Here is a 72089-nt window from a genome sequence, read left to right as displayed (position 1 = left end):
CATATTTATTAATATTTCTATATGTAACAATTGTATCTATATCAAGCTAAAAATGGGTTCACACTGATGTCTTGAACTCTAATCCATTATCACATGGATCATTTTAGTTTTCTCCTCTTGCTTGTCTGTAACCTCCAACTCCAGCACTAAGGAAGAAATCTGGCTCTCACCATTCTCCATCCATTTACCTGATTGTTCAGTTCCAGTATGGATGTATACTGGTTTCGGAATTGTTAACCTGTACCTTTGTGGGAAACAACTTTATTGACTAGAGTATAGTACTTATGTATGACTCCGTTCACTTTTAGTCATACAGACTCCACTCATTTCCAAAGTTACTTAATCAGCACCTTTTCTCCCCATGCTTTTCAGAGAGGTTGGCTCATACATTTGTCATACAGCTAGATCCCTTTATCACATTCTATTCTAGGATTCTCTGACCTCCTAAATGTTCTGAAATAGTTTTTCCAACTTACAATCTTGGTGCTAAAGGAGCTCTTTGCTACTAGCATGTAATTATTTCTAGACCTATTCAGTGAGAACCAGGAAATAATTTTTTTCATGGCTATCATCTTTCTTTTTAAAAAAGCTTTATTTAGATATAATCAACCCATTCAATTATATCTAACCCATAAAATTCACCCACTTAAAGTGCACAACTTAATGGTTTTAAGTATATTCACAGAGTTGTGCAACCACTGTCACATCAATTTTAGATTATTTTCATCACCCTGCAAAGAAATTCTGTATTCATTAGAAGTCACTCTCCATTTCCCCTAACCACTTCCCATACCCCCTCTCCCTACCAGTCCCAGGCAACCATCAATCTGCTTTATGTATGTATGGATTTGTCCATTCTGGACATTTTATACAAATGAAATCATACAATATGTGGCTCTTTATGTCTGGTTTCTTTCACTTAGCATAATGTTTTCAAAGTGCATCTATGTTGTAGCATGTATAAGTACTTCATTCCTTTTTATTGTTGAATAATACTCCATAGTAAGGATATACTGCAATTTATTTGTTCATTCATCAGTTGATTAACATTTGGGTTGTTTCCACTTTTTCGCTATTTCAAATAATGCTGCTATGAACATTTGTGAACTAGCTTTTGTGTGGCCATTTGTTTTCTTTTCTCTTGGGTATATAGCTAGGAGTGGAACTGCTGGGTTATATGGTAACTCTGTGTTTAACATTTTGAGGAACTGCAAAACTGTTTTCCAAAGTGGCTGCACCATTTTACAATCCCACCAGCAATGTATGAGGTTCCAATTTCTCCACATCCTCAATAGCACTTGTTATTATCTGCGTTTTTTATTATAGCCATCCTAATATGTGTGATATGGTATCAGACATTTGTTTTTAATCATAGAATCTTCTAGCAACTACGCTCTTTTCCCAACACATATTCTATGGTAGGAAAGTTTATCAGGTAAATTTCATTTAACGGTTACAGTTTATTGTTGATAAATAGCTCTGAATTAGTAGAAAGAGAATGAAACCTAAATTTAGATATACTTAAGCTCAAGACCTAAGTTTCTGCCTTCTTATGTATATAAAATGAAGACAATGAGAATATCTATCTCACAAGGTTGTTGAATGGATTAAATAAGATAAATTGTGAAAGCTCTCTGTAAACTATAAGGCACTACACAAATTCATTATTCCTAGCATTGTGGGATGGTAAAAAAGTAAAAGTTTTTCCTTAATGATGCTCCTTTATAAGATGCTGCACTAGACTTTGAGCTCCTAAAGGAGTGAAACCATGTATTAATCTTTGAGTCCCGGACAGTGTCCAGCACATCTTGAGCCTGCCAGCTTCTCCTTTACTTAAACTCTCAGGGAACACTCAGACCCACAGATAGGAATCATCTGCTTGCTTTTTCCTCAGTATTCACTCTTCTGTTGTCTTCTCAGATCATTAGAATTTCTGCAGGCAGGGGTTCTTCTGGGTTTCCATCTTGTTTGTTTCAGGTCTTGCCTCCCCTCTTGTTTCACCCATTTGGACTTAGCAATTCAGGTTTAGAATGTAGTAACCTAAGCTCTACTTGCCTGGAAACTTGATGGGTCACTGCATCTGGCTATTGCCCCATGACTCCACACCCTATATCTCACCTCCCTGCCCCACCTCGACACTTAGGACATTATGAGTTGTACCATCTGGGGAGGGACACTAGACACTCAAGTCCTATCAGTTACCAAATCCTGAAAAATCTGCTTCTAAATCTCTCACGTTGGATTCTTCCTCTCCATTTTCACTGCCATCAGCCTCATTTAGGTTTCATTACCTCTTAGATCTTTTAATATCATATGTTCATCTTCAAGGGACTTTGCTACTAGACCATAGGGTAACTGGAAAGGAAATAAGAGTACTGGAAATTCTGTTTTAAAATAAGATACCAGGTATTCCCTGGTGGCGCAGTGGTTGAGAGTCCACCTGCCAATGCAGGGGACATGGGTTCGTGCCCTGGTCCAGGAAGTTCCCACATGCCGTGGAGCGGCTGGGCACGTGAGCCATGGCCGCTGAGCCTGCGCGTCTGGAGCCTGTGCTCCGCAACAGGAGAGGCCACAACAGTGAGAGGCCCACGTACCGCAAAAAATAAAAAAATAAAATAAAATAAAATAAGATACCAGTAGTAAACTGAGCCATGGCATGAAGCCACATATACAAAAATCTGGTACAGTGAATTTCAAACAGTAGGTTTACTACTCATTAGTAGGTCAAGAAATCAATTTAGTGAATTGTGGCCAGCATTTAAAAGGTGAAATAGAATAGAATTTTAGGTAGAAAATACCAGATGACATTATGCATAGTAAGAGTATTATTCTGTTTCAGATATATAATATGAATGCAAAATGTATTTTTTACAAGGGGTCGATGGTCAAAGGTTGAAAACACTGAACTAGTGGTATTCTATATATTATGTTAAACCTAAATGTTAATCTTGATCTACATTTAACATAAAAAAATATACCAGAAGGCCTATAAAGGATTAGAACTTGGACTTCTTGGGTTTGAACTCTGGCTCTAATATATACTTGGTATCTTTCAGAAACTTACTTATAAACATTTTGTGCCTCAATTTTGTCATCTGTAAAATGTGCATATTTGGCACATAGTAATAAATTAAGAAATAAATATTCTCACATCATTTAGCAATAGAAAATTCCATTTTTCTAACAGTTACCATTCTAAGTTGGGTCACAGGCTTCTCACACATAGGCCCATCCTCTATAGACTAGGCCTATCATCTATAGATTTCAATAAAGACTCTTTGGGCTATCATCTCAGAATCCAAAAGCTACCTACAGATGCTGTTATGAGAAATTATGCTGTCCCTGCAACCTGCTTTTACTTTCACTCTTAGACATTCCCAGATATACCCAACATTCTGACAAGATGTGTATTGTACCATAGCCTGCCCTGTGTCAAATATCGAACATAATTTCTACCAAGTCTTATGCTTGAAGGGTATAAGCTGTATGCCCTCATTTAATACTTGTACTAGTACACATCACTGAGCTGAGGACTTCATTTACACAATACAGGAGAAGTTCAGCAACATTATGCCAGTAACACAAGGATTGACTATGTTTCACTGAAGTTAAACAGCTGATGCATTGCTTTTTGAGAACTCCTCTCTTAGCAGTTTTCTAGTAAATGTTTAACAACTAGCTCTCAGAGAGGGAAAAAAGCCCCGATTTGTAGCACTGGCCAATTTCCATGGTGTAAATTCTTCCCTCATGACCAATTTCAAGCTACCAATGTGATTCTGATCACTAAATACAGAACTGGGAAGAGGTACATACAATCAATTCTCACAAGCCCTTACAAGCAGACCACCGCACACCACCTGCATGTAACTATTTCAAGCTTTTTGCCCAGTGCGTATGGAAGAATGAAAGCTTTTTTAAATAAAATATTTTTTAATCATCAAATATTTCTTTGCTTTGAAATATCAATTCAATGGAGTTTGTTATGCAACGAGAAAGGCAAGATTTATTCTGGAATGAAGATTTTTAAAAATATTTTCCTTTTATTTTTATTTAAAAAAATTTTGGCCACACCTTGCAGCATGTGGGATCTTAGTTCCCTGACCAGGGATTGAACCCATGCCTCCTGCATTGGGAGCACAGAGTCTTAACCACTAGACTGCCAGGGAGGTCCCTGGAATGAAGATTTTGAGACAATGTGGCTCCAAAGCACTAAACCACTCTGGATAATGTAAAATGTTACAGCTATCCAGATTGCTCTTTTAAAAGGCTTTCTTTTCTAAATTAGAATTCAGACTAAACAGCCCCTAAAAATGATCTCCTGTTCTTATTAGATAAGGAAATGAGAAGAAGAGATCAGGTGAGTACAGGAAGGCTCTAGAGGCAAGCCTTCCTCACACTGAAAAAGAACTGCCAGGTTGACTGGACTGGGACTGCAGAGCCCAATCTGAACCATCCATCTAAAGACTCCACTAGGTGTTATTACATATGGAATAAACTAGATTTGGGGAAATGCAAGGATGGGGAATTGCAGGGTTCTGGAGGACTGTCCTGGTAGAGCCATTGTGGCAAAGCCAACCACAGAGAGAGCAGACATTCTGAGTTTCAACTACCCTACAAGGGGACAGAGGAACACCAGAGCCTATACTCTTCACCTTGACACAATGATGTACTACACAATTTATTCCCACATGAAAAGCATTCTCTATTAAATGGAATACATAGAATAGTAGTTCAGAGTCAAAAGCTGAGCAGGATAGGTCCAGGTTTAAATTATCATTTTGCCACTTATTAGCTGTGAGAGACCCTGGGCATATTATTTATCTTCTCTGAACCTCAGTTTCCTCAACTGAGGAAAAAACTGAATATAACTGTACCTACCTCCTGGAATTATTTTAAGGATTAAGTTAGATAATACATACAAAGTCCTTAGCCTTGATTAGGTGCTCAAAAATTAGTAATAATGACAATAATAAGTAGCTCTCAGTCCTACTTTCGGAGGCTAGATACCTGGTTTTAAGTAGATATAATGTCTTAGCGTTATAATAAATCTCACCCCAGATTTATAATTGTTTCCAGGTAAATTCAGAGCTAAAACTGTCTATGACTGGGCAGGTGTTACACAGGAAACAAAATTTAAAGCCTGCATCTGTACAGGATGGCTTAAGTAAGTGGGCTGTATTGATTGCGAGGTTCATCTAAGAGCTGATGTTTAATTTCAAGAGACAACGTCTGTTATTCCGGGGATGATGCTGACATGGATCTTTTTTTTTAATTGAAGTATAGTTGATTTACAATGTTTCAGTTGTACAGCAAAGTGATTCAGATATATATATAGAGAGATAGATAGATATAGATATAGATATAGATTCTTACAAGATACTGAATATAGCTGACATGGATCTTTATCAGAATCTTCTGGATTCCTATTTGAAATGGTGCCATCATTTGCACCATGGCTTCTGTGGTCACTACAGTGTCATGCTGTCAGCTAACATTAAGGGGGCCACCCTACCTCAGAATAGGAAGTCATCTAAATCTAACGAAATCTTTCTTGTCTGTGTTCCCTGTCTCAGACTCTTTACTGTGTATTTAGTCAAAGCTGGTGACACCAGAATATAAACCTTATTTTATTAAACCATCCCTCCAGGGTCCTCTTAGTGCTCTGCACTGAGAGCACTGGCATTCGTGAAGAGGGAGCTGAGGATGAACTCCTTGTGTGAAGTCTCCATTTTACACTGATTTTCACTGAACACAAGATGGACTGTTTGCAGCAGGACCATTGGGGACAACAGGCTCTGGATTTTGCGCAACGATTTCTATCTCTGGTCTTTCTGGCATTGATTAAGGTTTCAGGCAAACAGAGGCCCTGAGGACCTAGCAACAATCGCTAGGGAGCTTCCTGGTTGCCAGCAACAGTAAATACCACAGAGACACAAAGACTCAACCTTTCACATGCACACAATGAAACCTAGAGCCTGGTTTCTTATTTCAGATACAAGAGTCCTCTAGGTAGAGCACAATAGCTTCTTCTTTCCCTTCTTTATTTAGATTTGTTAAATTTTGTACAGAAATACATACCGCCCAGGAGCCTATATAACCACCTTGTTTCTAAATTTGTCCAAGAACATTTATATTATAACCTCCCTCTTAGAACTATCTTTTTTTTTACTATTTTGAGGGAGAAATGGAAGGAAATAGTGTTGTATATCTGACTTTGGAATTTTAAATAATGTATGACTTGTTTAATGTGTTTGTAATTGGCAGTCTTCTGTAAGAGTTACAATTGATTTCCACCCTTCTGAAAATATTCAGGAATATTACCTGAAAGCTCTTCTCCAAGTTTACTGTCTAATATGCTTTTAGAAAAGATAGAAGCATACAGAATATGAAATAGAGCACTGGCAATTTAAGTTTTTTTCATGACTCATTTAAGGAAATTGCATAATAGCCTTCCTCGTCCAACCTCACACACTCTTCTCAAATACTTTGCTGTTTTCCTTATTCTATTCCCTCATCCTGGTCTCTTTTTCCATCCTTTCTATGGGCCATTAACTTTTCTCTCTTTTCTCTAAGGCTGTAAAACTCTCTAGGGTACAGTCATGTGGTATGCAAAGTGATGAGGGAAAACTGAACTACCCCCAAGCTTGCTAGTCTGTCTCCTGGCAACTGTATGATACGTTGCTTAGTAACACGAAGGGTGAGAGTGAAGTCTCTCTTACATACCTAAAAATACTGAAATCATTTAAAAATATTAATACTGAGCTTATTTAGTAAAGTATGCTAAATCCAGAGACAATCTTACCATGAGGAGGGACTTATTTCAGGGCATGCTACCTTGAATAAACCTCTGCATCCCTTATAATCTGTATACTAAATAACAGGTTGCTGTTCTTATAAGCAGATGAAGAAAAAAAACTGCAGCCTTTTCTAATCCTTTCTCTTCAATACATGCATAATCAATGTTTAAGGGGAATAGAGAAATGATCTTTTAGGCTGAGCAGCCTTTCCTCTCTTCTGCACATGCATAATTGATTTTTAAATCTAAAGGAAGATGGAGAAATGTTTCCCAAAACCTTTTGCAGCTGGACATCACTGGGAGTTGCGTCTTTCAGAATTATGACTGTCTGGAGAGTAATTCTCTGTCAGTTTATTCGGGGGTTATCAGAATTTAGAAGTAACTGAATCACACTACTCCAAAGCATTAAAACTCTTTAGTTCCAAGCAGTAAATTATTAATTCTAAGAGAATACTATTTACTGAATTAGACCTACTGCATCAGACTCTTCAATGCAGGAACTGGAATCAGTATTTTTAACTAGCACCCTAGTTACTTCAGCACATTTAGGAAACACTGGTGTAGTGGATGATTCCAATATGTTACAAAGGGTTATCTTCTACTATTTTGGCTCATGGATTTATACATGTAATGCTTAAAGAGGAAGCTCAAAGAGCAATTCCTAAATATTCTGCCACATCCTCCCCTTGAGCTAAGCCCTTAGGCTAATAAAATTGGTCAAGCTTTAGATGATTAGTCATTTGTTCATCCTGCAAATATTTATTACGACAATTTTGAAATATAATTGACAGAATTTAGTGATTAATTGGGATTAACTTAAATCAGTTAATAATATATATAAAGTGCTAAGAATAGCGCCTGACACATAGTAAATATTATATGAAGTTATTATTATTTTAATCTAGCTTGATAGACTAGAAAGATGGTGACAATTAACTGATATTGAGAATAGAATAATTGAGAGTATAGAATACTCAGGAGGGTAATGGAGAAAAATAACTAATTTCACTTAGATATATTGAATTTGAGATGCCTGCAGGTCATCCAGGGGGATAAAAACCAGTAAGAAATATAAGTCTCAAAGATGGGGGGCATGTTGTATAAGACTTTTAAAAACTAAATTCTTACTTTTTGTGTGGCTAGCTCTACATAAAAATGGACCAGTTATAGTTCATCAGTATTTTACTTCTAACAATATCAATGCATCTATAAACAATTTTGGAGGCAGTAAAAATTTTTTCTCACTAGTAAATCAATCTCACCCTGATTTCTCTATAACATGGAATTAATTAAGACAAGGACTTGAGAGAAAAAAAGAGAAACACACATTTGGATGGTTGGGGGAAGGGACTCTGGAGCTTTTTTTTGATTGCTACTAAATCCCTGTAGCCAGTACACCATGGCAACCTTCCCAGTCTGCCACCTAATTTCCATCTGCTTTGAGGTAAAGGAGGGGCAGGACTGAAGCAGTTCAATGTGCATTCTTGTGAGTGTATGTAATTTGGGTTAATGAAATGCAACTAAATTATAAATTGTGTTTCATGGAAAACTGAGATTACCTACTGTCTTTTACACTTCCTTCTCTTTCTTCTCTTCTCAGGATGCCTTTGAGCCTCTTCAAGTTTTGTCCCCTTTTTCCAAATGTCAGATTCCATCAGTAGACTTGGGTAAAGCACCTCCTCAATGTACCAGAGCAAAATTACAAATTAAAATGTGTATCTCAGTACCTAAATATTTTGTTAAAAACAGTGTTTCAGTAAATGACTGAACATCAGAGTGACCTCAAAACATTGCACTACAATACCAGAGATATATTTTTCATATTACAGGGTACACGTGTTTAATGTGTTATTTTATAAGTCTTACTTCTGGAACAGAAATTCATTAATATTTGTCTCTGCTATACTACATATAAACGGCCTTCCCAAAATAGATGAAACTCAGGTACCAGAATCACCACAGATAATTCTTAACCACCATTATCCAGAAAAAAGCTATTATTTAGTAATAGTGCATTTGTTGACCAGAGGTTGAAAAAGTGAATGTTACGCTTTAAATAAAGCTCTGAATTCAGGTGTGGGGTCATATTCTTGCCTAGACCTTACCATTGAAATTTTGCCAAGGGGAATGCAGCAGATAGTCTTTAAAGGCCATACGTAGTGAGAGCCAGTTCACTCAATACCTTGATCAGTGCTGAACCCTAAAATAAAGATAAGTGTAGGAAAAAAAAAAGGGAAATGTAAATTCAGCATGTCAGCATAATCATATTCATCTCCTTGCTTAAATTTAGAATTTGAGGTGTGTTTTTGTTGTGGAATTCAAGGGAAACTTAGTTGTTTGAATTTATCCATTTACAATCAAACCTACATGAGGAAGGCAGCATGAGGTGGACAGGTATGGTCATTTCAAAAGGATGCAGAGGCAGTGTACACCATAGTGGGATGAAGTGGGGAAATGTGACACGGTTCTTTGTGTCTGAAAGCTCCTGCACTGACCTCTCTCTCACAGCACTCAACACAGTTTCCATTCTCGGGACCTTGAACTCCTCTGGGCCAGAAAACATGTTTTATGTCTTTTGGCCAAGCCCTTGCTGTATACTTATTTCCTTGTAGCTAAATCCAATGAACACTCTACTGTCCTTATTAACAACCCCTCTACAGTATTTGATGTTACTCAGCACTCTATCCTGACACTGTCCTTCCTTTGTTTCTACAACATCAATGTCTTCTGCTTTTTCTCCTTCTTGGCCAGTGCATCTGTGTGTCCTTTTCTGACACTGCTTTCTCTTGAAGTCCTTTACTGTTATTTATTTATTTAAATTTTTGGGCTGCATTGGGTCTTCGTTGCTGCGTGCGGGCTTTCTCTAGTTGCAGCAAGTGGGGGCTACTCTTCGTTGCGGTGCAGGGGCTTCTCACTGTGGTGGCTTCTCATGTTGCGGAGCACGGGCTCTAGGCGCTCGGGCTCAGTAGTTGTGGCTTGCGGGCTCAGTAGTTGTGGCGCACAGACTTAGTTACTTAGCTGATCCACAGCATGTAGGATCTTCCCGGACCAGGGCTCAAACCCGTGTCCCCTGAACTGGCAGGCAGATTCCTAACTACTGCGTCACCAGGAAAGTTTCTGTTTTTAATTTACCAAGTCTATTCCCAAATCAGGTAAGTCAAACTCACAAATATCCCCCAAATCCATCACTTTCCTTCCAACCACTCTCTTTCCTTCTATCCCCATGACTTTCATCATCAAGCCTGGATGATTGCAATAGCCTCCTAATTAGTCTCCTTGTCTTCCATCTCAAACGCTTCCAATCCATTCTTTAAATCCATAATGGTCTTTCTAATCTGGTCTAAATTATGACAAAAAGGAGAATTAAGCCCAAGGCTGGCTGGCTCTGGAGGCAGCAGCCCCATCCTTCATTCCTTGCTGCTCCTCATTCCTACATATCAGCAGCTCCTCTAGATTCAACCTTCCATATACTTCCCAAATATATCCACTGTTTTCCATTGCCACTACCACTTCCTTAAATCAGTGTTATCATCAACTAACCAGCCATCTTCTAACCAGTCTCCCTGCTTCGTGTTCCTCCATCCCCAACTTTGTTCTATCTATTCTCTCTCCACAGAGCAGTCAGGATCTTGCTGAAATGCAAAGTTCATTATTCCTCTTTCCTTTAATGGCTCTCACTGAGTTTGGAATAAGGTCCTTTCATAATCAATTCTTTGCATAATCCTCCAGACTAGTACTCCCCAATCCCCTTATACTTTATGTAACAAACCATAACAAACCACTTCCAGTTTCTGAAACTCACCCAGTTGTCTGTGTATTTGCATGTGGACTCTCCTCCACATTTGTACCTACTACTCCTATTCATTTTTCAAGACAGCCCCAAGTATCACCTCTTCCAGGAAGCCTTCCTGCATCCTTTACACCACACCACCCCCCAAAGATCTGGAGATTATAAGTAATACATATCTCTTTGCACAGGATCATGCCAAGCCTCTTCCTTGGGACTTATCAGAATGCATTATGTCCAGTTAAATCTTAGCCAAACAAGCACCTATTAATACCCTAGGCTATGCTTGGCCCAATATGAGCACCTTAGAAGGCAATCAATATGTTGCCAGGAAGAAAACAAATGAATCAACATATGAAGCCTATACGGTTGTTCATCCATATGAGTTAATCACTTGGGTTAAAAAAAGATTTTAATAATTTAGAAAATGATTAAGTTGGAATATGTATGAGCTAGAAGGAAAGGAGGCTTTCCATATATATATGGTACCTTGATTTATGACAAAGGTGTCACTGAAGTCCAGTGGGAAAAGGATGGTCTCCTACATAAATAGTGCTGGGTCAACCGTATATCCGTATGGAGAAAAAAATAAATCTTAATCCCTACATTGCACCATACACACATAAAAATATCAATTTCCATGTGTATTGTGGAAGTATACAAAAGATTGAACAATAAATCCTTCAGGAGAGTATGTTAGTGACCTTGTGGGTAGGCAAAGATTTCTTAATTATAACTCAAAAATTGCTAACAATAAAGAAAAAATGGTAAATTGAACTACATTAAAATTAAGAACGTCTGCTCATCACATGACATCATTAAGAGAGTGAAAAGACAAGGTACAGAGTGGGAAAAGATTTTCTTTTTCCATCTGTAAATCCAACAAAGGACTCTTATTCATAATATATAATGTATTCCTACCAACGCTTAAGATTGGTAAAAACAGGCAACCCATGAGAAAACATGAGAAAGACTTGAACAGGCATTTCAGCAAAGAGGATATCCAGATAAACAAATAAACAAATGAAAAGGTGTCAACCTCATTAGTTAAAAATTAAAGTCACGGGACTTCCCTGGTGGTCCAGTGGTTGAGAATACATCTTGCAATGCAGGGGATGCCAGTTCAATCCCTGGTTGGGAACTAAGATCCCACATGCCGTGGGGCAACTAAGCCCACGCGCCACAACTAGAGAGAAGCCCATGCACCGTGACGAAGAGCCCGTGTGCCGCAACTAAGACCCAACGCAGCCAAAAAATAAATAAATAAATACTAAAAAAAAATTTAAGTCCCAATGTGATAGATATACTATAAACTCTCCTAATGGCTACAGTGAAGGAGGATGAGGAATGACCAGAGCCCTCGCATACTACTAGTGGGAGTGTACATAACCACAACCACTCTGGAAAAATTAACATTTTTTTCTACTAAACTGAACATATACATGCCTTATTACCCTACAGTTCCACTACTAGGAATTGAAATTCCTAGCAGCAGAAATGCAAACAGCAGAAATTTGTAAATGTATTCACCCAAACACATGTACAAGAATGCTAATAGCAATGTCATTTGTAATAGCAAAAAACAATGCAGATATCCATTAACATTGGGAAATAGATAAATAAATTATAGTATATTCATACCATGGGGTACTACATAGAAATAAGAACAGTTTACAATTGCATTCAGTGGTATGAGTAAATTTCACAAACATAGCATTGAATAAAAGAACCCACATATAAAAGAGTATATTCCACTTATATAAACTTCAAAAACAGGCAAAACAAATCCATTGTGCTAAAAGTCAGTGGGGATTACTGAGAGTAGATAGTGACAGGGTAGGGGAACCAGAGGGAGGCCTCTCAGATAGTTCTGTTACTTGATCTGTATACTGGTTACTCTAGTAATCATAAGTTTGCAAAACTGTACATTTATGATTGGTGAAAATTTATGTACGTACGTTATCCTTCAATAAAAAGTTTTCAAAATAAAGAATAAAAAAGAAAGACAGGCTTTTCACTTGGTGAACATAGCTGTACCCGTGTTGCCCATTCAACAGCATAACTTGAAATTCTGGGTTACACTTGGAGAACTCTATTCTTATACCACACCACTGGCACGTAATGCTGTTGTCATTAGGTTCCAAATATACATTGTCACACCTCTGATGCTGACCTCTCTCTGAGCAGTGCCAATCTCAGATTCCCGGTGGCCTCTACGACTTCTCCACTCAATCCACCTATCACCTCAAACAGTATAACGTTCAACTTGTAAGATCACATTGACTGATGGGTCCTGCCCTTAACACCCTCCCCAAAACACACACAGAAACGCATGCATCCTGCTTAGACGTGTATCCCTTCTCAACTTCCCTATTTTTGAAAAAGCAGCACTACCATTTCATTTTCTTAGTTCTCCAGGCTCAAAACTTTAAGGGTCAATTTTGACTCTTTCCTTTTTACCTCATGTCCAGCCAATCACCAGTGGGATTGTTCCTTTGGATGGTCTCTTCTATTATTACCTTCTACCCATTCCTACTGTAATTACAATGGTTTGACACCTTCTGCTTAGATTATTACCATAACCTCCTTATTGATCCACTTATCCCCAGTCTCTTTCCCTACTCCACTTACCTGTCAGATTAATTTTACAAAAATGCTGTTCCTTTCCCTCCACTCTTTTCTATAAGAATATAAAGGCTTCACACTGCCTGTGTGTGTGAACTCAGCCCAAACTCCTTCTTCAGACTGGGGTTCAAAATGCTCCACTCTCCTCATATAACACATCACCCACAATTCTCTTGCATGTGCTAATCAAGTCAATTTCTTTGCCCTCCCTTATAGAGGCACCATATCATCATAATACTATGTCTTTGCTAATATTATTTTCCCTATTTAAAGTACTCACTCTGGGCTTCCCTAGTGGTGCAGTGGTTAAGAATCCACCTGCCAATGCAGGGGACACGGGTTTGAGCCCTGGGCCGGGAAGATCCCACATGCTGTGGAGCAACTAAGCCCGTGTGCCACAACTACTGAGCCTGTGCTCTAGAGCCCACGAGCCACAACTGCTGAGCCTGCGTGCCACAACTACTGAAGCCCGCATACCTAGAGCCCGTGCTCCACAGCAAGAGAAGCCACCGCAATGAGAAGCCCACACACCGCAACGAAGAGTAGCCCCCACTCACCGCAACTAGAGAAAGCCCGTGCGCAGCAACGAAGACCCAATGCAGCCAAAAATAAATAAAGTTTTAAAATAAAATAAAATAATAAAGTACTCACTCTACTCCCAACCCATTCAGTTAAAAGCCACCATTCCCAATAAAGGTTTTCACGATAAACCATAGATTATAATATAAAGACTTTTTCCTCCCTCTTAAATTTCTATAACTTTTCACTTAAGGCAGTACAGAATAAATTGTGAAGTAGATAAAATTTGTCTTCAGCATTCACAATTTCTTTTTTTATATCCTTTAAATTTTATTAAGAAATTTTCAAACATACTCAGAAATAGAGAAAAAAGTATAATGAACTCCATATACTCATTATTAAAACTCAACAACTATCAAGATTTTTGCCACAATCTTTTATCTATCATCGTTTCCCTTTTTCTTTGCTGAAGTATTTTTATTTATTTATTTTTTTGCGGTACATGGGCCTCTCACTGCTGTGGCCTTTCCCATTGTGGAGCACAGGCTCTGGACGCGCAGGCTCAGCAGCCATGGCCCACGGGCCCAGCCGCTCTGCGGCATGTGGGATCTTCCCGGACCGGGGCATGAACCCGTGTCCCCTGCCTCGGCAGGCGGACTCTCAACCACTGCACCACCAGGGAAGCCGTGCTGAAGTATTTTAAAGCAAATCTTAGACCTTATTTCATTTAACCTACCACTTCTGCATGCATCTCTAAAAATTATGGAAATTTTCTTACATAACCACACTACCATTATCACACTTAATAAAATTAATAATAATTTATTGGTATTATCTAATAACTAGTCCATATTCAAATTTCCCTGGTTATCTTCAAAATGTTTTACATTGGTTTGTTTGAATCAGGATCCAAACAACATCTGCTGTTATATTTAGTAGTTAGTCTCCAAAATCTCTTCTAACCTAGAGCTGTCCCCCTTTCCCACCTTTTCCACCCATCCCACCATTGACTTGTTGCAGAAACAAGATAATTTGTGCTGTAGAATGTCCTACACTCTGCAGTTGTCTGTTTTCCTCCTCATGATGTCATCTGACTTCACAGAAGTTGAAGTTGTCAGACTAAACGGAAGTTGGCTCTAAAGGCTTAATTAGATTCAGCACAACTGTTTCTGCTAGATCACTTCATAGGTGATGCTGTGTACTTCTTACTGGATCACATCTTAGGTTCACAGGGTGTGATTGTCCCACTTTTAGTGATGCTATGATTGACTAGTGAGTTCAGATGGCAACAGCCTATCCTTCCATTAAAACATTCCCCATCAATATTTTATCTGAGTTTTCATCCACTGATAATCTTTGCCTTAACAAATTATTTCATTAGAGGATATAAAGGGTGATTTTTCTGACTCTATTATTACTTCCACATTTACAAGCTGGCATTACTCTGTAAAGAATGATTTTCTCTGGTTAACTAGGGCCATTTGGTCACCTTGAAATACAATTTGTACAGGAAATGCAGGACAAATGCTCAATTCTTTATTTGACTATATGATTGCCAGTGTATAGAATATGCAGTTGGTGCCCCAGTTATTTCCAATGGTGCAATGGTATCAGATGATTATTTTTAATTCACTTTTATCTTTTTTTAATTTTCTTCTGCTTTTTGGGGATAACTTTATGAACTCATGAGTTTATACTGTTAAAATTAACATATTATAACTGTATTACGACATGATCAGTGATATGTATTACAATAAGATCACTCCAGCTGTTGCATGGAGACTGAACTGCAGAGGGGTAAGAGTGAGTGAATGTAGAGGAAATCTAGAAGGGCACTGAGGTTTTCCAGGCAAGGGATGATGTACTTATTAGAGTGGAAGCAATAGAGATGAAGAGAAAAGAATAATATTTGAGAGATATTTAGGAGGTAGACTTGGCAGGACTTAATAATTAATTCTATGGTGTTCAGAAAAGGAGATGGAGATGTCAAGAGTAATTCTTGTTTCTGATTTGAGAAACCAGATGTGTGCTGCTCTATTTACTGAGCAAGAGAAACTTGTAGGAGGTGCATATTTTTGAGACGATAACTAGTTCAATTTGGGATACATGTGAGAAACCCAGCCAGAGACTGGAAGTTTACCATAAGATCTGGATCTAAAAGATGTCAAGCAAGACAGGAATAAAGACGCAGACGTAGAGAATGGACTTGAGGACACGGGAGGGGGAAGGGTAAGCTGGGACGAAGTGAGAGAGTAGCACTGACATATATACACTACCAAATGTAAAATAGATAGCTAGTGGGAAGCAGCTGCATAGCACAGGGAGATCAGCTTGGTGCTCTGTGACCACCTAGAGGAGTGGGATAGGGAGGGTGAGAGGGAGATGCAAGAGGGAGGGGATATGGGGATATATGTATATGTATAGCTGATTCAATTTGTTATACAGCAGAAACTAACACACCATTGTAAAGCAATTATACTCCAATAAAGATGATTTTAAAAATTAAAAAAAAGAAGAAGATGTCAAGGAGCCATCGGCATATAGAAAGGATCTGCAGCGTTGGGAATGAACACACTTACCAGACACTAGGGCAAGATCCATAGAATAAAATTAGGAAAAAGTCTAGGACCGAACCTTGAGGAACTCCAACATTTAAAGATTAGGAGAAGAGGAAGAACCAGCAGAAACTGAGAAGAAACAAAAAAAGTAGGAGGGAAACACAGAAAACAGAGAATTTTTGAAGCCAAGGGCACAAAGCGTCTCAAGAAAGAGATAACCGGGCTTCCCTTGGTGGCGCAGTGGTTGAGAGTCCGCCTGCCGATGCAGGGGACACGGGTTCGTGCCCCGGTCCGGGAAGATCCCACATGCCGCGTAGCAGCTGGGCCCATGAGCCATGGCCACTGGGCCTGCGCGTCCGGAGCCTGTGCTCCGCAACAGGAGAGGCCACAGAAGTGAGAGGCCCGCGTACCGCAAAAAAAAAAGAAAGAAAGAGATAACAGTCGACTGTGACAAAGCTTATCACAGGTCAACAAGAACCAAAAAGTGTCCAATGGATTTAGCAACAAATGGAGAGGGCATTTGGTTTCAAGAAGTGGTAGGAGCAGAATCCAGACTGAAATGCATTTAGGGATAAATAGGAGGTGAAGAGGTAGAAAAATTGCTAGACAACTCCCTCGTTTCCTACATAAGTTAGATACATGGGGTCATGCAATGGATTCTACAAGGCTCCTCCCCATACACACACAGAAACACATGCCATTCTCAAAACTATATACTTGTACTTGTTTTATTACTTTGATTGGACCAGAAGATTCTAGAGAAAAGAGACCATGTTACTACCTCTGAATTCTCCATGCTACACTGGATGGTCCAGGGCTTATTGCAGACAGCAAGTAAATGCTTATTGAATAAGTAAGGTAAAATACTTTATTAAATACCTTTAAATTATTAACCATGATAATAGTTATGAAAATATGCACAGACAGAAATCATTCATTTAATTCAACAAACATGTATATGATGTTTACCATATGCTAGGCAATCTGTGACTAGGATTCACATTTTAATGAAGAGGAGATGTAGACACCCAAATAAATAATTTAAATTCCACAAATATTATGAAAGAAAAAATGTTTTATCTTAATTTTATTGTGGACAAGAAAGAATACATTAGTAGAATATTTATATATGTATACTGATGTAAGTTAAAGAATTTGGCAGTAAATATAAAGAAATGATCTAGTAGGACTTCCCTGGTGGTGCAGTGGTTAAGAATCCGCCTGCCAATACAGGGGACACAGGTTCAATCCCTGGTCCGGGAAGATCCCACAGGCCACAGAGCAACTAAGCCCGTGTGCCACAACTACTGAGCCTGCACTCTAGAGCCCACGAGCCACAACTACTGAAGCTCACCCGCCTATAGCCCATGCTCTGCAACAAGAGAAGCCACTGCAATGAGAAGCCTTTGCACCTCAACGAAAAGTAACCCCTCCTCGCTGCAACTAGAGAAAGCCTGCACACAGCAACGAAGACCCAATGCAGCCAAAATTAAATAAAATTTTTTAAAAAATGATCTAGTAAAAAAATTTTTTTTGCTTCCCATAGCTTGTATGCTATTAAGTCAGATAATCAGGAACAAAAAGAATAGATTATTATTTCCCCTCCTCTCCCATTTATATATTTAAGATTAACAGTGCTCACATAGTCTATTTCTGACCTAGATCTTATTGTTACTTATGTCCAAGAGGAGGGAAAAAAATCCCAATTTTCATGAATGCTTCTGAGATAGAATTACAAAGTATCAATTGCATGAGCCCTCCTCTCTTTTATTTAATCCTCTGTAAATTGCAGTAAAGAACTGAGACTATTGGGGAAATGACATATTGCTTTCATATTGTAAAGAAAATAAAATTCAAGACTGTGCCTCTTATTCCAAAAAAGGAGATTTGTACACTTTACCATGGTCCAGTTGTGTGTAATTTATTTCTTTATTAAACTTTTGAAAGAAGTATTTTCAATGAGCTACTTATTAATCCTTATACTTCCCTATGCCATTTAATTCTTACTTTTGTTAAATGTATTTCCTGGTTCAGTAAAAAGTATTCAAGTCATCCTCAACCCTTCTGTCTCTTTACTGAAATATACTTTTATTTGCTAAAGGTATAGAGACAAGATAATGAAAATTATTTTTCCTGTAAAATATGAAAGAAGTAGATAAAATGATTTGTATGTCGGGTCTCATTTTTTTCTAGGGATGACTACCGCAGCAAATTTGAACAAGTAAACCAGAGCTGTGGCTCTCAGGCTAGAAAAATCCATGGTCGCCACTGTCACACCACAACCTGCAGCAGCTGTCTCAATCCCTCCCTCCCACACCCAAGCACTGACTGCCAGCCCAGCAGGAATGAATGGGCTCTGCAGAGCACTATAAATGGTGCTGCAGACGCTGAAAATCTGTTGCTAAAAACCAAAAGGAAAAATTATCCACCAAAATACAAATTTTCAACTTCGGTGGCAATAACAACCTTCTTTACCTATGAAATTTCATTAGCAACGTCAAATGGTACCCAGTCAGAGTCATATTCCGCATACCACATCCTTGTTGGTAATGGAACCTTTCTAAATAGCAAAAGAATGTTACTGCAATCCATTTCCTAGGGCTGAAAGCAAAGCCTTTTGTCCCAAGAGGCAATTGAGCAACCACCAGAGTCTCTAGTTGAATAGCAACAGTATGAGGCTGGCTACAATTCCCACAGTTAAAAGCCTAATCTTAGAGAAGGAGAATTTACTGAATTCGCATAAGAGCTACATAAAAAAGAAATGCAGTTATTGAGCTGACATCTACACGGTCGTCTGTGGAAGGAGACAATATTACAAAATGGTTTTCTTTTTTACACTATACAGCGCTCCTCCTTTTTAATTTTCTCTTTCCGGAAGAGAGAACAATGAAGAATATAACTGCATGCACAGGTAGTACTAGCTTCTGAACTCAGTTCTTTCTCTTTGTATTTTCTCAATTCTATATTAGGCAATATGATTCATTTTAAGGAACAATACACTACATAAAATATATTACATAGACTTCTGGTAAAGGAATATTTCTAGCAGACTAAGTATGGTATGTTCATTAGATTTTAATTATCTTCATGTTAGAACTACTTGTGTGCTTCCATATTTAGTATGATTATTCTTTCCATCTTCTGTTTTTGTTTAACTATTAGGGAGAGGGTTGCAAAAGAAGGTCTGAAAATAAATTACTTGAACCTGAGAAACCATTTTGGATGGTCCTATTATTGAATTTTTTTTAATTAAAAAAACATTACATTTACCCAAGCCATTTTAAGCAACATTCCCATCTTCTCTTCTACTTTATTTTTAAGGCAATTAGAGATGTTGAATCCTCACCGAATGCAGTTTCGTATTCTTTGAGGGAGGGGCTGGGAATAATTTTCCATTAAATATCTCATCTCAAATTCTGCGATTACATGTTGGGTAAAAAAACTCTTACATTGGTAATTTTAACTGTAGTTTGAGGTTTAAACAACATAAAACCATCCAACTCTAGTTCTCTTTCTTCCCTCCCCTCACCCGTTCCCAACCCCACCCCATAATGGATGTTCGGCTGACTGTTTTTGCACGGTCTCTTTGTCTGAAGGATGCAAACAGTCTATGGATGCTAGGGAAAAAGGGGTGGGTGAGAGATTACCTCATCCCATGTCGCTTGCACCAATCACCACTCTTCTGTCGTGGCTTCTCTGGGCAGATTGAGGGGTCTGGACCAACAGGAAAAGGCCCCAGCCCATCCCCATGGTGACCGAGTTGTATATAGGGAGCCGCATCCGCCCATGTGCCGCAGGTTCTCTTACATCGACCGCCTAAGAGTCGCGCTGTAAGAAGCAACAACCTCTCCTCCTCCTCTCCGCCATCTGCTCGGCAGCCACAAAACAGCAACTATGGTAAGAATGTTTTCTCCGGCTCTTTGTGACCGTTGGGTGGGGTCAGCCTCCCAGGGTCTATTTGGAAAATCTTCTTCCTTTACAACTCGTTTGGATCAGTGTAGCTTTACGCTTTATTTGCAAGGTTGAGATTTGCCCCAAATCCTTGAGCCCGGCCGCCGCCGCAGTGCGGGGTGCAGGAGCCCAGCCAGAACCGCGTCCAGGGCGCAGCGGAACAGTGAAGGAGAACAAAGGCGGCGCGGAGGGAGTTTTTGTTATCCGAGCCCTTCGTTGCAGCAAGCAGCTCATGGGGCAGGGAAGGCGATATCGGCGTCGCCTGCTCGGCCCCTATGTGTGCGCAGGTATTCGTGTGACTCGAAGAGCCCTTCCTCGCGTTGTTCCCCAGGGACAGAGAGAAGAGGAGTCGACCAAAAAGTCGGGGGTCGGTGGGTGTTGCTGGGAAGAAGAGGGGGAGAGAAGGAAAGGGACAAAGCGGAGCTTCGGGTTAATATAAAAAGATCCCTCGCCAGTTCGTTGACGTTTTAGAAAGATACCCATGTATTAACGGGGAAAATGGTTAGTTTCTGTTGGAACCCGTGGCGGCCGGCGTCAAGGCGGCGCAGGGGCGGAGTTGTTTGTTTCTTGCTACTCTGGCCTTGGAACCACAGGGCGGGGTTCGCCCTCACTAAGCCTCCTCTGTCAGAAGACTTTTAACAAGCCTTTCATCATTGCAGACGCCGTAGGCGTTAAAAGGTTTTTCATTCACTGTTAAAACTTAGATGAAATTTTTTTTTCTTGAGGAGCAAAATCACAATTCACTTGACAAGCCCTTTAATGTCTGGTGTGGGGCCGCCCAGCCCTGACTGACTCGTGTGTGTCCGTCTTGGCCGCTCGTTCAGCGAGAGAGAAAGCCGATTTTGTGAGCCAGGGTGCTGTATTGCGGAGGACCCAGGGAAACGCCCTTCCCTCCGCCCCCCCCCCGCCCCCATTTGTCAGTGAATAGACAACGGATAGACAAAGGAAGCTGTAGCCATGGAAGCCAGAAAGAAGACACTCTGTTGAATGTAATGAGTATGAATATTCTGTATTCTGTGGTGGTTACAGAATCTCAGAATGAAAATACTATTTTGTTGTTTTAAATAATATTTCGTTATCCTTTCACTGGGCTTTTATTCCTTGTTTGGTAGCTTCTCATGTGCTATTTATTTGTAATTTAGGAACCGTTGTTTTAAAGATACTAATAATTTTTCAGTTTTTTGCAGTGGAGAAGATTCTGGGAAAACTTTTTTTTTTTTTTTAAGAAATGAAAATGCTGCAGACAAAGAAGACATACTCTTGTGCAGCTGTCTTTTGTTCTAGTGCATCTTCATTAATTCATTTCAATGTAGGCATATGGTCCCAGGCTGGGTCAGAGGAGGAAAACTGGCAGAATAGCACAATGAGATCATGTAGGCAGTTGCTGGAAATAGAGCTTGCTCTGTTAAATAATGTAGCAGACAGTACAGGCTGGCACCAGGCACAGCAAATGCAGCAATGCAGCAATGCAGAAGGCATTCCTTGTTTAGCTTCTAACCCGCTAGTACTGATGGTTTCTGCAGAAAGACTGCAAAAGGGTGTGGCTTCCAGCCTCAGCTGCAGTACAGATGTCCATGTTGGAATACCAAGTCCTATTTAGCAGAAATGCTCATCTGTATTTAAAGGGAAAGGAGGCACTAATATTGATTACAGTTAATTACTGATTGAATTTACTTCATTTTACAAATTCTGTGCTTTGAATATTTTTTAAATATGAGAAATCTTCTATTCAAGCCTGGCTTTTGGAACAATGGGCTTGCACCATGTGCTAAACAGTGCAACATTATTCTTCAGACCACACGCATCTGCAGCATTTACAGCAGGTGGTTTTCCTTAACTGCTTCTATTGTGTTATGAATATGACCTCAAATAAATTTGAAGAATACTTCTATATTTCTTAGTTTTAGAAATTTACTGAAAACTGAAAATGCTAATACAACTAATTTTACAGTTTTTTTCTGTTCCTTCCCACAGCGTGAGTGCATTTCCATCCACGTTGGCCAGGCTGGTGTCCAGATCGGCAATGCCTGCTGGGAGCTCTACTGCCTGGAACACGGCATCCAGCCTGATGGCCAGATGCCAAGTGACAAGACTATTGGGGGAGGAGATGACTCCTTCAACACCTTCTTCAGTGAGACAGGCGCTGGCAAACATGTGCCCAGGGCAGTGTTTGTAGACCTGGAACCCACGGTCATTGGTGAGTTGACCTCAGTAACCCCAATGAGATCCTGGAGGTCTGGGACAGAAGGTGTGTCCTGGGGGCTCCACTGATGCCCTGGGGTCGAGCAGACTTGTGCAGGTTGTTAGTGATGGGTGGCTGCTTCGTTTTCCTTTTCCAGATGAAGTTCGCACTGGTACCTACCGCCAGCTCTTCCACCCTGAGCAGCTCATCACAGGCAAGGAAGATGCTGCCAATAACTATGCCCGAGGTCACTACACCATTGGCAAGGAGATCATTGACCTCGTCTTGGACCGAATTCGGAAACTGGTATGTTTATTCTCAAGAATAAAGTAAATTAATGAATCTAAGGGAGATATTTGAAATATGCTCTTTTTTTCAAATACAGAATTGAAATGTAATAAAGAGTGAGGTTAATCCTTTAAAGTTTTTTTTAATGTTCAATTAAAATATGAACTATTGATGTCATTTTATAAACATTAATGGAGATATTTTTAATAAATACTGAGTAATTTAAGGAAGGTCTACATTTTTAAAAAAGTGTTTCTTGTCAGAATACAACCTAAGTCTTTGGAGTTAATATGAAAAGTGAAAATACTTAATTATGATTATTATGATGGTATCACAAAGAGCAATAACTATGTTTTTTCTATTCTTTTGTAACAAGGCTGACCAGTGCACAGGTCTTCAGGGCTTCCTGGTTTTCCACAGCTTTGGCGGGGGAACTGGTTCTGGGTTCACCTCCCTGCTGATGGAACGTCTCTCTGTCGATTATGGCAAGAAGTCCAAGCTGGAGTTCTCCATTTACCCAGCCCCTCAGGTTTCCACAGCTGTAGTTGAGCCCTACAACTCCATCCTCACCACTCACACCACCCTGGAGCACTCTGATTGTGCCTTCATGGTAGACAACGAGGCCATCTATGACATCTGTCGTAGAAACCTCGATATTGAGCGCCCAACATATACTAACCTGAATAGGTTGATAGGTCAAATTGTTTCCTCCATCACCGCTTCCCTGCGATTTGATGGAGCCCTGAATGTTGATCTGACAGAATTCCAGACCAACCTGGTGCCCTATCCCCGCATCCACTTCCCTCTGGCCACATATGCCCCTGTCATCTCTGCTGAGAAAGCCTACCATGAACAGCTTTCCGTAGCAGAGATCACCAATGCTTGCTTTGAGCCAGCCAACCAGATGGTGAAATGCGACCCTCGCCATGGTAAATACATGGCTTGCTGCCTGTTGTACCGTGGCGATGTGGTTCCCAAAGATGTCAATGCTGCCATTGCCACCATCAAGACCAAGCGTACCATCCAGTTTGTGGACTGGTGCCCCACTGGCTTCAAAGTTGGCATTAATTACCAGCCTCCCACTGTGGTACCTGGTGGAGACCTGGCCAAAGTACAGCGAGCTGTGTGCATGCTGAGCAACACCACAGCCATCGCTGAGGCCTGGGCTCGCCTGGACCACAAGTTTGACCTGATGTATGCCAAGCGTGCCTTTGTTCACTGGTACGTGGGTGAGGGCATGGAGGAAGGAGAGTTTTCTGAGGCCCGTGAGGACATGGCTGCCCTTGAGAAGGATTATGAGGAGGTTGGTGTGGATTCTGTTGAAGGAGAGGGAGAGGAAGAAGGAGAGGAATACTAAAGTTAAAATGTCACAAAGGTGCTGCTTTTACAGGGAAGCTTATTCTGTTTTCAACATTGAAAAGTTGTGGTCTGATCAGTTAATTTGTATGTAGCAGTGTACACTCTCATGTACAATTACTGACCTATGCTTTCAAACACGACGCTTTGTTATAGATCCAAGCTATCCATTTCTCTGATGGGTTTGAATAAAGTATTCCCTGTCTTAAATGAGCTCAGTTTTGTGCCTTCTATGTGGGTGTCTGAAAATTTTCATCTCTTCAGTAGACTGAGAAGAAAGAATAACTATTGACTGTGGTTTATACATATTCTATGCAATGATTTATTTTTTAATTTTACATTGTCTTAGTATATTATAAAACTTATTTATAAAATATAACATGCATATCTAAAGATTACTATTAGATGTAAATCAACCGTACTTCAATTTTAAAAATCGATTAAAAAAAAAGGCGGTAGGGCTTCCCTGGTGGCGCAGTGGTTGAGAGTCCGCCTGCCAATGCAGGGGACGCGGGTTTGTGCCCCGGTCCGGGAGGATACCATGTGCCGCGGAGCGGCTGGGCCCGTGGGCCATGGCCGCTGAGCCTGCGCGTCCACAGCCTGTGCTCCGCAGGGGGAGAGGCCACAACAGTGAGAGGCCCACGCACCACAAAAAAAAAAAAAAAGGCGGTAAAGATTACCATTAGATAACATCCATGCTACTTTTAAGTTTTGACTCCATTATAATAGTTACTTAAATTGCTAGTACTTTGAGAATTGATATTTGCTAATACACAACCAAAATCTGGTTGACTGCTGAGTCTCATACAACTAACATAAAATGGTGAATATTCCAAATGCATCATCAGGTCTTATAAGCTTATTTTCATGCACCTCATCTCCTTGGCAAGTGTCTAGTGCCATCATGCTTCCTCTGCCTTGGGTTCTCAAAAGTAGTCTGTTCTCTCCAAGCAATTTCCTACTATGCTAGACCTAGTTTTTAACTTTCTTCTCTCCAAAGTTATTTTCAGCTGAATATCACACTGGAAAAGCCTGATACACTTATTCACTCTAATGTGTTAGTTATATGTCTGAACTTTATCTCTCCAAGGATATTCTTATTTTAATATGGGCCAATAACTTCAAAGAACAAAACTCTAACAGTGTAATAGTAGGCATCAACAATCAACACAGTGAATGAAACAGTTTTGGACCAAGGGGTTTTGTCAACAATAGAGTTCAGCTGCCAGTCCAAATGACCAAAAGGCTAAGAACCCAAGGACAGCAAGTTGTTTTGTGCCATCACATTACCTTGTTCTGGGATAATACCCAGTGATGATGAAAAGATTTTTTTGGTATTAACTGCCTATTTAATTTGTTTTTCCTTGGCACTGCCAACTAAGGGGTGTAATAGAATTGTAGTACTGGAATCTGAGTTTAACGTAAATTAATGGAGATAATGAAGAAGAAGAAATAAGCCAAGATCAGCTAATTTGAGGAACTTGCCTGGTGGTGCAGTGGATGAGACTCCACGCTCCTAATGCAGGAACCTGGGTTTGATCCCTGGTCAGGGAACTAGATTCCCACATGCATGCTGCAACTAAGAGTTCACATGCCACAACTAAGGAGCTGGCGAACCGCAACTAAGGAGCCCACCTGCTGCAACTAAGACCAGGTGCAACCAAATAAATAAATATTTTTTAAAGAAAAAGATCAACTAATTTGAAAGCCAATTCAGAATTGCTCAGTAGTTTTAACTAAAGCTAATGCAAACAGATCTGATGCACAAAAGTAAAAGGTCTTGCTCATTCAGATAAAAAACAATGTGGAGGGACTTCCCTGGTGGTCCAGTGGTTAAGACTCCATGCTTCCACTGCAGAGGGCACGGGTTCAATCGCTGGTTGGGGAACTAAGATTCCACATGCTGCACGGCACGGCCCCCCCAAAAATTTGGCAACTAGATCAAATGTCAGTTTCTCAATGTACATTCCCAGCACACAGCAAAATATAAGGGATACGGTAGATGTACAATGGTTATTGGTTGAATGAGTAAAACGTAGGATAAAAGAAATACAAATATAAAAATCAGAAGTTAAATAAAAGCCCTATGATCCTAATCTCAGTTGTAAATATCAGTGTGAATTTGTTATATATTCTCTATTATGAAAGAAAAAAAAAACATTTTATAGCTTTGTCCACTGAAAATGCCTAGAACCAATGTAACAGTAGTATCCCCAGCACTCAGATGGTGGTCGCTAAATATCATTTCTCACTGAAAGGAAGCAGGACATTTTAGAGAAATGACTAATTCCAAGCCTGGAGCAGGAAATATACAAGTTCAGCCCAAGTATTTTCTCATTCCAGAAAGCAAGGAAGATATAAAAGACTAAAGTCAAATCAAAGGGACACAGGAGTCAGGTTGAAGGGGCTCTCATTGATGGTACAATATAAGTATTGAAAACAATACTGACTGCAATATATTGAACCATACAAAATTTGTTAAAATCCATGAGATCATAATGGCTTTGTTTAGTTTAAAAAAGAACGTAGGGCTTCCCTGGTGGTGCAGTGGTTGACAGTCTGCCTGCCGATGCAGAGGACACGGGTTCGTGCCCCGGTCCGGGAAGATCCCACATGCCGCGGAGCGGCTGGGCCCGTGAGCCATGGACGCTGAGCCTGCGCGTCCGGAGCCTGTGCTCCGCAACGGGAGACCACAACAGTGAGAGGCCCAAGTACCGCAAAAAAAAAAAAAAAAAAGAATGTAAAAATTACTAAAAACATTAAATAGAATGACCATATGATCCAGAAATTCCATTTCTGGGTAAATACCCAAAACAACTGAAAGTAGGGACTCAGATATTTGTACACCTATGCTCATAGCAGCATTATTCACAATAGCCAAAAGGTGGAAGCAACCCTAATGTCCATCAATTGATGAATGAATAAACAAAATGTAATACATACAATGGAATATTATTCAGCCTTAAAGAAGGAAATTTTGACACATGCTATAACATGGATGAACTTTGAGGACATCATTCATAAGCCAGGCACAAAAGGACAAATAGTGTCTCATTCCAATTATGAGGTAACTAGAATAGTCAAATTCATAGAGACAGAAAATAGAATAGGAGTTCCCAGGGGCTGGGGGGAAGCATATAATGGGAAGTTATTGTTTACTAGATACAGTGTTTCATCTGCTTGGAATGATGAATAGTGGTGATGGTTGCACAGTGATGTGAATGTACTTAATGCTACTGAATTGAACCTAGGGGCAGGACAGGAATAAAGACGCAGACATAGAGAATGGACCTGAGGACACGGGGAGGGCGAAGGATTAGTTGGGTTGAAATGAGAGAGTGGCACTGACATATATACACTACCAAATGTAAAATAGATAGCTAGTGGGAAGCAGCCGCATAGCACAGGGAGATCAGCTCAGTGCTTTGTGACCACCTAGAGGGGTGGGATAGGGAGTGTAGGAGGGAGACACAAGAGGGAGGGGATATGGGGATATATGTATACGTATAGCTGATTCAATTTGTTATACAGCAGAAACTAACACAACAATGTAAAGCAATTATACTCCAATAAAGATGCTAAATAAATAAATAAAATGATGATAATAATAAAAAATGGGTTAAAATGGAAGCAACAGGGATATATTTTACAGCACAGGGAAATATAGCCATTATTTTGTAATAACTTTTTTTAAAATTATTTATTTATTTTTATTTTTGGCTGCGTTGGGTCTTCACTGCGGTGCGCAGGTTCATTGTGGTGGCTTCTCCTGTTGCCGAGTACGGGCTCTAGGCACACGGGCTTCAGTAGTTGTGGCTCGCGGGCTCTAGAGCACAGGCTCAGTAGCTGTGGCGCACGGGCCTAGCTGCTCCGCAGCATGTTGGATCTTCCCAGACCAGGGCTCGAACCCGTGTCTCCTGCATTGGCAGGTGGATTCTTAACCACTGTGCCACCGGGGAAGCCCTGTAATAACTTTTTAATTTTTATTTTTTAAGTATAATTAATTTACAATATATTTTGTAATAACTTTAAATGAAGTATAATCTATAAAAATATTGAATCACTATGTGGTACACCTGAAACTTGTATAATATTGTAAATTCAACTATACTTCAGTTTTTTAAAAAGGTTAAAATGGTAAATTTTATGTTTGCATATCTTACTACAATTAAACAAATAAACAATGGAAGCATAAATCAAAAAAAATTTTTTTAAATTACCTGTAGGTAGGGACTTCCCTGGTGGCGCAGTGGTTGAGAGTCCGCCTGCTGATGCAGGGGACACGGGTTCGTGCCCCGGTCCGTGAAAGATCCCACATGCCGCGGAGCGGTTGGGCCCGTGAGCCATGGCCGCTGAGCCTGCGCGTCCGGAGCCTGTGCTCTGCAACGGGAGAGGCCACAACAGTGAGAGGCCCGCATACAGCAAAAAAAAAAAAAAAATTACCTGTAGGGGAAGGGTATATGGTCTAACCAGACTTCTTTGGTATTTGTTGTATCATTTGGCTGTAGAAACATGTGACTGTATTATGTATCATACAAAAGAATTAAATCACGGTGGAAAAAATATCTAATAATTAAAAGCAAAATGAAACCAGTGAATCTAACCAAATATGAAGTTGGTGGCTTAATTACAAACTGGAAAATTATTTCAAGTGACTTAAAAACATAGTAATTTGGGAATTCTCTGGAGGTTCAGTGGTTGGGACTCTGTGATTTCACTGCTGAGGGCCCAGGTTCGATCCCCAGTCGGTGACCTGAAATCCCACAAGCTGCGGGAGGTGGGGGGGGGGGGCGGGCAGCCAAAAAAAAAGAAAGTAATTTGGTTGTATATCCATAGTAAGTATATAGCCTAAGGAAGAAAAGGAACTCCAAAAAACCAAGCTGTTTTCAGTAATCATGTAGTTATTAATAATACTGATATTGTTATTTTGAAACTATTACATATTAGAATAAATGAAATAATTCATTAATGTTATTAGTAAACAAAAACCTTAAAAGTTATTATAATTATATGATATATGTTCAAGAAAATAGAAATATGAGGAACAATCCAAATCAAAATTCTAGAGATGAAAAATTATCTGAGGTTTAAAAAAAATACTAAATGGGGTGAACAGGGGACTTCCTTGGCGGTCCAGTGGTTAAGACTCCATGCTTCCACTGCAGGGGGCACAGGTTTGATCCCTGGTCAGGGAGTCGGGGAACTAAGATCCCACATGCCACACAGTGAGGCAAGAGAAAAAAAGGGATGAACAGTAGATTAGACCACAGAAGAAAAGATTAATGAATTGAAGACATAACAAAAAAAGTATCCAAAATAAAAAACTGAAACACAGAACAACAAAAACTGAGGGAAAAAATGAACAAATATATGGATACTAAATAGAACGTAAGCAGGAGCACATTGATGATGACACAGCTTTTTTTTTGCGTACGCGGGCCTCTCACTGCTGTGGCCCCTCCCGTTGCGGAGCACAGGCTCCGGACGCGCAGGCTCAGCGTCCATGGCTCACGGGCCCAGCCGCTCCGCGGCATGTGGGATCCTCCCGGACTGGGACACGAACCCGTGTCCCCTGCATCGGCAGGCGGACTCTCAACCACTGCGCCACCAGGGAAGCCCTACACAGCATTTTTAAACGTTTATAAACTTTCAAGAACGAGATTTTAAACTTTTTTTTTTTTTTTTTTTGCGGTACGCGGGCCTCTCACTGTTGTGGGCTCTCCCGTTCCGGAGCACAGGCTCCGGACGCGCAGGCTCAGCGGATATGGCTCAGGGGTCCAGCCGCTCTGCGGCATGTGGGATCTTCCCGGACCGGGGCACAAACCCGCGTCCCCTGCATCGGCAGGCGGACTCTCAATCACTGCACCACCAGGGAAGCCCAGATTTTAAACTTTTGGCTTTTATATTTTCTCAATTACAAACTACTTTCAACATAAAATACACTGCTACAAATAAATTTAAAATAAATTTTATAAATTTATAAGGAAATATTTTTAGGATTAGAATTTAAATAACTGTAAAACACTTTTTTAATATATCATTTATTTTACTTTATTTTTTAAATTTCAATTTAATTTTATTTTTTGCCACACAGCTTGTGGGATCTTACTTCCCCAACCAGGATTGAACCACCAGGGAATTCCCTGTTTTACTTTATTTTTAATTGTGGTAAAATACGCATAGAATAAAATTTACTATCTTAACCATTATTTAAGTGTACAGTTCAGTAGTGTTAAGTGCATTCACATTGTTGTGCGACCAATCTCCTGAATTCTTTTCACCTTGAAAAACTAAAACTCTATACCCATTGAACAATAATTCCCCATTCCACCCTCCCCTAGCCTCTGGCAACCACTGTAATAGAGAACAAATCTGACTCCATATTGGATCTGTTTCTTTTACTTTACCCTTTGTATTATATTATTTTTTCTATAAGTTAAGAATGTTGGGCTTCCCTGGTGGCGCAGTGGTTAAGAATCCGCCTGCTAATGCAGGGGACACGGGTTCGATCCCTGGTCTGGGAAGATCCCACATGCCGTGGAGCAACTAAGCCTGTGTGCCACAACTACTGAGCCTGCACTGTAGAGCCCGTGAGCCACAACTACTGAAGCCTGCGCGCCTAGAGCCTGTGCTCTGCAACAAGAGAAGCCATCCAGTGAGAAGCCTGCACACCACAATGAAGAGTAGACCCCGCTCGCCACAACTAGAGAAAAGCCCATGTGCAGCAACAAAGACCCAACGCAGCCAAAAAAAAAAAAAAATGTTGCGGGAATTCCCTGGCTGTCCAGTGGTTAGGACTCTGCATTTTCACTGCCAAGGGCATGGGTTCGATCCCTAGTCAGGGAACTAAGATCCCACAAACAAACAAAAAAAAGAATGTTGCCTATAGCCTGAAATATACAGGATAGCCCATTCTCAATGCTCTTACTTTCAAAGGTATAAATCTTTTCTATTCCTATAGAGATAAAAAGTTTCAGAACAAAATATACAAATAGTTCATACAACTCAAAAACAATCCAATCAAAAAATGGGCAGAAGACCTAAATAGACATTTCTCCAAAGAAGACATACAGACGGTCAATAGGCACATGAAAAGATGCTCAACATCACTACTTATTAGAGAAATGCAAGTCAAAACTACAGTGAGGTACCACCTCACACCAGTCAGAATGGCCACCATTAAAAAGTTTACAAATAACAAATGCTGGAGAGGGCGTGAAGAAAAGGGAACCCTCCTATGCTGTTGGTGGGAATGTAAATTGGTACAGTCACTATGGAAAACAGTATGGAGGGTCCTTAAAAAACTAAAAATAGAGGTGCCATACAATCCAGCAATCCCACTCCTGAGCATATATCTGGAGAAAACTCTAATTCGAAAAGACACACGCACTGCAATGTTCATAGCCACACTAGTTACAATAGCCAAGGCATGGAAGCAAGCTAAATGTCCATTGACAGACGAATGGATAAAGAAGATATAGTGTATATATACACAGTGGAATACTACTCAGCCATAAAAAAGAATGAAATAGTGTCATTTGCAGCAACATGGATGGACCTAGAGATTATCATACTAAGAGATGTTAAGTCAGAAAGAGAAAGACAGGGGAATTCCCTGGCCGTCCATTGGTTAGGACTCTGCGCTTCCACGGCCAAGGGTCCAGGTTTGATCCCTGGTCAGAGAACTAAGATCCCACATGTCACGTGGCATGGCCAAAAATAAAAACAGTTTTAAAAAAAAAGTGAAAAAAAATAACAAAGAGAAACACAAAAACCATGTGATGTCACTTATATGTGGAATCTAAAATATGATACAAATGAAGTTATTTATGAAACAGAAACAGACTCACAGACATAGAAAGCAAACTGATGGTTACCAAAGGGGAAAGGAGGTGGGGGAGTGATAAATTAGGAGTTTGGGGTTGGCAGACACAAACTATTACATATAAAATAGATAAACAACGAGGTCCTACTCTATATAGCACAGGGAACTATATTCAGTATCCCATAATAAACCATAATGAAAAAGAATATGAAAAAGAATATATACATATAACTGAATTACTTGCTGTACACCAGAAACTAACACAACATTGTAAATCACCTATACTTCAATTAAAAAATTAAAAAGTTGCATAACAGAGGAATAATAGTTGTCTTGTCAGAGGTTTATAGGAAAATTGTGATCAGACCTATGTGGACAGTTGCAACAACAAAGGATTCCGGCACCGAGAAGTTTGCAGCAACCAACCACACCCCCTCCCCTTTTAGTATAAAAGAAGCTTGAATTGTAACTGGGGGAAAGTGGTTCTTTGGGACACTCGTCCACCATCTTCTCAGTCTGCTGGGTTTCTGAATAAAGTCGCTATTCCTTGCACCAAAGTGTCTCTTGATTTATTGGCCTGTGGTATGGCAAGCAGTTTATAAGCTTAGACTCAGTAACACCATTTATTCCACTTTTTGTTTCTTAATTTGTCTATTCTAAGTACCTCAAATAATAGAATAAGACAGTATTTGTCTTTTTGTGAATAGCTTATTTCACTTAGCGTAACAACCTCAAGGTTCGTCCATGTTATAATATAGTCAACATTTCCTTCCTTTTCAAAATTTCCTTCCTTTTTAAGGCTGAATAATATTCCATTATATGTATAAACTACATTTTGTTTATCCATTCATTCATTGATGGACATTAGGGTTGCTTCCACATTTTGGCTATTGTGAATAATGCTGTCATGAAATGGGTATATAATATCTCTTCCAGACCCTGATTTCAATTTTTTGAGTTTTATACCCAGAAGTGGATTTGCTGGATCATAATATATGGTAATTCTATGTTTAATTTTTTTTGAGGAATTGCCACACTATTTTCCATAGAGACTAAACCATTTTACATTTCCCCGACCAGGGATTGAACCTGGGCCACAGCAGTGAAAGCACGGAATCCTAACCACTAGACCACCAGAGAACTCCCCTTGTTTTTCTTTTTTTTTTTTTTTTACAGTAGCCATTCTAGTGGGTGTTAGGTGGTATCTCACTGTGATTTTGATTTGCATTTCCCAAATGATTACTGATGTTTAGCATCTCTTAATGTACTTATTGGCCATTTGGGTATCTTCTTTGGAGAAATGTCTATTCAAGTCCTTTGCTCACTCTTAAATTGTGTTGTTAGTATTAAAACACATTTATTGGGACTTCCCTGGTGGCAGAGTGGTTAAGAATCCGCCTGCCAATGCAAGGGACACAGGTTCAAGCCCTAGTCTGGGAAGATACCCACATGTCGTGGAGCAACTAAACCCGTGTGCCACAACTACTAAGCCTGCACTCTAGAGCCCATGAGCCACAACTACTGAGCCTGCATGCCACAGCTACTGAAGCCCACATGCCTAGACCCTGTGCTCCACAGCAAGAGAAGCCACTGCAATGAGAAGCCCACGCACCACAGCAAAGTGTAGCCCCCACTCACTGCAACTGCAGAAAGCCTTGGTGCGGCAGCAAAGACCCAACACAGTCAAAAATAAATTAATTAATAAATTAATTAATTTAAAAAAAAACCCACACATTTGTCTTGGGACTTCCCTGATGGTGCAGTGGTTAAGACTCTGAGCTCCCAATGCAGGGGGCTCAGTTTCGATCCCTGGTCAGGGAACTAGATCCCACATGCACGCCTCAACTAAGAGTTCGCATGCCACAACTAAGGAGCCCACGAGCCACAACTAAGGAGCCCCCATGACGCAGTGCAACCAAATAGATAAATAAATATTTTTTAAAAACCACATTTATCTTGCTATTTAATCTATGAGATTATAATAAACTTGAGAAAATCAAAATGTAAAAAATTGACAGCAAAAAGAATATTTTGAGACCATTATATAAATTTTATAATTATATTGTATGTAACAATTTCTTCATATTAAAAAGTATGGTGCTCATCCTATCCTTTTCTCTATCTTTAATTGGAATGTAACTCTTGGCCTTGAGACAACATATGTTTTGTACTTTTTTTAGTCAAATGTATGGAAAGGATATATCTCAATGTAAGAATTTCTATCTTATTTATATAATGTTAAGAATTTTTATCAGAATGGATATTGAATTTTATTAAATGTGTTTCCAGTAATATTTGGAGGCTGACATGATTTTTCTCCTTCAGCACATTATAATGAATTATTCTAAAAGCTTTTCTAATGCTGAGTCATCACTGCATTTCCAATACAAAAAACTTGGTCATGGTGATTATTCATTCTTCTAATGTGCTACCAGATTCTATCTGATGATGTGAATTTTCACTCCCACCAGCAATGTTTTGGAGTTTTATATTATTTTTAATATAAGTTCACTAGAGTCCTGAGAATGGGCTGAAGGTGAAATATTTTCTCCCTGGATTTTTACCAGTCTCACATGTTTCCGACTATCACCTTGTGCCACCAAACCTTGATTGGTGTTTCTAATTGTCCTCCTTCCAGGGAGGGATTTTGCAGCTTTTTAGCTAAAAGGAAGGTCTGTGTGTGAGTATCTCTCACACTCATACATTGTCCTCTACTATCTTTTTATTTAGGTTAGGAGTGTAGGAGGTTGTGGGCAGGGGGAAGGAGGAATGGGAAGACTTCACTGTCTTTGAAATGAGAGTTTCCTTTTACTTTCTTCTATTGCCTCTGAGAGCTTTGGGTCTGGAGGCCTGACCACCAGACCATCAGCTGCCTGAATCTAAAGCCTGGAGATGGTGGATAATCCCCAAGCCACAGAATTTTTGTCTCTGGAGAACTGCCTTCTTCAAAGAGGAGGTAGGGGGAAGTGAATTGGTTATTAGTTTCCGAGTTTTGCCAAATAAAGTAGAATCTAAGAAGAAAAAAAAACCATATGAGTCATATTATGTATTTTTCAATATAGACTGTACATCACACTAGAGTACATTCCAGGAAAAAAAAGTGTAATTCCACCAGAAGCCTATATCGTGCAGTCCAGGTAAGTAGGCCTTTGATAACCTAGCTTAATTCTGAGTTAGAACTTAGGGTATCTAAAGCAGGAGGTCATTCTCAATGACTACAGGTAGTGAGAGCAGATATCCTCGTCTTGTTTCCAATCTTAGAGAATGTTTACTATTTATTAGGCATGAAGTTAGCTGTCAGTTTTTCATATATGCTCTTTATCAGGTTAAAGTTTCTTTCTATTCCTAATTTGCTGAGAAGTTTTATTTTTATAAGTAGATATTGGATTTTGTCAAAAATTTTTTCTGAAATGATCACATGGGTTTTTTCCCTTTATCCTACTAATATGGTGAACTGGGTTCACTGCCTTTTGAATATGAAACAAACCTTGCATTTCTGGGATACACTATACTTCGTTTATATATATATATATATATATATATATTTTTTTTTTTTTTTTCCTGTACGCGGGCCTCTCACTGTTATGGCCTCTCCCACTGCGGAGCAGAAGCTCCGGACGCACAGGCTCAGCAGCCATGGCTCATGGGCCCAGCCGCTCTGCGGCATGTGGGATCCTCCCAGACCGGGGCACGAACCCGTGTCCCCTGCATCGGCAGGCGGACTCTCAACCACTGCACCACCAGGGAAGCCCTTGGTTTATATTTTAAAGCTGAGATTCTTAACCTAGGACTCTGGAAAACATAGATATTTTAGGGACTTGCCTGACGGTCCTGTGGCTAAGACTCCATGCTCCCAATGCAGGGGGCCTGGGTTCAATCCCTGGTCAAGGAACTAGATCCCACATGCCTCAACTAAGAGTTCGCATCCTGCAACTAAAGATTCTGCACGCGGCAACGAAGATCCCATGTGTCACAACTAAGACCCATTGTAGCCAAATAAATAAATAAATATTTTAGAAACAAAAAAACAAACGAACAGGGGCTTCCCTAGTGGCGCAGTGGTTGAGAGTCCGCCTGCCGATGCGGGGGACGCGGGTTCGTGCCCCCCGGAGGATCCCACATGCTGCGGAGCGGCTGGGCCTGTGAGCCATGGCCGCTGAGCCTGTGCGTCCGGAGCCTGTGCTCCGCAATGGGAGAGGCCACAACAGTGAGAGGCCCACGTACCACACACACACACAAAATACATAAAACGAACAAACAAAACATAGGTACTTCATAAAGGATTCTCGGGGTTGGTGAACTCCCTGATGTTGTATGCAAAATTCTGTGTGAATACATTCATGGTAGACCAACGCCAAAGATAGCCACTAACTGTTTCTCTCATCCCTGTAGGTACATGCTATGTCTCCCATCAAGAGGTGGAGTCTATTCCTCTCTCCTTAAAACTCAGTTGGCCTTATGACTGCTTTGACTAATAGGATGTGACAGAAGAGAAGCTACACCAGATCTAGGTCAAGCCCTTAAGAAGTCTGGCAGCTTGTTTTCATTCAGAGAGGTCATGTGGAAAAAAACCAGGACACCCCATCCAACAGCGAGCACAAAGACCCCAAACATGGGAATGTGACTGTCCTAGGCATTGCAGCACCAGCTGAAATCCCAGCTGAATGCAATTACATGAGTTAACCAGATGACACCACATAGTACAGAACTGTCCAAAACCCACGTAACCATAAAAAAAAATAATTGTTGTTTTAAGTCAATAAGTTTTGGGGTAGTTTGTTACACAGCAATAGATATCTGATACAGGGCTTACCCACACATCTGGAGAGAAAATATACAGTTTTTTTGTTTGTTTTTATTTCTTTTTGGCTCTGTTGGGTTTTCGTTGCTGCACACAGGCTTTCTTTAGTTGCAGCAAGCGGGGCCTACTCTTTGTTGCGGTGCACGGGCTTCTCATTGTGGTGGCTTCTCTTGTTGTGGAGCATGGGCTCTAGGCTCCTATCGAGTAACAGGCATAATGAATCAGAAGGGTCCAAGGTAGTACGGCAAAGAGAAGCTAACCCTGGAAAAAGGAGCTTGAAGAGATCAGGTGAGGTACCCAGATAGTTCAAAGAGAATACATCAGGGACCCAGGCAAGGCCTGCTAGGCAGATTGGCTCCCATGTTAGGCATTATTTAGGGAAACAACAGCTAAATGTTCCTTTAAGTGTCCAGGATGTTGAAGGCCAAGATATCCAAGGTCTGACCTAGAGAGGAAGGACAAACCCAGGACTCTGGGTGGCATTCATAGAAATCCTTGCTGCAGCATATCACAGAAGGAATGACCCAGCCCAGTGACAATATACAAGAAAGCAAACCAAATGAGTTACATACTGGAACTCATGGGGAAACCCTTGATGAAGGAAACACAAGAAAACAAGGTGAGAACCAAGGAAGCTGATCAGTTGTAATGCCGTAATGGAAAGATTAGAGCAACAAGCAGTTGAAGAGATGAAGTGAGGGTCAGGAATATGGGTGCATGCAAGATAGGTTCTACTAGAAGAGATCTCTCATGAGGTTTCAGTCATGCTGTTGGCCAGGGCTGCAGTCTAATCTGAAGACTCAACTGAGGGAGAATTCTATTCCAAGCTCACTCCCATGGTTGTTGGCAGAATTTAGTATCTGGACAGCTGTTCAATCGAGGGCCTCAGTTCCTTGCTGCCTGTTAGCTGGAGACCTCCTGCATGCAGTTCCTTGACACATGGGCCTCTTCAAAGGGCAGCACAACCTGGCAATTGGCTTCCCTCAGAGCAAGGGAGCAAGAGAGAAAAAGAGAGCCCTTAAAACAGAACCCACAGTCTTTTTCCAAACTAACCTCAGAAATAACATCTTATTACTTTTGCTGTAGTCTGTTAGAAGTGACTCACTAGGCCCAACCTACTGTCAAGGGGAGAACACAGGACATGAATACTAGAAGAAGGGGTACAATGGAGGCCCCATCTTAGAGGCTGTGTATCATATTACTCAGATCTAAAAACTCTATCCCTATATTTAATTGTCACAAATATCAAATTTCTGGCAGTGGTGATCTGACTGGCCCAGTTGGGGTTAGAATTTCTCCTTTGGGTCTGTTAGCCTTGGCCAGATGGGGCAAGATCATGTAATACATTTTATTATTTTTAGACACTTCTAGAGAATAGGAAATTGTTGTAGGCTTGTTAGTCACATGAAAATTTGTTACAAAGATACACTATCAAGCTATTATTACAACTATATATAAACCTAAAAAGATTACTTGAGATTTAGTATTGGGAAATCAAGCTAAGGAATGTTTTCACTCAGTCTCATTGATGATTGCCTTATTCTCTAGAGCTAAAGGGAGAGAGTGAGCCATCATTTTATCACCTGCAGAGACAATTTAATGGGACAATTTAGACACATCTTGTCTAAGTCAAATTAGAAGACTCTCAGAATTATGAAGGAAGTAGTGGGGGAGAGAATAAAGAAAACAGATATAGCAGAAATAAGACCAACAAAAGGAGAGATTTTTAAAGAAAAATTCACTTGATGTCCTTGAAAGTCAAGGCGTCTCAAAGGTAAATAGAAAATCATCTTTGCTGACACTGACATAATATTTACATAAAGGCAAATAACTTAAGGTAGGCTCTGAGTATCACTGCTTTGCTTCGATTGTCTTATTTTTAAAGTTATTCTGTAGGGAGTTCTGCTCTCAGTAATGGTGGAGTTTCTTGCAGACCAAGACTACAGCAAAAAACAACTGGAAAATATGAACAAAATTTAAAATTAAAAAAATCTATTTGTAGATATCAGAGAGGTACCAAGGCAGCAAGGACTTGAGGGGCTAAAATCTCAGACAGAAAAGGAGTTCTAAGAGATAAGCCTGACATTCAGTGCTTCTTTTCCCCTTAAGGCATCACTGATTCAAAAGTAGTAACGAAAGTTTGAGAAGCTGAGCAAAAAGCAGTAGCTAAATGGCTGAAAAACTAAACTGGTCTTCCTGTAGTCTTACAGAACTTGTGGGGGGAAAAAAACCTGGAGGTTCAGGACCTAAGAAGATAGAGGAAACCTGGCAATCACTCCTTACTTTTAGTTGAAACCCTCAAAGGCCTACACCTAAGGAGAGACCAGCTCCTATAAATACTAAAGCTCACCTTCTCATTACAAAATCCCTGGCTTGATTAAGAGAGTCTAAGCTTACCCTAACTGACTGTCAGAAGCAAAAACAAACCCTTGCAAGAAGAAGACTACACCATTCAGGGCTTCAAATTATCTCTTTAATTTTTCATAAACCGTTTTCAGTATTAAACAAAAAATTACTAGTATTCCAGACAAGATCAAATGACAAAAACTGAAGAGATATCAGAGAAGAGAAACAGATCCACAGAAGAGCCAGATACTGGAATTATCAGACTTGAACTTTAAAATGACCATAATGAATAGGTTTGAGAAATTAAATGACAAGATGGAGAAATTCCATAGAGGAAACTGTATGAAATGGAAATTCTAGAACTGAAAAAAAAATCACATTTAAGAACTCAACAGTGCTTAACTAAAGCACACTGCACACAAATAAAAAGATAATTAGTGAACTAGAAGACAGGTCAGAAAAATCATCTAGACTGAAGCTCACAGAGATAAAAAAGAAAAAGAACGGGAATTCCCTGGTGGCCCAGCGGTTAGGACTCCTTGCTTCCACTGCAGGGCGCCTGGCTTCAATACCTGGTTGGGGAACTAAGATCCTGCAAGCTGCGCAAAGGAACAACAGTAAGGCTAACAGTTGGCTTCTCAACAAAGTGAGGAAAGCCAAAGATAATGGAATGACACATTCAAAGTGTTGCAAGATAATAACTGCCAAGCTAGAATTCTATACTCAATAAAAAAGTGTCCTTCAAAAATAAAGACAAGAAAAAGAGAAGAAGACAAATTAAATACATTTTCAGACAAACAAAAACTGAGAGAACTTGCCACTGGCAGACCTGAATTAAAGGAATACTAAAGGGAATTCTTCAAATAAAAGGAAACTAATCCTAAGTGGAAGCACAGATAAGCAAGAAGAAATTTAGCAATAAAAAGGGTAAATAAGAAGGTAAATCCTGAAGAATATTGAGCTGACATTTAAGGATATATGAGAACAGGTAAAAATAAAGAATTTATGGAATGAAAAGCTATGATCTTCCAGGAAAACAATTTGCAGATGAATTAAAGGAGAGAATGTTTACTGTCCAGATCTGAATTGTGGCTGGAAAATTAAGCAGAAGGACTATCTCAAAGCAAAGACCTTAAATACAAACAGAAATCATGATGGAAAATACAAGACTTAGAGGATAGATCCAGGAGACCTAATACGCAAATACTGGCAGTTCCAGAAGAGAAAAGAGAACAACAGATGGCAAAACTTTAAAAAATACTATAGATTGCAAATATTTTGTATACAAAAATATACAAAGGCTCAAAAGAGTGCGCGTCCGTCGGGTGCTCGCGTGGGGCTGGTACGGCGCTGCTCAGGGCTGCGAGAACCTGGTAGCGCGGCTGCAGCCTTGGCGAGGCCGGGAGGAACCGAGCAGCGGGACGGGCCGAGGACTGAGCTAACTGGACAATGGCAGTTAAGTAGGTTTTGAAAAATGTCTGAAGTTTAGTGAACTGCATCTACATTCTGCCTTTTCCCCATCCTTTACAAAAGATTAATGGGATGTTTGAGAAGAGAGCTGTATTAAAAGAAGAGTGTTACAAATGGCTTCAGAACCTATGAATGCAAAACAAGCTAGGAATCGCTTCACAAAGGGGAAAAGGCAACAGCACCAGCAAATAAAGAACAGATCTTCACTTGGTGATGGTGATGGAGAAGACTCCTTTATCTCTGATGCCAATGAAGCTTGGAAAGATTTTCATGGTTCTCTTCCTCAGTTTTATGAAAATGGAGAACTCTGTGATATCACATTGAAGGTTGAACTGGTGGCTAGAGCTTGCTGTGAATACATGAAGTTACATTTTCATCCCTCCAGTTGTCTGGCAGTAAGAGCCTTTGCAGAAAGTCACAATCGTATAGACTTAATGGACATGGCAGATCAGTATGCCTGTGAGCATTTTCCTGAAGTGGTGGAGTGTGAAGACTTTGTTCGTTTGCTGCTGTTGCCAGTTGATTTTCTTATGGGTGCTGTGGCAAAAGAACAGATTGTCAAACAGAACGTAAAATGTAGAGATTTATTGGATGAAGCAAGAAATTACCACCTTCACTTGAGTAGCACGGCAGTACCTGACTTTGAATACTCCTTTCGGACTACCCCAAGGAAACATACTGCTGGTGTGCTATTTTGTGTAGGTGGTCGAGGTGGATCAAGTGACCCCTTTTGCTGTATCGAATGCTATTCTATCAACAAAAACAGCTGGTTCTTTGGACCAGAAACGAACAGTCGAAGGCTACGTGTGGGTGTAATCTCAGTGGAAGGTAAAGTGTATGCAGTGGGTGGACATGATGGAAATGAACATTTAGGTAGTATGGAGATGTTTGATTGTCTCACTATTAAATGGATGATGAAGGCATCAGTGAACACAAAGAGGCGAGGAATTGCCTTGGCCTCCTTGGGGGGCCCAATTTATGCAATTGGAAGGTTAGATGACAACACTTGCGTCAACGATGTTGAGAGATATGACATAGAATTTGATCAGTGGAGTACAGTGGCACCAGTGAATACTCCCCGTGGAGGAGTTGGCTCTGTGGCTCTTGTGAACCATGTTTATGCAGTAGGTGGCAAGGATGGAGTAGCTTCTCTATCTAGTGTGGAGAGGCGTGATCCACATCTCGATAAATGGATAGAAGTTAAAGAAATGGGTCAGCGAAGAGCAGGCAATGGAGTTAGTGAGCTCCATGGTTGCTTACATGTTGTTGGTGGTTTTGATGATAATTCTCCTCTGAGTTCAGTTGAGCGGTATGATCCTCGAAGCAACAAGTGGGATTATGTAGCAGCCCTTACCACTCCTGGGGGTGGAGTGGGGATCGCAACAGTGATGGGCAAAATCTTTGCAGTTGGTGGTCATAATGGCAATGCATACTTAAATACAGTAGATGCATTTGATCCAGTGCTGAATAGGTGGGAGCTTGTTGGATCTGTGTCTCACTGCAGAGCTGGAGCAGGTGTAGCTGTGTGTGCTTAACTAGGCAAATTTGAGATGTAGGTCGTGGATCCAATAATGTGGCTGACTGTATGTGACTTGAGTTCTAGCCACCAACAACTCAATCATATCTGATAGGCAAGAAAGACTGCCAGGATTTTGTAATGGCCACCTTTGAACAGTTTTAACTACTACTAGAGTCTGATTTAAACGTAAACTGTTGTATTGTGACTACATGCAACTTTTGAAATTGTAGCTGAAACTACTAGTAATAAAGTTGATACTTCCCACTTTAACAAATAATGAAGTAGGGAAGGAAGACACTCTAACCTGAAACCATACATCCTCCAAAGAAAATGTGTTTAAAGGAGTGCCAAAACCTTGAATTTCCTTTTTTTAAAAAACTATGGATGAATCAAAATGTAAAATGAAGTCATTTGCTGAGCTTTACCTTTTGCCTAAAGGTGTTAACCTTAGGCAGTGGACTTTTCCTAGGGGGAGATTGTGAACCTATTCATCAACACAAGGATATCAGGACACATAACAGACCTGCTCCATTTGAAGATCTTTTCTACTTGGTGCTGATGAATTTTTGCCTTGTTTTTTTCTAGGTGTTGATTTTTCAATCCCTTGAATATTTACAGAAATAGGAAAAAATGTTTCATCTTTCTGAGTGCCCTTTGGCTGTGTTTTCAGAAGCTTATAGGAATGCTGTAGGAAGCCCTTAATTTCAGTTTGAATTGTTAGGACACAAAAAGATCTAACTGAACTAATTCCACCTGAACGAATCTGCACTTTTATTTTTTCATCTCATGCCGAAAGGATCTGTTTCATGATCAAAAATTGAACCAGAGGGGATATTAGAGGAGAAGGCTTTAAAGTCAACATTATTCTAGTGCCCACTCGAGAGCCTTGAGAGGGAATGGTGTCCGTTACATGACTCCCCAATGAGGGGACTCCAAAAATATGTTTAGCTCTCTTCTTTGATTTAATCATTTCATTTTGAACCCAAGATTTATTATCTTTCTATTCTTCTATTTGCCACCATCATAGTTTTTCTAAACTGTACAGAGTCTGGATTTATTTATTATCAGAAAATGAATGCATTTTTACAAAAACCCTTTATAGACTGTAGTTGAACTGTTGATTACCTCAAGTCCATCATTACCAATAAAACATATTATAAAAACAAACCAAAAAAAATACAAAAATCAGCTACATTTTTATATACCAAAAATGATTAGAAATTTTAACTTTACAAAGGATATTGTTCATAACAGTATCAAAAAACATACAAAGTGCCTAGGGATAAAATTACCCAAAATATGCAAGACATATTTTAATAAAACTTTATTGAAAAACACTAAAACACACTTAAATACATGGAATTATATACTTAGTCTGTGAGTTGGAAGAGTCACCTAATAAAATGTGAGTTCTTCTCAAATCAATCTATAGATTCAATGCAATTCCAATCAAAATCACAAAAGGTTCCATGTGTGCGTTTGCACATGTCATCTAAGCATGCACTTGACAAAGAGCATATATCATAGATGGCACCATACCAGATTTTTTTTAATACAGAATGAATAAAAGTTCCTGTGGACCATTTTATACAACACAGGGAATAGTGGCATCATGAGACAAAGTGCTTTCAGGGGGTCTGCTCTTCTAGAGCAGACTTCCTCATCCTACTAAGGCTTGGGTAAATATCAATTATGCAGGCACTATGTTTATTTAGACACTATGCTATAAATTGCCTTTCTCTGTAAGAAAATTGAAGGATAAGAATATTTACTACTCAGAAAGCTAAATACAGATCCTTCTTATGTAGCTATTCAGGCTAAGGTGAAGGACTTAGGTAAGATTAAATTTGACTATGTTCTGTTGTCTGTGTTCAGACTTTCTCTGTTATAACAATTTTCTTGACAGATCATGTAAAGAGACAAGGATTTTGTGTGTGTGTGTATGTCAAACCGTTATGCTACAGAGTCTATCTTTACCATTCTGGAATGTAGCCCCTTCACTCCAAGACTTGGGCTAACAGCAAAATTTTACAATATGATTTAGAGAATTAAAGAGAGTCACAAATATGTCTATAACAGATTTTTGTTAGTTTATAAATTGTACCAGCATTAATCAAATAAGCTATTAAGATGCTCTTACTAGCTTTATATTAATTAACCAATAACCATATATGCTGTATAGATTCCCTAGTTAGAAAAATCACAGATCTTGGATCTAGTTTTCTCTTGGCAAGCTTGCAAATTATAAATAAAGAAAAGAAATGCCTCTAACAGATTCATAACCAAATACAATTCCAAGTCTTCTTTTTCCACAATATATAGTATGTATAAATCCATTTATATAAAATTATGTACATATATGTACATACATAGAGAGATTCCTAAAGGATCTTTATCAAATCTTACAGTATTTTTACTAATGACAAGATTTCACGTAAATTTTACTTTCATCATAACTTTCTAAGTTGTCTGAATTTTCTAGAATGAGTATACAAAACAAAGGAAAGAGGAAATGTTTAAAAAGAAAGGAATTTTTCTGATATGAACTTAAAAAAATGTTTATACTGGCTATATAGGCTGGGTGTCAAAAAAAAAATCCAGGGTATTCTCAATGATGCACTCTCTTAGTTTTACAAGTCTATTTATAGCTGATGGCTAGCATGCTCTAGATGCCACTCCCAGTTAAAAACCTCTCCAAATCATTATCTTATAAATCACTTTGTGGCAATGAATTAGGAAGTAATTTTCTTAAAAGAACACATTAGAGGTGCTAATCATGGGACTTCCCTGGTGGTCCAGTGGTTAAGAATCTGCCTTCCAATGCAGGGGACGCTGGTTCAAACCCTGGTCAGGGAACTGCCACAGGGCAGCTAAGCCTGCATGCCACAACTACAGATCCCATATGCTCTGGAGCCCACACGCCACAACTAGAGAGAAGCCCACACGCCACAACTAAGACCCAACGCAGCCAAAAAAGCAAATAAACAAATGAAATAAATAAATATCTTAAAAATATATTTTTAAAAAAGATGTTAAGCAAATGTCTCACCTGCAACCTTGAGCCTGAGCAATTCTCATTCTTTCAGTTTTTTTGGTAAAGAGCAAAAAATCTTAATTTTATCAAAAGAGTATAGGGTTTAAGCAATGTAGTCATAAATAATAGCACCAACTTTAGGAATACTCTGATGTAAATGAAGTTTTCTTCTGAAGAGTCTCACATCCTTATTCAGCACCTCACTTTCTGGTACTGGCCACTCTCAACCCTTACCCATACTCTAATACCCCATTCTGTTTCTCTTACCCAAAGCTTTAATTTCTATCAACAGCCTACTAGTATCTATAAAAATAGTAACTGATTAGTTAAAATACCATCTTTTACTAAAGTACTGGCATTTAAACAGGGAATTTTTAGGAACTAAAGGTTTGACTTTTAAAAAATCACCAGGAGAAGAATTTTAAGCACTGTCTTAGGCAAAGCAGATGACATTTTGGGTAGCTATTTCAAGTATCCTGAGACATTAAAATCAGAGTACACAGTGATAGACTAGCATCCATTCTCCCTACCCCAAGGTTAATGCCTGCCCCTCACACTTTATCCCTTGTAGGTTTTTTTCCCTAATATAACAATTTTATTTAAATATAATTCACGTCATACAATTTAAAGTGTACAATTCAATGATTTTCAGTATGTTCAGTGTTGTGCGACCATCACCACAATCAATATTAGAGCATTTTCATCATCCCACCCCCCCCGCAAAGAAACTCTGTAACCGAGGCAACCCCCACCCCTAAAGAACCACTAATCCACTTCCTGTCTCTTTACAGCTTCCTATTCTGGACATTTCATATAATGGAGTCCTGAAAGCCCACAGGCACACCTTCCCATCAGGGGCTCCCCATGCCCTTCCGGCCAGCTTTCGATTTTCACGTGCCCCCAGTCTTCCATTTTCCTGCTGCACAGTTCTGTAAACATTAGTAAACTCATAAAGAAGACCCAAGCTCCAAACACAGCCCCCAGTGCTGTGCCTGACCTGGCAGGAAAGTTTCCCCAACAGCCAACGGTTCCTTATGGACATGAACCCTCCTCCTCTCTCCACCCTTCTGGGCGTCTGGGGCTGCAGAGAACAACCCACAGGTCCTCTCCCCTGCCATGTTCCTCTCCAAGGCAACAATCTTTGCTACCACCCCACCAGTGTAGCACGGGTGGGCATCTTCCTTGCCCCATTCTCCCTTCCCTCACCTCCCTTGCCCCACCACGCGCACAGGATAAAGTCCTGGGGGAAAATAATAAATAAAGAAATAAGTAAATAAGTGAAATAAATAGAGTACACAATATGTAGGTGTAACTGGCTTCTTTCTCTTTAAAAAAAAAAGTCAAGTAGACATTTTTTTTTTAATATTTATTTATTTATTTATTTAGGCTGTGCTGGGCCTTAATTGCAGCACATGGGATCTTCGTTGCTGCACTCAGGATCTTTAGTTGTGGTACGCAGGCTCTAAGTTGCGGCACGCATGTGGGATCTAGTTCCCTGACCAGGGATCGAACCTGAGCCCCCTGCATTGGGAGCATGCAGTCTTACCCACCGGACCACCAGGGAAGTCCCAAGTAGACATATTTTTGAAATATTTCTTTTAAAGTACTCCAGACTGTTATAGGGTTAGGAAACACCAGTAGGGCAAGAAAATTTTAAAATATAGCAATTTCTCTGTCTTGTTAATCAATATATACTTCACATACCATAAAATTCACTAATTAGTTTACAATGTTAGTGTACAATTTGTTTTTAGTATATTCACCAGGCTGTGCAAACATTACCACCATCTAATTCCAGAACAATTTCATATTCTACAAATAAACCCCTAAACTCTGTACCTCTTAGCAGTCACTCCCCATTCAAACCTCCCCCTAGCCTATGGCAAACACTAATCTATTTCCTGTACCTATGGATTTGCTTATTCTGGACATTTCCTGTAAACAGAATCATATAATATGTGGCTTCTTTTACTTAGCATGATGTTTTCAAGGCTCATCTATGTTGTAGTGTGTACTTCATTTCTTTTTATTGTCAAATAATATTCCATTGTATAGAGATACAACATTTTCTTTATCCTTTCATCAGTTGATGGGTGTTTGGGGTATTTCCAATTTTTGGCTATTATGATAATTCTGTGAAAGATAGCAGAATTTGCCAACCCAAAACATGCCACTTTGTCATAAAGATTATTTTGAACTGAAGGCAACTAAGAAGAAGCAGATACAAAAAAGCTCTCTGCTTTCCCCCATTTGCCTAAAAGCAGGCAAGACATAAATTTGCACAGAATTTAATCACTGATAACTCCAGACCTTTATCAGCCCAGAGACAGCACCAGAGGTTCTCTACAGCATACTTTACTGACGAGCCCTTATCTTCCATTAGTTCCTCACATATTTACCTTCCCACAATTTGCCACCCCTAGAGACTCAAGATCCTTTCTTTGTCACTTTTCTAAAAATTTGCTCCTTCGCTAAGATGCTATATAAGCCCAAGTTTTAAACAAACCTTTAAATTACTATTCCTGAGTTTCTCCCATGTATATATGAGATATACGTGTTAATAAACTTCTATTTGTTTTTCTCTTACTAATCTCTCTTTTGTTACAGAACTCCAGCCAGGAACTTAGAAGAGTAAAAGGAAAATATTTTTTTCCTCCCCTACAGCTGCTATGAACATTTGTGTATGAGTTTCTGTGTGGCCATATGTTTTCATTTCTCTTTGATATAATCCTAGAAGTGGAATTTCTGGTTTATAGGTAACTCTATGCTTAATATTTTGTGGAACTGCCCAACTATTTTCCAAAGTGGTTGCACCATTTACATTCCTACCAGTAGTGTAGGAGAGTTCCAATTTTTCTATACCCTCACTAAGACTTATTATCTTTCTTTTTGATTGTAACCATCTTAGTGGGTGTGAAGTGGTATCTCACTGGGATTTTGATTTACACTTCCCTGACGGTTAATGATGTTGAGCACCTTTTCATGTACTCATTGGCCATTTGTATATGTTCTTTGGAGAAATGTATATTCAGATTCTTTACCCATTTTTTAATTGGATTATTTGTCTTTTATATTGAGTTGTAAGAATTCTTTACATGTTCTAGTTATGAATATCTTATAATTTGCAAATATTTTCTCCCATTATGTGAGAATGAATAAAATGGATAATATTATATACATAATTTTTTTTTTTTTTGGCCACGCATCATGTGGGATCTTAGTTCCCCAACCAGGGATAGAACCTGCGCCCCCTGCAGTGGGAGCACAGAGTCTTCATCACTGGCCCACCGGGGAAGTCCCCATACTATTTTCTGATACAGTCCTTTGAAACACTGAAGTTTTTAATTGCCTATGTTTGGGGTGTCATATCAAAGAAGGCTTTGACCCAGGGTCATTAAGATTTACTTCTATATTTTCTTCTAAGAGCTTTATTGTTTGATCTATTACATACACTAGGTCTATGATCCATTTGAGTTAATGCGTGTATACATGTTTGTGTATGTGTGAGGAAGGGATCTAACTTTATTCCCTTACATATAGATATCTAGTTGGCCCAGCAATATATGTTGAAAAGACTATTTTTTCCTCATTGAATTATCTTGAAACCTTTTCAAAAATTAATTGACTATAAGTGTGCAAGTTTATTTCTGGACTCTTAATTCTATTCCATATATCTATACTTATGCCAGCACCACACAGTCTTTTATTATTAATTTACTTATTTTTGGCTGCATTGGGTCTTCGTTGCTGCATGCGGGCTTTCTCTAGTTGCGGCAAGTGGGACTACTCTTCATTGTGGTGCGCGGGCTTCTCATTGAGGTGGCTTCTTTTGTTGCAGAGCATGGGCTCTAGGCACTCGAGCTTCAGTAGTTGTGGTACTCGGGCTTCAGTAGTTGTGGCTCGTGGGCTCTAAAGCACAGGCTCAGTAGCTGTGGCACACGGGCTTAGTTGCTGCGAGACATGTGGGATCTTCCCGAATCAGGGCTTGAACCTGTGTCCCCTGCATTGGCAGGCAGATTCTTAACCACTGTGCTACCAGAGAAGTCCCACACAATCTTGATTATTGTAGCTTTGTAGAAAGTTTTGAAATCAGGGAATATGAGTCCACTAACTTTGTTTTTCTTCAAGTTTTTTTGGCTATTCTTGGTCCCTTGAATTTTCATATAAATTTTAGGATCAGTTTGTTAATTTCTGCAAAGAAGCCAGCTGGGAGTTTTAATAGGGATTGTATTGTATCTGTATATCACTTTGGGGAATGTTGCCATCTTAACAATAGTAAGTCTTCCGATACTTAAACATTTTTCCATTTATTTAGATCATCTTTAATTTCTTTCAACAATGTTTTATAGTTATTTGATGATGTTAAATGCAATATTATCCAATGTTAGACAGAAGTATTAGTTATAATTAATGTTCCCTGAAGGAACACTATTGTGCTGCACAACATATTCTCTGTACTCATCAGGGATCCAATATGATCATTCCACTGGGATGGCTTTTTACATCTGTGATAAGATGCAGGGATTTTTCCCTACTTGGGTTTATTAAGTAGAATATTTTATTCTACAGCTACAGTAGAGAACAGCATTAAGACACCTTCTGTAGGGACTTCCCTGGTGGCGCAGTGGTTAAGAATCCGCCTGCCAACGCAGGGGACACAGATTTGAGCCCTGGTCCGGGAAGACCCCACCTGCTGCGGGGCAACTAAGCCTGTGTGCCACAACCACTGAGCCTGTGCTCTAGAGCCCGCGAGCGGCACTGCTGAAGCCCGTGCCCTCTAGGGCCTGTGTGCGGCAACTACTGAGACCACGTGCTGCAGCTACTGAAGACCACGTGCCTAGAGCCCATGCTCCGCAACATGAGAAGCCACCACAATGAGAAGCCCGCGCACCACAAGGAAGAGTAGCACCCACTCGCTGCAACTAGAGAAAGCCTGCACACAGCAACGAAGACCCAGTGCAGCCAAAAAAAAAATTAAAAAGAAAAAAAAGAAAAGGAGCTGTCACCACAGAAGTCATACACATTAAAAAGATAAACTAAGATATTATGAAGATTTAATCCAATAGATTTGTATTTAAAGATGAACTGAGAAAAAAACTTCAAGAAGAAATTAAAAATCTGAATAATCACATAACCACTAAAGAAACTGATTAGAAGTTTAAAAAAAATCTTCCCATAACAATACCACCAGCACCATCCAGGTTCAGACTGCTCTACTAGAAAGCTGCACCAAATTTTAAGGGAAAAATATTCCAATATTATACCAACTCTTCCAAAGAATAGAGATGGCACATTCCTTTATGAATCTATCAAACTCTTACACCAAAATTTGAAAGATAAAAATATATAAGGAAAATTACACCCAATTTCACACATAAACATTGATGTAAATATCCATGCAAATATTAGCAAACTGAATCTAGTAATATGTTCTGAAATATGATACATTGTGACCTAGTCTGACTTATCACAGCAATTCTAGGTCATTTTAACTTTAGGAAACAAATTGGTATAACTTGCCACAGTAACAGAGTAAAAGAGAAAAATCAGAGGATCTCAATAGATGCAGAAAAAGCATTTGCTAAACTTCAACATTCATTCATGATAAAACTTTCACCAAATTAAGGAAACCTTAATCTGATAAAAGACATCTATAAGAAAAACTACAGCAAACATCATCCTTAAAGATGAAACATTAAAACCATTCCCTCTGAGTGCAGGAACATGGGAAGAATGCTCATTATCACCACTTCTTTGATCATTCTAATGAAGGTCCCAGTGAGTAAATCAAGAAAAGCAAATAAGAGGAATAAGGAATGCAAAAGAATAAATGTAAATGCAAATTAAATGGTTGTGGTATAATAAAAAATAATATTTGGTTTTTGTCTCTCATTTCCTGGCACAGAGCTCCTAAAGTCCTTGGAATATCCTGAGTAAGAAGAATGTCTTTTGTATGCTAATAAGATAATGGGGAGGGGGGTGGTAATAGATAGCTTTAGGATGGGGGTTGGTCCATTGAAAGACCAAACCAAGATTAGAGGGCAGAAACTTTCAGTCACACCTCACCTCCAGGGTGAGGAGAAGGACTGGCTATTGAGGTCAGTCACCAATGGCCAATGATTTAATCAATCATGCCTATGTAATAAAATCTCCATAAAAACTAAATGATAGGGTTTGGAGAACTTCTGGGCTGGTGAATACATCAAAGTACTGGGAGAGTGGTGTACCAGGAAAGGGCATGCCTCCCCCCACACCCTGCCCTAGGTGTCTCTTCCTCTGGCTCTTCCCAAATTATCCTTTATAATAAACTGGCAAATATAAGTAAAGTGTTTTCCTGAATTCCATGAATCCTTCTATCAAATTATTGAACCTGAGAGAAAGGGTCATGGAAACCCCTGAATTCATAGCCTGTGGGTCAGAAGTACAGATGGCAAACTGGGACTTGTGACCGACACCTGAAGTAATGACAGTCTGTGTGATTGAGTCCTTAACCAGTAGAGTCTGCAAGAACTCCATATAGCTGGTGTCAGAATTGAAATGACTTGTTGAACTTCCAGTTGGTGTCAAAGAATTAGAGAACTGATGTGGATATATACACTACTATATATAAAATAGATATCTAATAAGGACCTACAGGGAACTCTGCTCAATACTCTGTAATAGACTGTATGGGAAAAGAATCTTAAAAAGAGTGAAAGAAAGAAAAAAAGAGAGAATTGATGTGGAAAACACCATGTATTTAGTGTCAGAAAAAACCTTACAGGATGCTTATGTAATGTAAAAATTCCCCCCAAAATGTTCACGTTGTAAGGCCAACTGGCCTGAGGCAGGGGAACACAATCAGATTCACAGGTTGCATCAGACCGAAATTCTCCGGACCATCCAGTTCCAGAAACTGCCCTGGAGACATTCCGGACCACCCAGTTCCAGGAACTGACCTGGGGACTTTGAACCCAGCCCAGCCTTCCCGCCTTTCGAGGGGCGGGACTAACGGTCCCCCAGGATACCCGAAAAGACCACCAAATAAGGAATACCCTGCGCCCTCCCAGATTCACCACACCCCTTTCCCTTCTTCCCCTATAAAATCTTGCCCAACCCTCGGCCGAGTATGACTTCTCTGGCCCCCTTTCTCTCGGACCAGTGAACCTCGCCCGGGAGCGCTCCCTAATAAAGCTCACTTGAAGCTTTCCTCTGTTTCGTGGTGCCCTTTGTTAAGATCCGACCTTACACACGTAAGCTATTAGAATTTAAGAATTTAGCAAGGTTGTTGCTAGGTACAAAATCAATAAATAAAAATCAATTGTACTGGGCTTCCCTGGTGGCTCAGTGGTTAAGAATCCATGTGCTAATGCAGGGGACGTGGGTTCGAGCCCTGGTCTGGGAAGATCCCACATGCCACAGAGCAACTAAGCCCGTGAGCCACAACTACTGAGCCCACGTGCTACAACTACTGAAGCCCACACACCTAGGCCCGTGCTCCGCAACAAGAGAAGCCACCACAATGAGAAGCCTGCACACCGCAACGAAGAGTAGCCCCCGCTTGCCGCAACTAGAGAAAGCCCGTGCGCAGCAACAAAAACCCAAAGCAGCCAAAAATAAATAAAATAAATTAATTTATTAAAAAAATTTTTTAAAGTAATGCATTTGGATTAAGGAAATTTTGCTAAATATAGACAAGCAGAAGGAAGTTTTTTTCAATCACCACAAATCTTACCAGTCAATATTGAGATTTCGTTTTCTTTTCACAGGGTAAACATCAGCCTATTAGGTATTTCCTTTGTGGTAATTCCCTGGCAGTCCAGTGGTTAGGGCTCCGTGCTTCCACTGCAGGGAGCATGGGTTCGATCCCTGGTTAGGAACTAAGATCCCGCATGCCATACTGCACGCCAAAAAAAAAAAAAAAAGTATTTCCTTTGTAAATACTGTAGTAATTTGCTTTCTCAATTTTTAAATTATTTTCTGAATCTGTACTCCTTTCTTATAGACTATAGTTCATATACATAAATTCAGATCATGGTTAATCTCTACTTATTCTCCTTAATCCTCTTTAATTGTTATTGGTATTTTATTTTCATTACTTTCAAAATGCCTTGTCACCAGTTCTCATTTAATCTAAGGAAGTTGAGCTTTCCTTTCTTCTCTGTATAGAAACTTTAAATACTCAAGTCTCTAGATGTTCACTGTGTAATATGGTAGCCACTACACGTGACTATTTAAATTTAAATTAATTAGAATATACAATGGAGAAAGACAGTCTCTTCAATAAGTGGTTCTGGGAAAACTGGACAGCTACATGTAAAAGAATGAAATTAGAACATTCTCTAACACCACACACAAAAGTAAACTCAAAATGGATTAAAGACCTAAATGTAAGAGTGGATACTATAAAACTCTTAGAGGAAAACATAGGCAGAACACTCTTTGACATTAATCGCAGCAATATCTTTTTGGGTCTACCTCCTAGAGCAATGAAAATTAAAAAAAAATAATAAACAAGTAGGACCTAATTAAACTTAAAAGCTTTTGCACAGCAAAGAAAACCATAAACAAAACAAAAAGACAACCCACAGAATGGGAGAAAATATTTGCAAACAATGTGACCAACAAGGGATTAATCTCCAAAATATACAACAGCTCGTGCAGCTCAATATCAAAAAAAAAAAAAAAAAAAGGGGGGGACTTCCCTGGTGGGTGGGTGGGTAAGAATCCATGCTCCCAATGCAGGGGGCCTGGGTTCAATCCCTGGTCAGGGAACTAGATCCCATATGCATGCAGCAACTATGAGTCTGCATGCTGCAGCTAAGAAGTCTGCATGCTGTGACTAAGAAGTCCGCATGCCGCAACTAAGAAAAAGCCCATATGCCGCAACTAAACACGCTGCAACAAAGATCCCGCATGCCGCAACTAAGACCCAGCATAGCCTAAATAAATAAATAAATATTTTTAAAAAACAACAAAAAATGGGCAGAAGATCTAAGTAGACATTTCTCCGAAGAAGACATACAGATAGCCAAAAAAAGCACATGAAAAGATGCTCAACATTGCTAATTATTAGAAAAATTCAAATCAAAACTACAATGAGGGGCTTCCCTGGTGGCGCAGTGGTTGAGAGTCCGCCTGCCAATGCAGGGGACAGGGGCTCGTGCCCCGGTCCAGGAAGATCCCACATGCCGCAGAGCGGCTAGGCCCATGAGCCATGGCCACTGAGCCTGCGCGTCTGGAGCCTGTGCTCCGCAACGGGAGAGGCCACAACAGTGAGAGGCCCGCGTACCGCAAAAAAAACACACAAAAAACAAAACTACAATGAGGTATCACCTCACGCCTGTCAGAACGGCCATCATCAAAAAGTCTACAAACAATAATAAACACTGGAAAGGGTGTGGAGAAAAGGGAAACTTCCTACACTGTTGGTGGGAATGTAAATTGGTACAGCCACTATGGAGAACAGTACGGAGGTTCCTTAAAAAACTAAAAATAGAGCTGTCATATGATCTAGCAATCCCACCCCTGGGCATATATCCAGGGAAAACCATAATTCGGAAAGATACATGCACGCCAATGTTCATTGCAGTACTATTTACAATAGCCAAGACGTGGAAGCAACTTAAACGTCCATCAACAGATGGATGGATAAAGAAGATATGGTACATATATACAATGGAATATTACTCAGCCATAAAAAAAGAATGAAATAATGCCATTTGCAGCAACATGGATGGACCTAGAGATTATCATACTAAGTGAAGTAAGTCAGATAGAGAAAGACAAATATCATATGATATCACTTACACGTGGAATCTAAAAAAAATGACACAAATGAACTTACTTACAAAACAGAAACAGACTCACAGACGTAGAAAACAAACTTATGGTTACCAAAGGGGAAAGGTAGGAGGGAGGGATAAATTAAGAGGCTGGGATTAACGTATACACACTACTATATATAAAATAGATAATCAACAAGGACCCACTGTATAGCACAGGGAACTCTACTCAATACTCTGTAATAACCTATATGGGAAGAGAATCTGAAAAAGAATACATATGTATATGTATAACTGAATCATTTTGCTGTACACCTGAAACTAACACAACACTGTAGATCAACTACATTCCAATATAAAATAAAAATTGAAAAAAATTAAATAAATTAAAATTTACAAAAATAAAATATTCAGTTCCTCAGTCAGACTAGTCACATTTCAGGTGTTCAATAGCCACATGTAGTTAGAGGTTACCACGTTGAACAGCACTGCTCCAGATTTTAGTAGTATTTTCAAAAGCAGTATTAGCAAAAGCATTTTTATCTCTCCTGATATCTTAACTCTTTAGTATTATTAATTTTAAATATCTGTCAAAGAATATATGTACATGGTTTAAAAATGAAACATTCTCGATCTGGTCGCTAATTTACACAGGTTTGTTCACTTTAGGTTAATTTATCAAGCTGTACTTTTATGAGTTGTACCCTTTTCTGTATGTAGGTTGTTACATATATATTTCAATAAAAAATTTATGAAAACCATAAATCTAGTACTGTTATTTTAAAACAATGGTCTTCCTGTATCATTCCTCCTCTACTCTAGACCTGTTCACCAGAGGCAATTACCTGCAATTCATCTAACCATTTCCCTTGGAATTAACTAACTTATTTCTAAATAATGTGTCTATGCAGCTATGTCTTGATTTATTAATTTTAGACATTACCTATTTACTTTTCACCATATTAGTTGAGAACTTAGTTCTTTTATACTCCTCATATTTCGCCTCCTGGCTATCTCACCAAAAAGTTTCGATTTAAATAAGCCAGTGCAGGCTTCCCTGGTGGCACAGTGGTTGAGAGTCCGCCTGCCGATGCAGGGGACACGGGTTCGATCCCTGGTCCAGGAAGATCCCACATGCCGCGGAACAACAAAGCCCGTGCGCCACAACGAAGAGTAGCCCCTGCTCACCGCAACTAGAGAAAGCCTGCGTGCAGCAGCGAAGATCCAACTCAGCCAAAAATAAATAAATTAAATAAATAAATTTTTTTAAAAAAGAAATAATACTAAGCCTTCTTTACATTATATCTGTATAGGTATACGTTTCATATGACATTCCTGAGAATCTGATATGTCCTGGTATAACATTATCATTTGTAATTTCAGCTATTATCTTTAAATGTTGTATGTCACAGAAATAACCAAATTCTCTTGTCAACTGCATTATAATGAACTCTTAGATCTTTAACTTTTGCTATTTTTAAGTCTTTTGTCATTTATAGATAGTAATTGTTTTACTCTGATGCTTTGCAAAAATGTTCCCACAACCTGAAGGAATCTCATTTTCAAGGAGATTCATGGGAAAGACCTTGACAAGTACTCTAGAATGCAGGGTTTCTTGTTTTGTTTTGTTTTTGGCTGTGCATAGTTCCCCCATCCAGGGATCAAACCCGTGCCCCCTGAAGTGGAAGTGCCAAGTCTTAACCACTGGACCGCCAGGGAAGTCCCTGGAATGCAGGTTTCTGATAACTTTAAGATCATAACACTGAACTGGATAAAAATTTCTAAGACTTTAATGGCAAACTGATTGATTCATAATGTTGCTAACCCAAGATCAAGAGCAACAAGAATTAATTACAGTAGACTAAATGAACCTATGAGGATGATTATAAATTTTGACTTCTTATGCTGTTTTTCTGTTTTATTTTTCCAGATTTAAGGAAACTTTTTCTCTTAAGCATCTATGACTTACAGCAATTTGGTAAAAGATATCTTTGTAAGCAAAGATCAAATATATATCTTTTTTTCCCTTCCCAATCCCTCCAGAATTCAGAGACTCATATTATTCTTATTGTTAATCACAATATATGTATTTGCATAAGTTCAATAAGAATCTACTCTCCTTGTAACAGAAAACAATTGGAAATATTGGCTATTTTACGAAGGCTTTGACTAGCTTATCATACTCAAGAGAGATATACATAGACTCAGAAATAATCAGACAGTTTTAAGGAACTACTTGTAAAAATTGGCCTAGTACCTTGCTTTCAAGCTTCCAACAAGGTAAGCTTAAAAAGAGCTTATATGATCAATCACTATTCTCGCTGTGTTTATGTAAATAATCAGGCCAAATTTAATACAACCAAATTAGTTTTACTATGATTATCTTTGACAAAAAGGAGGATGATTATGAAGAGAGAAATTGTTTGCACCTTTGTAGATACTAGATTCTAGTCCTGTTAATTATCTTTAAGGTTATACACCTGAGCTGGACTGGATCCTAAACTCTTCTAGTTTCATCACATATCTGACTACAAATCTCCAAACGAACGTTTCCAATTTCTCTCACCCTTCTGATTTCAAATCAATAAAAACAACAATTGCCCTTAAATCTCCTTGGAAGGGACTCTAATAGGTCCTCCTCACTACACAGATGAATGGCCAAACTTGAGGCCCAAGCTTTGGGTACACATTTCACAGCTAAAGAAGGCTCCAACTGACATCCAGTCCTGTACAAGCACTGGAGACCTCTGAATCAAACCGACCAGGAACTGAAGCAAATGACAGCTGAAGGGGACAGCTTTCCCAAGATGACCAGACCAGGCCTGTATACCATTTCCCACTGTTACTTCCTACCTTATCCTTTCCCTCTTTTTCTTGGGAAGAAATGCTCTTATCTGTATTTCTCAGTCTATTACAAAAGGGGAAAACTTATCTAATTGTTGGGTTTGCCACCAGAAACCTTGATCTGTTCACAATAGTGAACCTTTAGTCCACACTGTAATGAATTTTTTTTCACTTTTCCCAAGTGCTACTGCTAATTTCACCTGGTGTTCCTTGATGACAGCTATAAAGTAAGATTTTTGAAGCTTCCCATTAAGCCTCCATGGTCACCTTAAACAAGAACTTCAAGGAGGCATACATGACTTCAAGTATGCCTCCATAGGGAGAACTTTTCTCCTTTGGGTCAGAATAAGTGCCAATGAAATGCATGATCAGAGATCTCTCCTGAACATCAGGAGTGCTAGCTGATTCCACAGCCAAAGAAATAGCAACCCAACAATGACCACTTGACTAAAGTAATTTTGGATAACTGCATGGCCTTTGATTATCAACTTGCTGAGCAAGGAGGCATTTGTACTACAGCAAATTGTACCTGTTGCGCATAGATAAGTGCCTCTGGAAAAACAGAAACTCAGTTACACAAAATCAGGGAACAAGCCCATTGGTTACAACTTCCACCTGACGGCCCTTGCCTGGTCTTTTGACCTATTTAGCTGATTACCTTCAGGTGTGGGCTCCTGGCTTAGCACCATCATACAAACTGAACTTATATTAAATTATACTTCACATAATCATTTTTAAGCTTTGTGCCTGTTGCCTGTTAAATCTTTGTAGAAATAACTTGCCCAACTTAGCTCAACACTTCAAGATGATCTCCAGTGCTTAAGACCTTGGTAAGATATAGAGGTGTTTTTGTTTGTTTGTTTTCTTTTGTTTTTTTGCGGTACGCGGGCCTCTCACTGTTGTGGCCTCTCCCGTTGCGGAGCACAGGCTCCGGACGTGCAGGCTCAGCGGCCATGGCTCACGGGCCCAGCCGCTCCGCGGCATGTGGGATCTTCCCGGACCGGGGCACGAACCCGTGTCCCCTACATCGGCAGGTGGACTCTCAACCACTGCGCCACCAGGGAAGCCCTAGAGTTGGTTTTTTTTAATTTATTTATTTTTATTTTTAATTTTATTTATTTTTGGCTGCGTTGGGTCTTCCTTGCTGCGCGCGGTCTTTCTCTAGTTGCGGCGAGTGGAGGCTACTCTTCATTGTGGTGCACGGGTTTTTCTTTGCGGTGGCTTTTCTTGTTGCTGAGCACGGGCTCTAGGCGCACAGGCTTCACTAGTTGTGGCTCGCAGTCTCCAGAGCGCGGGCTCAGTAGTTGTGGTACACGGGCTTAGTCGCTCCGCGGCATATGGGATCTTCCTGGACCAGGGCTTGAACCCATGTCCCCTGCATTGGCAGGTGGATTCTTAACCACTGTGCCACCAGGGAAGCCCCTTTTAAGGAAAGGTCTTGATCAAAAGGGGTAAATGTGAACATAAATAAAGGAAACTTCATTTTAAATGGAGTCAGGAAGCCCTAAAGGGGGGCTCTCAGTACAGGTAGCACCAGTTGCAGTCTGCATAATCAGCAGGAAGATAAGAATGTTACTTTTCTTCTGCTACAAGGGAGGACATTTTCACATAGGAATTTCACCTCCTGCTTTTAAAAGAAGGAAGATCCCTCCCAACTCCAGCAACAACACTCTAACCACCACTTGCAGCCAGAGAGAAACTGCCACAATCTTGAACTCTCATTCTTCTCCAGAGAACTTTTCTTCAAACGGTCCCCCCGCAATTTCCTCCTAAAATCTAATAAAAGCAAGTCACTCTCCTTTGTTCTCTGGATTTGCCTATGATTCCCCATTGCTTGCTTGTCCCGAATTGTGATTCTCTGCTATTCCTGAATAAACCCACATTGCTGGTAAAATAACTGGTTGCTTTATTTTTGAGGGTAACAATGTATATAAATATAAAATCACTATGTTGTACAGTTGAAAGTAATGTAACATTGTTTGTCAATTATGCTTCAATTTAAAAACGTTTTACAAAACTCTAAATAGCACAAGGAATCCCTACTTCCTAAATATCCTTCAGGATCAAACAGTTGCCTCCCTCCCCAAGTTTCTGTCCTTACTCCTTCAATTCAGCTACCAAATTTGAAATGTGTCTTTAAATCTCTTTCTAAAAGACCCTAGAGCTGTTTCATAAAGTTGGTTGGTTTAGGTCTAAAAATGGGGCCTACCCTACCCTTTTAACAGCTTAGATGTTCAGTGCTTAGGTGCTTACTCTTTGAATGACTGAAATACTGTTTGGTAGCTTTAGTTTAAATAACAAGTAAACCAAATAGAACTATTGTTTCTAAACCTTGCTCCTCCATATTATCAGGTAAATGCTTTCTGTACTGCCTTTAAAGGAACTGGGAAGAGAAAAACAAAACTCATTGACAAATGGTGACAACGTGAAAATAATCAGCTGAGCTATCTGGACCAGAAGTTTCTCCATTTCATGGTGCTTCATCTTTAAAACTGTGTGGACTTCTTCAATCTTAGGATTCGTCCAAATTAAAGCAATCGAGCCCCCACTCCCATGTTGGTTTCTTCCGAACTTGCGCCCCATCCCCCATCCCCACCCCCACCCCCGCCCCCGCCCCGGCCCTGGCGGTCACGCGCCAAAGACTGCAGCAACGGAGCTCACGGCCCGCAGGCGCGGCGGACCCCGCCCCGCACGCCCGGCGCGGGGAAGGGCTCGGGGCCAGGAGCCCGCCTCTGCGGCGGCCGAGCCGGGAGCCGAGTGGGTACGCCGGACCGGGGGAGGGGCCTGCGGCCATGGCACCGCCTGTGCCCGCCAGCCCCTCCCCGGACCGTTACTTAAGCGGCTCCCGCACCGCCCCCACCTCAGTGCGTTACTTACCTCGACTCTTAGCTTGTCGAGGACGGTAACCGGGACCCGGTGTCTACTCCTGTTGCCTGCGCCTGCTGACCCGTAGCCACCATGGTGAGTGGACCGCCGGCCTCGCTCGGGAAAACGGGGAAAAGCGAGCCCGGGGGAGGGCGGAGGGCCTCTAGCTAGAGAGGGCTGGCGCCACCGCTGTTCATTTGGAGGGCGAAGAGCGAGGCGAGGGCCGAGGATGAGAGTAGATAGATCCCGTTTGTGGAGAACGGGTGGGGCCCGGGAAGAGGGAACGGAGGGAGCCCACCGCCTTTTTTTCTGGGACTCTGGAAGGGGATGGCGGGACACTAGCTCTCCTTCACCGTGGTTGGGGCTCTCATTTAGCCCTTAACTCCTGGGCGTGGTGCCCTGAAGACTGCATTCTTTTCCCGCGCGTTCCCATCCCCCTCTTCCCCCCAGCCTTTGGCGAGCGCGCGCGCGGCTCTCCCCGCCCTCACTTCCTCCTCAGCTCGAAAAGCGGAGGCGGGAAGGAGCTGGACACAAAAGCGCACGCGCGACCGTTACCTTCCCGCCAGGGAGTGGACGGGAGCCCGCCACTGCAGTGCGCACGCGCGCTGAAGGTCTATGGTTGGAGGGCGTGTCTCCTGTTACCCAGAGTTCTTTCTTTTAAAAAATAAAATCAGTAAGATGAATGTGGAGAAGGACTCCTTATCGGTGTACTGCGCTACGCCAGTGTATTAGAGCAGCTAGCTCCCAACAGCCTGTAGAGGCCATCTGTCCCTCCCTGCCCTCTGCTGTGTTAGAAATGCGTGTGGGAGCAGGTGGTAGCGGTGAGGGGTTTTGAGGGAACGGAAATCGGATCTTGGTCCAGATCTGGGCCGCCGATAATCCCCTGCTGCGTCGTGACACATGTGGAGGTGCTGGACGGAACTCAATGCCTACGGGAAGCAGAGGATGGTTGGGCATGGCTGCGCCTCTGCAGACGTGGCTGTTGAGAGGCTCTGCAGCTGCGCGGCTCCACGAACCGCGGCGGGGAGGGGGGGGGAGGGCGCGGGCGCGCGCACCCGGAATTGCTCATTCATCCTTTGCCGCAGAGCCCCACCCCTCGTCTCTGCAGCCAGACATTTCCTCTGCACTCTTCTGGCCACGTGCTTCCCGTGTTGGGAGCTGCCCAGAAATCTGGCCGCCTACTCTAAAATGGGATTCTGGGGCCTGAGCGCTAGATGGATGACCTCCTCCGTATCTTGATCCTCCAAAGGAGGAAGCAATGACTAAGGTCTGTTCTTGGTCTGGAAAGAGGCCTTCCCAATTTAGAGGGGAAGAGGAAATTAATTAAAACTAATGGAGATAAAAAGTATAGCCCTTCTCCCTAGATTAAGAAAAAAAGCATTACACTGTAATTCGTTTTGAAAGGAAATTTGTAAGATTGTTTCCATAAACATTTTGTTCTGCTTCACAGTCACCACTAATTGGGTTTTTGTTTTGTTTTGTGCGGTACACGGGCCTCTCACTGTTGTGGCCTCTCCCGTTGCGGAGCACAGGCTCCGGACGCGCAGGGTCAGCGGCCATGGCTCACAGGCCCAGTCGCTCCGCGGCATGTGGGATCTTCCCGGACCAGGATACGAACCCGTGTACCCTGCATCGCAGGCGGACTCTCAACCGCTGCGCCACCAGGGAAGCCCCACTAATTGGTTTTTAATGTTTCTTTTTTCTCCCTCTCACAGCGTGAGTGCATCTCCATCCACGTTGGCCAGGCTGGTGTCCAGATCGGCAATGCCTGCTGGGAGCTCTACTGCCTGGAACACGGCATCCAGCCTGATGGCCAGATGCCAAGTGACAAGACTATTGGGGGAGGAGATGACTCCTTCAACACCTTCTTCAGTGAGACAGGCGCTGGCAAACATGTGCCCAGGGCAGTGTTTGTAGACCTGGAACCCACGGTCATTGGTGAGTTGACCTCAGTAACCCCAATGAGATCCTGGAGGTCTGGGACAGAAGGTGTGTCCTGGGGGCTCCACTGATGCCCTGGGATCGAGCAGACTTGTGCAGGTTGTTAGTGATGGGTGGCTGCTTCGTTTTCCTTTTCCAGATGAAGTTCGCACTGGTACCTACCGCCAGCTCTTCCACCCTGAGCAGCTCATCACAGGCAAGGAAGATGCTGCCAATAACTATGCCCGAGGTCACTACACCATTGGCAAGGAGATCATTGACCTCGTCTTGGACCGAATTCGGAAACTGGTATGTTTATTCTCAAGAATAAAGTAAATTAATGAATCTAAGGGAGATATTTGAAATATGCTCTTTTTTTCAAATACAGAATTGAAATGTAATAAAGAGTGAGGTTAATCCTTTAAAGTTTTTTTTAATGTTCAATTAAAATATGAACTATTGATGTCATTTTATAAACATTAATGGAGATATTTTTAATAAATACTGAGTAATTTAAGGAAGGTCTACATTTTTAAAAAAGTGTTTCTTGTCAGAATACAACCTAAGTCTTTGGAGTTAATATGAAAAGTGAAAATACTTAATTATGATTATTATGATGGTATCACAAAGAGCAATAACTATGTTTTTTCTATTCTTTTGTAACAGGCTGACCAGTGCACAGGTCTTCAGGGCTTCCTGGTTTTCCACAGCTTTGGCGGGGGAACTGGTTCTGGGTTCACCTCCCTGCTGATGGAACGTCTCTCTGTCGATTATGGCAAGAAGTCCAAGCTGGAGTTCTCCATTTACCCAGCCCCTCAGGTTTCCACAGCTGTAGTTGAGCCCTACAACTCCATCCTCACCACTCACACCACCCTGGAGCACTCTGATTGTGCCTTCATGGTAGACAACGAGGCCATCTATGACATCTGTCGTAGAAACCTTGACATTGAGCGCCCAACCTACACAAATCTTAACCGCCTTATTAGCCAGATTGTTTCCTCCATCACCGCTTCCCTGCGATTTGATGGAGCCCTGAATGTTGATCTGACAGAATTCCAGACCAACCTGGTGCCCTATCCCCGCATCCACTTCCCTCTGGCCACATATGCCCCTGTCATCTCTGCTGAGAAAGCCTACCATGAACAGCTTTCTGTAGCAGAGATCACCAATGCTTGCTTTGAGCCAGCCAACCAGATGGTGAAATGCGACCCTCGCCATGGTAAATACATGGCTTGCTGCCTATTGTACCGTGGCGATGTGGTTCCCAAAGATGTCAATGCTGCCATTGCCACCATCAAGACCAAGCGCAGCATCCAGTTTGTGGACTGGTGCCCCACTGGCTTCAAAGTTGGCATTAATTACCAGCCTCCCACTGTGGTACCTGGTGGAGACCTGGCCAAAGTACAGCGAGCTGTGTGCATGCTGAGCAACACCACAGCCATCGCTGAGGCCTGGGCTCGCCTGGACCACAAGTTTGACCTGATGTATGCCAAGCGTGCCTTTGTTCACTGGTACGTGGGTGAGGGCATGGAGGAAGGAGAGTTTTCTGAGGCCCGTGAGGACATGGCTGCCCTTGAGAAGGATTATGAGGAGGTTGGTGTGGATTCTGTTGAAGGAGAGGGAGAGGAAGAAGGAGAGGAATACTAATTACCGTTCCTTTCAGCCCTGCAGCATGTTATATGCAGAACCAGCTTCAACATTAGCTGACAGGAGTAATAGCTTTCTGACTAGATTGTCTTCACTTTCAGCTGTGATCATGTATTGCTTTTCCATGTGTACCTGTAAGATTTTTCTGTCATGTCTGAAAAGTAAAGGCTTTAAGAAAGAAAATTCTGTTCTTCTAAATTGGTTTCTCCAATTCAAGATGTGCTACCACTGCTACACCTGAAAGTCTGCAACAGGGTGGTAATATCAAGGATTTCACTCTAGAAATCTCTATGGGGGGGGGGAAGGAGCACATTGGTCTGGAAAAACAGAAGAGCCGGATTCTGAAACTGGTCTGTTAACTTCACCTTAACCACCTTAACCAAGATTCTTTGTTTTCAGATGTACATCTAATTTTTAAAAAAATTTTTATTGGAGTATAGTTTATTTACAATGTTGTGTTTCAGGTGTATAGCACAGTGAATCACTTACACATACATCCACTCTTGGATCAACCAGTGTTGAAATCCAAGTCAGGGGACTTGGGAAGATGTAAATTCAGATGAGAGTGGTTTTGCTAATCTAGATCTTGAAGTTACTGGGTAATTACAAGTTAGGTATGGGAAGTAATTTTTAATATGCTACAAATACTGCTGTTTAAAGAGGCCTGCTAACCTATCGGGAACAAAAAAATCTTAGTGACCCTTGAACAGGTAAACATCAGGCTGGAGAATATTTGAGCAGGAAGATGTAAAAGCTGTTTCCCGCCTGTAGGGAGGATGGGAGAAGAAAAGTTGCAGGATCAGAATGCTGGTAATCAAAAATCCTAGTATAGAAAAAAGGGAGTAAGCTATGTGCACGTGTGGGAAAGCGGCTGAGTGGGGGCTTTACAAGGGATGAAATGGCAACATTTGCAAAGGTTAGGATAAAACTACAAATTATAGCACTTGCATAGTTTACATTCTTTCCAGTATATAGTTTGGCTACATATAAAGTTGACTATAGAGATAGGTTAAATCCTCTGCATTTCATTTGCCTCCAAGAAGATGTACATTTCAAATTCAGGAAGCACAGGGATTATTAAGGTCTGAAGACATTGATGTTTTGGTTTAAGAGTAGAGAAGACCAAAATTTTATCAGTTTTTTCCCTAGTCCATAAATCCTATAGACTTAAAAATAGCTGTCCTCAACTGAAAAAGTCAGTCTATAGACATTTCAGAGAGAAAGCTCAGTTGGGTGGCACAGCAACACCCATATAGCCAGATACCACAGGTCCCAGGGGAAGGCAGATCCCAGAGCTTTAAAGCACTGGGGAATCCTAACGGAATTAGTGACCGAATGCAGTTAGGATTTTGAGTTATTGTTGAACTCTCAGACCATCTTGAGAGATGACTAAAGAACCTTTGGGAAGTCGTTCTTTTCTGCAATACATGAGGGAAAGATAACTAGGCTGGAGCCTGGGAAACGAAATTACAGAGAAGAGCTTTTCAGGAAAAGCACACACTAGGCATCCAGTGTGCCATGGTGCCTTTTTTTTTTTTTTAGGAGTTCTGAGGCGCAAGGCAGGGGCAGGATAGAGAAGAAGCCAGGGTTTCGACTATATCTAATGTTTTATTTTTATTTTTTTGTTTTTGTTTGGGGGGAGGGGTGTTTGTATTTTTAAGAAAAGATCTGTGGTAAATAAAGCGTTATGACTGCTTGGGTGGTAGGTACATAGGTGTTTTCAATGCCGTTATCTATTGCCCCAAAACTTTGTGGCTTAATGTATGTGTTTAAAAAAGAAAAAACTATATATAAAACCTCATGCAGTTGCTGAGGGTCAGGAATTCAGGAGCACCTTAGCTGGATGGTCGTGACTCAGGATTTCTCATAAGGTTTCAGTAAAGATGTTGACTGAGGGTACAGTTATCTGAATGCTTGATTGGAGCTGGAGGTTTGGTTCACATGCCGGCCAAGTTGGTGCTGGTTGTTGGCAGGTCGCCTTAGTTCACCACATGGACCTCTCCATAGGACTGCTTGAGTGTCCTCATGACATGGGAGCAGTCTTCCCCCAGAGTGAGCTAAGAGAAGGTAAGTTGAATACCACAAAGTCTTATGACCTGACCTCGAAAGTCACACTCATTTCTACAATATCCTATTTGTAACACATGTCAGTCCTGTTCAATGTGGGAGGAAACTACACAATGATAGGAGGCAAGGATCAGTGGGAGTTATATACAAAACCCTAAGGGTTAATGTTTCTATCAAATAGAATACCAATTATATCCTTTTTTCCTGTATGCTTGAAATATTTCATTTTTTTAAAAGAGGAAACCTATAGAGGGAAGGGATTTTCCATTTTCTACAATTCAAACTCCAATTTCAGTGTCTTTGCTTGTTTTTTAGAACAGACACCTCCTACCTACACTCCTAAACTATCCAGTCCCCTTTATACCCTAGTTATTTGGTTGTTGATTTGGCTTGCTGCTCATACTCATTATTTCCCTCTGTCCCCTCTGTTCCCAGTCTTATAGGTCAAGATGATAACTAGCAGGTACTAGTAGTCAAAGCCTTTGGTAATATGAGATACTAAGTGTGGGACATGGGGATGGGAAATGGTTATGTTGAAATGCTGAGGCAACCAGGAAATGCCATCAAGCATTCCTTTGCTGGGGGGATTGGGAGTCTTATCTACATCTTTGCCCCAGCAGCAATCGCAGTGCCTGGTAAGGTTTAGGGCTCACAGAGTACTTTAATGGAAGTCAAAATAAATAATGATTATTTATTTCACTCAAGCCAGATTCTTTATTGCTCTCTTTAATATAAACAGCAAACTCTAGGGTTTTGTAAAACACATTCACTTTCTTTCCAGGCCCAAGTCTCTTAGCACCCTCTGAGAAATTGAGCCTCAGGGTAGAGAGGCCTTGGAAACAGATTGACTGAGACACTTTGATTCCTTGTTCTGTCACTAGTCGGGCTCTCTGAACCTTCTGGGCCTATTTCCCCTTTTGCACTATAGAGTTCCATCCTGTCTTTCTCCAGGTGTGTGGGGAGTTGAGGGGTGGCAAATAGGGCAATCAAGTCTGGAAGGACTTGTAAGCTTAGAGTTGTGTGTCCAAGCTTGGGAAGTGAGGGGCAGGATACCTCAGGACCTGACAGCTCTGCTCAGCAGGACACCAGAGCTACTGCCAAGGAAGAATGAACCATTTATTTAGAAAAGAGATAGAAATAAAGCCCAAGAAGGGTTTACTTAGAGATGGTGAGGGTGATGATACCGAAAGAATGATTATTAACAACATCAACACCTTCAATTTATACCCACCCACAGTTAAAAAAATTTTTTTAATTAATTTATAATTATTTATTTTTGGTTGCATTGGGTCTTCATAGCTACGTGTGGGCTTTCTCTAGTTGTGTCAAGCAGGGGCTGCTCTTCGTTGTGGTACGCGGGCTTCTCATTGCGGTGGCTTCTCGTTGCGGAGCACAGACTCTACGCGCGTGGGCTTCAGTAGTTGTGGCATGCAGGCTCAGTGGTTGTGGCTCGCAGGCTCTAGAGCACAGGCTCAGTAGGTGTGGTGCACAGGCTTAGTTGCTCTACGGCATGTGGGATCTTCCCAGGCCAGGGCTCGAGCCCATGTCGCCTACGCTGGCAGGCAGATTCTTAACCACTGCGCCACCAGGGAAGTCCACATTTTATAAAATTTTAACACCATAATATAATGCTTAAGTGCCTTCACAACCCAGCATTCTCAACCTCACTGAGGTGACCTTAAAATGGGAGGAGCCCACTTCGTGTTTTACAGAGGACAGATTCAGTTGGCAGGGAAGAAGGGAAGTGATACCACAGCCCTGGTCCTACCTTGTAGGACCAGGTTCCTTAAATATTGCCTGCCAAAAAGCCACAAGAAATAGGGGTCTTTTAGCCCTATGGAGGACCAGGGCTATGATTTAGGGACATGCTCAGATTAAGAGTTTGAGGGAGGGAGGAGAGAGATGCCATTTTCCCCTCCCAGTGCCATCAAATTCCCGGCAAATTCCGTAATGCCCTGCAGATGGCACCACTGACAAGGAGTTCTCTGCCCAGAAAAGTCAAGCTCGGATTTGTGAACTCTGCTCTCCCTGTCACTTTGGAGCTGAGCCTAAAAGATACACCACAAACAGGAAGTGACTGACCTGGCATTCCTGCCCTTCAAGGGCTTGTCACTTTTTGTTCTGTCCATTCCTGGAGGCAGCTGAGCCTCCTGCTAGGTCACTGTGAATCAGTCAGCCACAGGAATCCCCACACTGCTGGAGCTCTTGACTTCAGCTCCTGCCTCTAGGGTGCTTCCCAGGGTGGAATGAGTTTAAAAATATGGCCTTGGGGTCAACATGTAATAATGGAGGAGCACGTTGCCAGATCAAACTGAACTCAATACGGATACAAAATTAATAACCACCTGATGATATGGACATCATCATGTAGATACAGATATCACTGTGTTTCAGGGGCCAGCTTCTTCCTCTGTGCCAAAATAAATACCCTACCCCACCCATCCATCCCTCAACTGACCAACCCATCTCCCAACTGACAGCCTGCTGTATGTTACTGTGTCCAGCAGTGATGGAATTAAGCCTATCACCTCATTCCTGGGGCCTTCGAACACTCTTCTCTTCTCTCTGCCTATAATACCTTTTACAACCGTAACTGATCCCACCACTTTTGCCCAGTTAACTCATACTCTCTTCCTTTGATGATGAAAACCCAAGTGTCTCCTATTCAAGGCCTTGAAGGCTAGGTAAGACTAGGTCAGATTCTCGATTATATATTTTCATAGTCAAAGAATTAATTTTGAGCAAAAGCAGACTCATACTTTTAACTCTGAAAGCTAGAGGTGACTGTCCCTATGCTACCTTCCTTTTTTCCCCAGACCCAAAGATTTAAGATGCCTCAGGAAGACACTATAGGGTGGACAGTGATATCAAATGGAGGTAGAAGGGAAAGCTGCTGTTCTGTTCTAAAGATTCTTCATAAATAATATCCTTCAGGGACTTCCCTGGTGGTCCAGTGGCTAAGACAGCATGCTCCCAATGCAGGGGGCCTGGGTTTGATCCCTGGTCAGAGAAGTAGATCCCACATGCCACAAATAAGAGTTTGTGTGCCGCAACTAAAAGACCCCACATGCTTCAACAAAGATCCCACAAGACGCAACCTAGACCCAGGGCAGCCAAATAAATATTTTTTTAAAAAAGTTCTTCAGCCTGTCTCTGGCCCAGCTTTAAGGTCTCAGCTCTAATGTCTCATGGTACTAGCATGCAGGAACTTCTACTGGCTCACATTGATCAAATGCATGTGTGCCATGAGTGAAGGTGTGACCCAGCTGCCAGAACAGGCTGATGTCACCTTAGACATTCCTTCTATACAACACTGTGTAAAGCTAGGCAAGTGAGCGTTCCCACTGTCCTCTTCACTGGTCACCCTACTATGCAAATTGTTACCTGGTTCTGGGCACCTCAAGAAGGATACAGACAGACAAGCGAGTTTCCTCCAAGGGGTAAGTAGAATGGCAAGGGGTACTGGGTAAAGCAACTCAGAGAAATGAGGATGTTTAGATTACAAGAGAAACCCATGAAGAGTTGTTGTCCAGAAATGGCAGCAGACTCATTCCTTAAAACCCAGAGAGCACAGTAAAGGATGAGGAAGAACATTGCAGCTCACTTTGTAACAGTTAGCTAGGCCCAACAATGGACCACAGCGCCATCCACGTCATGAAGGACAAACAGGCAGAACTGAAGACTTCTAGTATCCTTCTAAGATTCCCAGAGTCTAAGATTTCACAGATTTTCCTGGTGTCTCAAGCCAATCTTTAATTATGACTATTCTCTCAAGTATTTTTGGAGAAGTCAGAGATAGGTAGGAACAAAGGAACAGAATCTCTCAAAACATGTTTCTTAAACCCTTTCCCTCACCCCTGCCAACAACAAAAACAACAAAAGTTCTCAGACCCAGAGAGGCCTTGCCTAATGGGAACCTCTGGTTTTCTGGCTTCCCTGGCAACCTAGACAAGAGGGCAATTCCAAAGTTGCTGGTCTGTTTCTAGGAATTAGTCCAATTTCCATCAGAGATAAGGAAGAAGGTTTATAGCCTGTCTTAGTTTGGACTGCTATAACAAAATACCATAGATCAGATAGTGTAAACAACAAACATTTATTTCTCAAAGATTTGGAGACTGGTAAATCCAAGATCAAGGTGCTAGCAGATTCAGTGTCAAGTGAGAGCCCTCTTCCTGGCTTGCAGATGGCTGGCGGTCTTCTTGCTGCGTCCTCATGTGGAGAAGAAAAAAAAACTTTACTCCCTTCCTCTTCTTATAAAGATGATAATCCCAGGACTTCCCTCATGATCCAGTGGTTAAGACTCCACACTCCCAATGCAGGGGGCATGGGTTCAAGCCCTGGTGGGAGATCTTGCAGCAGTGGCTGCCCCACCCCCAAAAAAAAGATAATCTCATCATGAGGGCTGTACCTCTTGACCTCATCTAAACCTGATTACCTCCCAAAGGCCTCACCTCCTAATACATCACATTGAGGGTTACAGTTTTAACATATAAATTTTGGGGGGACATATTCAGTCCATGGTATTCTTAGAGTGAGCAGGAATTTTTCCGTATTTATTGTGTTTTCTGTGGGAAAATTAGGACATGTAGGTAAGCAAAGAGAAAATGAAAATAACCTATAATCTGAATGAAAAGTTTTTGAAGTTTTCATTTAAAGAAAAGAGCAACTTTTCCTAATGCCCCTTTCTGTCCCTCTCCCATCCCAGTCACCTGTGGGATGGGTAGCCCTGGGCCTTCTGTCTGCTCCTCTCAAAGTGCTGTTCAGCAATAAGTCTTCATCATTTGGAAGCTCAAAGGTAGCCCCACAGGAAGGAGCAGAACAGTGAGCCCTCTAGATACAAATGGAAGGTACCAGGGTTATTGAGGATACTGAAGTTCAAGTTTTAGCCTTCTATTACACTAAGTATCTAAGCAGTAGAGTAATGAAGGGAATACAGAACTAGGGGGGTATATCTACTAAGAGGCAACTGCAGAATACTGGGAAAAAAGGAGGCTTTGGAGTCAGAGAGACCAAGTTCAAATCCCAGTTACACCACTTACTATTGTAGGTCCTTGTACAAGATACTTAATCTCTTTGAACTGTTTCCTCATCTATTAAAAAAAAATAAAGTCTATTTTGTAGGATCCTTGTGACACCAAATAAAACTAATCTTTGTAAAGTATCTGTTAATGCTTAGCACTTAGAGGAGGCTCAGTCTGGATTAGTTCCCTTCCCTGTGTTGCTTGAGAACATTGAAATTTACTCTCTACAGTCAAGATGGCCCCTTTCCTACTAAGAATAGGTAATTTATCTCCTAGACAGATCAAATCCACAAACATTCTTTCAAGTGTTCACTGGGAGAACTGCACTGGGTTAAGAACTGGTGTTGGAATGAAAGGGGTGAATTAGATGCCAAATACAGGTTTCCAACTCTCTAAGGGGAGAGGAAAGGAGAAAACACATAAATGGAGGTAAAGTTAAACAACACAAAAGATTTAAATAACACCTCAAGGTAATGAATGGTCCGAGACAGTGCATATATGTCTAACTGGTCACTGAACTATACAACTGGATGTTGCTTTGGGAGTTTAGATAAGGAGGAAATCCCTTCAAGAAAAGTTGGAGGAAAAGATATTTGGGTTGAGGCTTGGAAGTAGATAGGATTTGGACAAAGGGAGATTTGGTAAGTTTATTATTATTATTATTTACTTATTCAGATTGATTCAATCTATTTTGTTAACCAGATTGTCTTTTTTTGAAATTTAATTTTATTTTTTATACAGCAGGTTATTAGTTATCTATTTTATACATATTAGTGTATACATGTCAATCCCAATCTCCCAATTCATCCCACTACTACCACCACCACCACCATCCCCCTTAGCGTCCATACGTTTGTTCTCTACATCTGTGTCTCTATTTCTGCCTTGCAAACCGGTTCATCTG

At 40.8% G+C, this 72089-nt stretch overlaps 2 protein-coding genes across 5 annotated transcripts; both read left to right on the top strand.

The window, feature by feature from the left end:
• Window positions 1–20009: 20009 nt before the first annotated feature.
• On the top strand, window positions 20010–64280 carry LOC114885104 (tubulin alpha-1B chain). 3 transcript variants are annotated; one of them, XM_029204479.1, is made up of 5 exons: window positions 20010–20182; window positions 22211–22433; window positions 22576–22724; window positions 23083–24027; window positions 63984–64280. In XM_029204479.1, the coding sequence occupies exons 1-5, from the start codon at window positions 20180–20182 to the stop codon at window positions 64095–64097; spliced, it is 1434 nt and encodes a 477-aa protein (XP_029060312.1). In that variant the 5' UTR covers window positions 20010–20179; the 3' UTR covers window positions 64098–64280. The 3 variants fall into 3 exon arrangements, with proteins under 3 accessions (XP_029060312.1, XP_029060310.1, XP_029060313.1); XM_029204477.1 differs by having other exon boundaries at window positions 20011–20182; window positions 23083–24045; XM_029204480.1 differs by lacking the exons at window positions 20010–20182; window positions 22211–22433; window positions 22576–22724; window positions 23083–24027 and adding exons at window positions 60483–60626; window positions 62246–62468; window positions 62611–62759 and having other exon boundaries at window positions 63117–64280.
• On the top strand, window positions 40618–42039 carry LOC114885105 (kelch-like protein 8). 2 transcript variants are annotated; one of them, XM_029204482.1, is made up of 2 exons: window positions 40618–40830; window positions 40990–42039. In XM_029204482.1, exons 1-2 carry the CDS (start codon window positions 40618–40620, stop codon window positions 42037–42039), a joined length of 1263 nt encoding a protein of 420 aa, XP_029060315.1. The 2 variants fall into 2 exon arrangements, with proteins under 2 accessions (XP_029060315.1, XP_029060314.1); XM_029204481.1 differs by having other exon boundaries at window positions 40618–42039.
• Window positions 64281–72089: the final 7809 nt, after the last annotated feature.

The sequence above is a fragment of the Monodon monoceros genome, unplaced genomic scaffold (assembly GCF_005190385.1).
Source record: "Monodon monoceros isolate NGI ecotype Baffin Bay Population unplaced genomic scaffold, NGI_Narwhal_1 Super_Scaffold_6, whole genome shotgun sequence".
NCBI lineage: Eukaryota > Metazoa > Chordata > Mammalia > Artiodactyla > Monodontidae > Monodon > Monodon monoceros.
This window is presented reverse-complemented; position numbering and strand designations above follow the sequence as displayed.

Excerpts from the sequence above, each read along its gene's own strand:
- LOC114885104 (XM_029204477.1), top strand. Across the intron at positions 22,725-23,082 it reads TGGACCGAATTCGGAAACTG|GCTGACCAGTGCACAGGTCT; the intron begins GTATGTTTATTC and ends TTTTGTAACAAG. Across the intron at positions 24,046-63,983 it reads TTGAAGGAGAGGGAGAGGAA|GAAGGAGAGTTTTCTGAGGC; the intron begins GAAGGAGAGGAA and ends GAGGGCATGGAG.
- LOC114885105 (XM_029204481.1), top strand. The coding sequence starts at position 40,618 with ATGGCTTCAGAACCTATGAATGCAAAACAAGCTAGGAATCGCTTCACA.